Source organism: Haemaphysalis longicornis, unplaced genomic scaffold, assembly GCF_048455015.1.
Source record: "Haemaphysalis longicornis isolate Haplotype H1 unplaced genomic scaffold, Haemaphysalis longicornis Haplotype H1 scaffold_14, whole genome shotgun sequence".
NCBI classification, from domain to species: domain Eukaryota; kingdom Metazoa; phylum Arthropoda; class Arachnida; order Ixodida; family Ixodidae; genus Haemaphysalis; species Haemaphysalis longicornis.
In genome coordinates this window covers 23921523-23993611 of record NW_027526245.1, presented here as the reverse complement: position 1 = coordinate 23993611, position 72089 = coordinate 23921523, and the positions used below count along the sequence as shown (strand labels likewise).

The 72089-nt window shown below is 48.4% G+C and overlaps 2 protein-coding genes across 2 annotated transcripts; one reads left to right on the top strand and one right to left on the bottom strand.

Annotated features, from left to right (window-relative positions):
* Positions 1–22956: 22956 nt before the first annotated feature.
* Positions 22957–25307, bottom strand: LOC144164808 (uncharacterized). Its single transcript, XM_077695072.1, has one exon. The coding sequence runs from the start codon at positions 25305–25307 to the stop codon at positions 23124–23126; it is 2184 nt and encodes a 727-aa protein (XP_077551198.1). The 3' UTR covers positions 22957–23123.
* Positions 25308–26565: 1258 nt separating this feature from the next.
* Positions 26566–28950, top strand: LOC144164807 (uncharacterized). The gene has a single exon (XM_077695071.1). The coding sequence runs from the start codon at positions 26566–26568 to the stop codon at positions 28747–28749; it is 2184 nt and encodes a 727-aa protein (XP_077551197.1). The 3' UTR covers positions 28750–28950.
* The last annotated feature ends 43139 nt before the right edge of the window (positions 28951–72089 follow it).

Sequence of the window (72089 nt, the reverse complement as noted above, 5' to 3'; positions counted from 1 at the left end):
GCGGAAGATGCGACGCGAACCCCTAGCACTCACATAGCATATGCTGCATTGTGGGCCTTGTTGGCGCGTGACGCGAGGAGCAGGTCACGATGGTCGTCTCCCTGGAGTTCTAGGGGGCTTCTCTCCTGTGTCTTAAGCTTCGTGGAAGGTATCGCCCTCCGTACTTCCAGCCCCGGCTTCTATTTTTTTGTACCAGGACTTGGGCCCTACTGGGAAGTCCTCGTGACAGTGGTCATGGGTCATGGGGTTTAGCGGCAGAAATCTTCGCCTGCTCTCTTGCTTGGCAGCGGCTCTGTCGTCCGCAGCGTCCGGGTCATGCCGTGCTAGGGGAACAGGGTGTGATGGGTCGGAGCGGATACTTGCCGTAAAAAAATTAAAAGGTCGAACCGCTGGGGCTCGAACCCAGACCGTCAGCGCCAGTATACATGACTCTACCTCCAGTCCACAGAGCCGGAACGGTAAGCTCGTTTCAGCAGGAGTTCACACATGTTACGTGGCGTGCTGTGCAGCGAAGCGTTTGGAAACACGCGACCCGCCACTTGCACTTACTGTTGGAATGTGCCATGTGGCCAAATTATTTACTAAATAAATTAATTCACAAACAGCTTCTCACCCGCTACCTCCATTCTTGGGGCCTGAGCTCCTGCTTCTTTCTCATAGTGGAACAACTAGCTCACAAACTCCTTCCACTTTTAATGGTGCTTAGTATCTGGTTTAAATTTTCTGTAATTAATAGTTCCAATTGTAAACGAGCCCATCCAGATTCGGGTTTTACAGGCGATTCCATTCTTTTTATAATATCTTCTCCTTGAGTCATAGTTGAGACACAGTGTTAAGACTGGATTGTCCCATCTCCCTTCATAACCCAGACAAAAAGAATTCACTGAAGTTTTCTATCCTTTTTTTAGAAAATCTGGTACCTCGAAGGCAAGGAATATAGGGTATTGCATAACCAAGCAACTTGAGCTGTCACACACATATAACTAATGTTTCTTCATCGGTCATGAACTGCGTTTACTTAGGCGTAAACTCACCGATCATCCAACAAAAGTTGGATTAATTTTGTATCCCACTTTAATTTGGTATAATCTTCAGTATGCCGCATGATATGAGGCCTCTACAAGAAATATTATCGAATTGCATGAAAAGGTTTTTAAGAAGATTTTTTGAGGTATTTATTATATATGTTGCTTTGAACCATGCATTCTATTTGTATACTTCGGTCCTGTATTTACCATCCGGCGGTGCCCGCCTGTATTAGCAGAGTTTCACGCAAGGTGCATGTATCTTTTCGTTTGTTTTGAATGCCGCATGGGCTGTCCTTTTTTAAATATGCAGAGTGCTTGGCCCTGACGTCACAAGCCTAGAAAAATAATTTTTTGATCTCCAGTGTTCTTGTTGTAATTTGACGCTTCGAGCAACCATCGCGCCGAAAGGTAAATGCCCGCACAGCAGACGCCGCGGTATTCCATTCGCCGAGACTCGCCTGCGTACGTAACTTTGTTGACTGCTGCTTCGCTGCCTGTGTATATCATGAGTCGTTAGGGGAGCACAAGTTCGCTGCGTCGTATTTGGCTACGTGACGTCTGGTGGGTGCTGGGTATGCACCCTATGCTTGGTATACATGCACGATGCACCCTATGCTGGGTATGCTGGGTATACATGCACCCTAAACCCTCTGCAAGTCACCAAGCAAGCCCAACTCGTACCAGCCGCCGACACCAGGGCTCCCACCTTTATTCGGTCTACTACCGAAAAAAGTGAAGAAGGCACACGTCGCGACCAGCATCATGGTCAGCCAAGGTAATCCTCCCGCCGATCTGCGGCAACCTCGAGAGCCCCCATAATTATGAGGAGCCCCTGGTGAAGACCAAGAAGACTTGCTGGAGAAGCTGGAGCACCTCGGAATAATCCACCGTTGGGATGACGAAGAAACCCTCATGTCAAGTGTTTTAAAGCAAAGCTTCCTAACAATATCAGCGGTCGTTTTCGTTGTGGCGACCGCCATAAGAAACTCCCACCCAGGCTAAATAAAAACTACTGACACCGCCAGGGACCGAACCTGGGCCCGAAAAGAAGCGGAGCGAGAGCTCGTGGTCTTAAAGAATAAGCGCCCAAACGTGGAGCCGGTGGTACAGACGCTGGTTTTATTCAGCGGCTGCGGAGGGGGAGGGCGCTTTTTGGAGGCTACATATGAAACAAGAGTGAGGGAAAGGAAGTGAGAGGTATGAAGCAGTAGCCGCGTGTGCCACCCTCCTCCTGCTCCTTCGAATGACGCTCCCCTCCGTTTTCTTTAAACCGACCCACGACCGGGCTAGAGCGGCGGTTCCGCCGCTCTAGCCCGGCTGTGGTTGACAATGCTGCGTTCGGGACGCCATCCCCGTGAATCCAGGATAACGGCTGCCAGAATCACTTGTATCATTCTTTGTAGAGCCACAAGTGTGAATTCAAGTGACGTCGCATGGGTAATTGTTGTGGGTGTCGTTTAAAGCTTTGCTATTCAGCCCCCTTCACAGCGTGACCACTCAGCCGGCCACTCAGTGATGAGCGGATAATTTGCGTCTAAGCTCAAGCACGTTTCTCCGCGACGTAGCGGCCACGTCCTAGCTGCCGGTGATTTTAATAAAGTTGTTCCTCCTCCTCCTCCTCCGACCAGATGGAACGGTCCGCACTTAGGCAAAGCAGGAGGCCATCCTATAACGCCAAGTGGAACGTGCAGATTGCGTGCCACCATAGACGGATTGGAGAAGCTACTTAAGCACTAAGATGCATGATGAGACACAGGACGAAGCGCACTAGCAACTTAATATTAATTTGAAAAAACGAGCATATATACAAGGAACAAGGACTAGAACCTTCCTGACCACCCAAACGTTGATAGTATCGATACATTTGGAAATTACACATGAACGAAAGAAATATCTGTATCAAAAATCAGACTATTCACCAAATATTCACGGAGGCACGTGTAGTGGAAACTAGAAAACACAATCGAAACTCCTCCAAAAACGCGAATTCAATATCGGATAACTGTACAGATGGCTGGCTAACACAAAAAGTTCCTCCCTTTCTAATGCGAAAAGCTTTCATGGTCTTCCTTGTGGATCTCTTTGCGTGCTTATCAATGACGGCCGTGTCATCTAGTTTTGGTTTACACTTTTTTATGGACTGTTTGCAGTGCAGCTATATGAGTAGCAAAAGAATTCCAAGTGAGTAAAGAATGGCGTGGCTACTTCCTGCATCCAATCGGCCTTGACAAAATCGTGCAAACAATTGATTGAGCAAAGCGTAGCCGCTCAGGTAGACCGCCTAAGGGCAGCCGCTTATCCAGATGCGTGTGTCCTTTTGGCGTGTGAGAAGAATAGACTGGAAATAAAAAAAAGCAGAAAGCAGGACTCAAGATGCAGGAAACGAAGAAGAGAGGGCTGACAGGAGAGCAGTTATACCGTACTTACATAATATTTCACATCGAGTAAAGAAAGTGGCGTCACGATGTGGAGCGCTTGTGGTGATGTCGGCAAAAAGAAGTTGGCAAAAATTTGCCAGCAGTGCAAAGGGAGATAGAAAACAAAGGCGCGAAGAAAGATGGCTGTGGCATTAAACATGGCACAAAGTTTGTCGAGTGCAGGAATGATATTATCTACAGTGTTCCGTTCACTTGAAGGAGTATGTTGGCCAGACGGGTCGTTACCTCAACGTTCGCCTTCGCGAACATAAATGTTTTTCGAAAGGGGCACCACACTTTCATCCAGCTATGCGCTGCAAACAGTTCACGAAAAAGAGCGAACCAAAACTACATGACGCGGCCGTCATTGATAAGCACGCAAAGCGATTTACAAAAGACATCATGGAAGCTTTCCGCCTTAGAAAGGGAGCAACTTCTTGTGTCAGCCAGCCATCTGTAGAGTTATCCGATATCGAGTGTGCGTTTTTTCGAGGGGGTTTGATTGGGTTTTCAAGTTGCTGCTTTCGGTTATAGATATTTCATGTTCTTTTCCCTTGTATATGAACGTTTTTGCGAAATAAAATCCAGTTGCTAGTGCCCTTCGCCCTGTGTCTCTTCATTGTTTTTCGTGTTTAAGTATCATTTTTTTCAAACACGAACGTATACCAACAAGCCCAACTGGCAGTTGTTCTAACCATAGGCGGCTCCATTTACCATGCTGCGTTGGTAATTTTTCTTAAATGCTCCCGTGTAGTTCTCGGAATGGACGTTTGGATGGACAACGGTGAAATAATAGATCTGCAGGCTAAGTCGATACCTTTTTCCTCCGCTCATTCCATGACGCCGGAACCGAACCCCGAACACCGCGCTGCTGATAGCATGTACGTTGGTCACGTCGCCCTGCCTCCCGTCGCAAGCTTTATGATCACCGTCTACTGCGGAGATGCTGTACCTGACGTCGGCGCTACCGTAGAGAGTGACCAGACTTTTATATTTGACCGCGGTGTTTCCATCGCAAGAGTCATAGCGCTCTTTAAAAAAACGCCAATTCCAAGTTTTGATCACTAATTTCACCAAGGAATACCAGCATCTAAACAAGGACGCTGCAGTTGCGTTTCTGAAAGAAACGCGAGAAGCAAGTGACGTCATCGCGGTCGCCGACTTTGAACGTGCACCCGAAGATGCCTTCAAGCTCCCGCACCACTTCGACGTGAACCCCCAGCTACCGGAAAAAAATATTGGCTTTGTCGCGTGGCTACAGTGAGTGTTTTACAGCGAAACAGTACGTCTCACCTCCGAGTTTTGGTTACGGTGAAGCAGATTTACTCGGCACCGCTCCGGCGCTCCTCCTCGCCACCGCCGACCCCTCCTTCACAACGGTTATTACAACGGTTGTCCTGTCGCCACCACTGGTGCCTCTTTCATCTTTCACAAGTTGCGGAGTCGGCTGACAATGCCCGTGGCACCACTGTCATGTGATTGCGGAGAATCAATAGCAGCGGGAATGGGTGTAAAAAAAATGACACCATCTTCCCACGTGGGAACCCTGAGGGGATGCAAAGCCATGGAGTAGTATGGTGTTAATTGGTTGTTGGAGTAAAGACACGTGTAGCAGCGTATTAAATGTCTTCTTTATTTATCGAGCAGTGCGGAACGTTTTGCGGCTGCTTGCTCTCGAAGCGAGGAATCCGCTGTTCGACGCTGGCGTTTCGAAGCGTTGTCACGTTGCCGAACGCCATCTGGATCAGCTACTCGCCGCTGGCATTTCATAGCAGATTCTCGTTCTCGAAGCGAGGAATCCGCTTCTCGACGCTGCCGTTTACGTTCGGCGTCGCGAGCTCTCCTCTGTGCAGCCTTGTCTTCGGAGGGGGCGCTGCGAGCGTTCGGAGCGAGCGGACGCACTTCACGTCGGCTCCGTGTGGCATGAAGAATTTCGGCGGTCCATCCTGCCCCAACTCGACCGAAAAGGTGCGTGGAGTTTCAGTTCGATCATAGCTCGGATCGGCTGAAAGAAGTTTCCAAATCGGTGCATTTTTGGGCATTTTAGGCCCATAGCTCTGAAATCGGCGTGGCGAGTGCGCTAAGCCTAACGGGCCGGCGAGGCCTAGCGACGGCTCCGGCCGCCTCGGTGTGTGCATCGGACCTCATCGCGGCCGAAATGTCGTCGTCGGGACCCTCGACGGACATGGAAGTGACCCCGACGGAGGACCGGAGTGAATTTTTGGACCGCGGCTCGGGCCGCACGGTGATTACGGTGCATGGCATGCCGATCGACGACTCGTCGCCAGAGAGCCACGCCGGATGGGTGGTTGCGACCCGACGCAGCCGCCCCGCCAAAAGGGATTCGTCCGAGCCCCAGCAGCAGGCCCGGCAGCCCGGTAAGCGTTCCTCCGTTTCTCAACCCACGAGGGCGCAATTTGCTCAAAAAGTGAACGCGGCATTCGCAAGAGCGGCACGCATGCCCAACGTGCCCCTGGGCGAACACAAGGTCGTGGTTAGGCCTCGTGGCGGACTACTGGTCGGGAAATTGGACCCGCTCCAGCTCATCCGAGCGGTGGCCGCCGCGGCCAAGATTGAGTTGAATGCTTTTCGGACGGACACCGTGTGCCCGAACGTTAGCCAGAACATTTTGGTGATTAGTACTCCCAGCGAAGAACGCGCCGGGCTGTACGATCGCGTGCGGGAGATTTCTCTCGGGGGCCGCAGCTACGAGGTGTTTGCCTATAGAGCCGCACCGGAAAACACTGCAAAGGGGGTGATCGACAACATCTCCCAGGCTTATACGCCAGAAGAAATTCAGGAATGTGTGGTGCACGACCACAATCCCACGGCGCTCGCGGCGCACAGGATCGGCGACTCCCGGGCAATAATCGTGCTGTTCCAGGGGGTCAAAGTCCCGTCGCACGTTAACTTTGCGGGCCTGTGGGTGCGGTGCAGGCTCTACAGGCAACACAAGGAAGTGTGCTGGACGTGCGGGCAAATTGGGCACCGCAAAGATGTCTGCCCGCGTCCGGACGCGAAAGTCTGTTTTGCATGTGGCCGGTCCAATCCCGGACCCAACCACGCCAACGAGTGCAAACCCCGCTGCAAATTGTGTGGAGGCCCGCACGCGTCGGGCACCGGTAACTGCAGTAACAAGTATAAGACTCCTTTCCTGATCCGCCAGCGCGAGCAAGAGCGCAAGATGGCGGCCGAAAAGGCGGCAAAATCGGCCGGCCAGAAGGCCAAGGTCCGGTTTCCCGGAAAAGAAGAGTTCCCGAAGCTTCGAGAACCGGGACTACGTCACGACAACCGCAGCAAGAGCCGCGAGCGCGGGAAGAGCGGCGAGCGGAGGCGGAGCCAGTCGCGCAACCGGAAGTCGTGGGCTGCGGTCGCGACCACGTGCGGCGGCGGCGGTGGCGGCGAACGCAGACGCTCCCGCACGCCGGCGAGGAAACAAGCGGATCCGATGACGACCAAGATGTCGCAGCTGGAAGCCACGATCAAGCTGCTACAGGACACCATCAAGCAACAGCAAGAGGTGATCAACAAGCTAACGACAGCGCAGCAACCGGCGGTGGCGACCACGTGGTCGTTCGGCGCAACGCCCCAGCCTGCGAGTTTCACGGCGCTGGGCGCCAAACCCCCCGCGACGCGGTCACCGTCGCCGCCGTCGCCGATGCCGGAGACGCCGAAGGCCAAGCCATCACCCGCCAAAATCCGGAGAAGGGCCGCCGTGCTTGACTCCGACAACGAGGACGAAAGCCCCATGAACGTGACCAGTAACGAGGACGCCCGCCCGCCCGCGGACGACGGTATCAACTATGGAGTGCGAATCCGACAGATCAACAAACGATTAGACAAACACGACCGCGAAATTCGGTCCCTCAACGAGAAGGTCACCCGTCTCGACGAGAGGGTCGGCCGCCTCGAGGTCAGAATGGAGAAGGGCTTTGCCGAGCTCCGCCAAGAAATGTCCGAAATGAAACAATCATTTGAAGAATTGAAACAATTCATCATGGGCCAAGCCAAATTCGCAGGCCAGGGAGTCCAACAACAGCAGCAGGGAGCCAAGCCCAAACATGGATAAGCGACCCCAAGGTGACAGATTGATCGTGTGGCACTGGAATGCCAACGGCTACCGGTGCCGCAAGGCAGTGCTGCAGCAACACATGCGATCGCTAGAGCCGAAGGACTTACCCGACGTTATAGCGGTCCAGGAGACGCACGCAGAAGATCCCAAGATCACGACCCTGCCGGGCTACCGTGCATACGCCCGGCCGCCCAGCGCCCGGACCTGCGGGAAGGGCGCGGCCCAGGGCGTGTGCACGTTCGTCCGAAAGGGCATTACGAGCGTCGATCAAGACAAGATCCTGAATTACAAGGACTCCGCCGTCGAAGCGTGCGTGACGGAGCTGGTAATCGCGGGGAAGAAAGGACGAAACAAGAGGAAGAAGAGCTCGACCACATTGTACATAGCCAATGTATATAGTAATCCGCAACACGGGAATCAGCGTTTCAAGGCACTATTGCACAAGGTCCGCGACGCCGCCCACGGCGTTAACGCCGCGGCGGTGATCTGCGGAGACAATGCACCGCACGAAGAATTAGGCTACACTCGCACGACGGTAAAGGGTAGACGTTTGCTCGAAGACGCCGGCGACGCTGACTTTGAGCTGCTCACCGACCCCAAGCAACCGACGCGCATCGGCACGTCGACTGCCCGGGACACCACCCCCGATCTTGCCTTCGCGCTCCTGCCCCGCGGCGGGACCGCGCGGTGGCGCAACACGGGATGGAACCTGGGCAGCGACCACTACATTGTCGAAGTGACGATCCCGCTCGGTCACGTACGGGCGGACGACGGGACAACCAAGTGTCTGCGTCAACAGCTCACCGACTGGCACAAATTTCGGGAGGCCGACCTGGGTGAAGTGGACGACGTGGACCGATGGACGGCGAGCCTGGTCGCCGCCGCCAAGGAAGCCACGACCGAAGTGGAAGTACCAGAAGAAACAGACCGAGTGGATCCGCGCCTGGCGCACCTCGTGGAAGCGCGAAGATCGCTGCAACGGCGGTGGAAGCGCCAGCGCCACAACCGCGCGCTGCGCAAGCGGGTGGCGGCTCTCGGTCGCGAGATCGAGCGTTACAGCCGCCAACTGTGCGCGCAGCAGTGGTACGCGCTGTGCAGCGAAGCCGACGGTCAACTCCATCGAGGTGGAACGTGGACGCTCCTGCGCCACCTCATGGACGAGACGAAGAGTAAAGAACACCAACGGCACCGCATGGCGCAGATCCTTCATGCCGCGGCCACCCAGCTCGGCGAGGAGGAGATGCACCGGCGACTCAACGACCGCTACCTGCCGGCCACCCCGCACGAAGACCACCCCGAGTACGACGGCGCCCCCAACCCGGCCCTAGATCGCGAGATCGAAGAATGGGAGGTGCGCCAGGCGACACAGGCTTTGAACTGCCGATCGGCCGCAGGACCCGATAGGGTGACGAACAAGGCGCTGCGTAACATCAGCGACGCCGCGGTGTCGGCCCTGACGAAATACTTCAACGCCTGCTGGGCCAGCGGCCGCCTCCCGCCGCAGTGGAAGACGGCCAAAACGATACTGCTGCCCAAGCCGAACAAGCCGCCGGGGATAGAGGGCCTGCGCCCCATCTCGCTCACGTCCTGCGTGGGCAAGGTGCTGGAGCACGTCCTCAACACCCGGTGGAAGCGCTACCTGGAAGACAACGGCCACTACAGCGACTCCATGCTGGGCTTCCGCTCGCGCCTGGGAACGCAGGACGCGATGCTGTTGCTGCAACGCGAAGTGCTGGAGCCCCCCGGAGGAGTCCCGCAGAAAGACAACCGCGCCGTCCTGGGCCTGGACTTGCAGAGCGCCTTCGATAAAGTGAAGCACTCGGCGGTCCTGGCCCAGGTGGTGAAGCTCAACATGGGAAGACGCACCTACGATTACATACGATCGTTCCTGACCCGACGCACGGCCAGGTTGGAGGTGGGCGGAGACCGACTGGAAGAAAGAGTGCTGGGAAGCGTGGGCACCCCCCAGGGGTCCGTGATCTCTCCGCTCCTCTTCAACCTGGTCATGATCGAGGTGGCCCGGCGCCTGGAGACGCTGGGACCGCGGATAAAATTTTGCATATACGCGGACGACGTGACCATCTGGGCGACCGGCGGCAGCGACGGGGACATCGAGGCCGGTCTCCAGGCGGCGGTGGATGCCGTCGAGGCCGCGCTCGAGGGCACGGGCCTCCGGTGTTCGCCGCAAAAGTCCCAGCTGCTGGTCCTGCCCCCGCCGGGACGCTGGAGGAAACGAGCCGCAGAGGAAGCGGAGCGTAACATCATTGTCAGGGCCGGCGACGGCACGCCCGTCCCGCACGTCCAGGGCCTTCGGGTCCTGGGTATGTACGTGGACGCTCACCGCACCAACGGGACAGCGGCCCGTCACATCGCGACCAAGATCGGGATAGCGACACGCCTGATCAAGCGCGTGGCGTCGCGGTCGCGCGGAGTTCGAGAGGCGAGCCTCCTGCGTATGCTGCAGGCCTTTGCAGTCAGCCACGCAGCGTACGCGGGAGCGTTCCACCGGTGGACCGAGGCGGAACGGCAACGCATAGACGCGGCTATCCGCAAGGCATACGCGGGAGCCCTGGGCCTGCTGAACGGGACCCGGACGTCGGCCTTGCTGTCTCTGGGAGCACACAACACGCTCTCGGAGATCAGCGAGGCCCAGAGGACTGCACAGCTGACGCGCCTGGGCCGCTCCGCGGTCGGGAGGCGCCTCCTGGAACGAGTGGGCCTGACGTCCCCGGAGGAACCGAGCCCCGAGTTGACGCCGCTGAGCGAGGTGACGACCAGGAGACTGGTGGTGTATCCGCTGCCGAGGAACGTGAGCCCGACGGAGAACGTGGAGAGACGAGCGGCGCGCGCCAGGGCGCTGCTCCGCCAGTACGAGAACGACGACGGCGCCGTGTACGTGGACGCCGCCCGTAACAGGAACAGACCGAACACCTACGTGGCGGTGGCAGTGTCCGCGACCACGGGTGAAGTGAGAACCGCGTGTAGCGTGCGCGCCCGAAGCGCGTGCCAGGCCGAGGAGACGGCGATAGCCCTGGCCGCGTGCTCCCCGGGCGTGCGAACAGTACTGAGTGACAGTAAGGCAGCGATCCGTAACTTTGCGCGCGGAGCCGTGTGCGGTGCGGCTGCGCGAGTGTTGCGTGAGGACAAACTCACGACACAGTTAGTGCTAAAGTGGTTCCCGGCCCACGCGGGCAGGGACTTAGTGCCGAACTCCCCGAATCGCAACGAGGAGGCGGACGCCGCGGCCCGTGGTCTCGCCACGTGCCGGACCGCGGCCGCTCCCGCCCCCGAAGAGGCGACGACGACCACGAGTGAAGACGACGAGACGCCGCTGACAGACTATGGTGGTATCCTCGCATGGCATCGGGAACAGAGGCGCGACTTTCCGCCCCCGCACCGGGACCTGACCCGGCGAGAGGCGGTGGGACTGCGCCAACTCCAGACCGAGACGGTGCTAACCCCGGCGCTCGCGCGCCACGTGTGCCCCGAGCTCTTTGCGAGCGAAGTGTGCAGTGTTTGTGCGCGAGCGACGGCCACCCTGGCCCACCTGATGTGGGGTTGTGACGCAGTGTGCGCGGACGGTCAGACGTTACCGCCGCGAGTGAGACAGTGCGTGGGGTCCGCGGACCCGAGTGACCAAAGGAGGGCCGTCCAGCAGCTCGAGGCTGCCCTGGCCCTGCAGAGACGAAAGGGCGACCGCCCGAGTAGTCCGAGCGGGGTAGGGGCGCACCAAAGCCTTGGGTCCTAGGCCCGACGTGAACTCTTAGGACTATAAGAGTAGCGTAAGATAGGGTGACCCCCGCGCCCTGCGCGGCCGGTGGGGATCCCGCATGCCGGACGTGTGACAATAAAGTCTTTTCTCTCTCTCTTGTCTTCGGAGGCACGAGACGAGCCGAGCGGCGAGGAGGAGCGGCGAGGAGGAGAGTGGCGTTATCACAGCTGGTTAGGGCTCCTGGAGCGACAGTGTTGCCGGTGTCTTCCTGAGCCGGCACGAGACGAGCCGAGCGGCGAGGAGGAGAGCAGCGTTATCACAGCTGGCGTGGAGAGGGGTGCGGGGAGGAGACGTGTGAACGCCGGACGACGGAGGGTCGACTAAGAGATGTTTTGCATCTAAAACACTCTAAAGCCGCCGCCACTGCCGCCACCGAGAGTGTAGCCGCAGCCGTTGCCGGTTCAAATTCCACCTCGCCCACCACCGGCGGTTCCTTGCCGAGGGGGGGGGGGGGACAGTGAAAAGAAAGGAAGTGAAGTCATTTCTGGCTAAGTGTGAAGATGGATGGCAACGCCAACTGCAAGCTATCTAGCTTTTGTTCTCGTCTAACCCATTTCAGGTTCAAATTGCCATGTCAGCCTCCGGCTAGATTGGAAGCGACAAGGGGAGGGGCGTTCAATTCAATTCAATTCAATTCACTTTTATTTAGCAAAAAGTAACGAAAACATTCGCATAACACTGCGCGGACCCATAGCCAAAGGCTAGTCTCAAGTCCGAACGAAGTAAATACATAGAGGTGGGTTTTTAACACAAAAATAATGCTTAATATTGAAATATTATGAATATATAACTTAAGATAGTACAGCATTATACGTGGTACACATGCATGGGAATACGTATGGAGCAATGCCAACACGTTCACAAATTCACAACATGTTGCTTAGGCATTAACACACTTATATATGAAATTGTGGAGAAACACACAATGACATTCAAACAGTCCTTAGTCTTGATCTAATAAATGTTTTTTTAGGGTTCAAGAAAAATTGGGAGACTACTTGACAAAGTACGGTACATCATTCCATGTCTTAACGCCGCTAAACTGCAGTAGCCGCTCTCCATACACATTGAAAACTGGCGCAAGGTTCAAGTTCTCCAGCGAGAGACTTCTGGTGCTACGCAACGGGTGATGAAAAATAGACACATCAAAGGGCCGATTGTACCTTAAAACATTGTGCACACAGATAGATATTTTCAAACACAACAAGCGGTCGAAAGGCAGAACATTCATTTTTCGGAAGAGTGGTCTGCAGGATTCGTAGTAATCGGAATGGTTTATAATTTTCAGTGAACATTTCTGAAGTTGCCTTATGGGATCCAAATATGTTTTGTACGTTCTTCCCCAAGATTCCATACAATAAGAAATATGGCTCTGGATAAAGGCGAAGTATAACGTACGCAGTATATTTTGGTCAAAATAATCTCGAGCCTGTAGCAGAGCGTGGCAACCTGAAGCGAGTTTCTGACAGATGATATGAATGTGATCCTGCCAGTGTAAATGATTATCAAGAGTAACTTCGAGATATTTAAATGATACAGTTTGTTCTAGTTTTTGGTTATTTATATACAGATTAATACAATTCGCGGCAACAGGTATTTTTCGGGAGTGAAAGGCGATGAACTTGGTTTTCTTGGCATTAATAGTCAACCTATTAGTTATCATCCACTTAAACACTGAGTCCAATTCTTTGTTTGCCATGCTTTCAAGTTCATTAAGGGTGTCGGCAGTAATTATTATACAGGTGTCGTCAGCATACATCAGTACTTCAGCAGTGTGAAGCGCTGATGGTAAATCATTGACGTATAATGAGAATAGCAAAGGCCCGAGCACTGATCCCTGCGGGACCCCTGCTTTGAGATACTGCGATGAAGATGAAACGTTGTTCATTATTACGGTCTGTTGGCGTTCACTGAGGTAATCTAGTAGAAGGTGAGATGCACTGTTACGGAAGCCATATTGCTGAAGTTTTTTAATTAGAATATTGTGATTTACCGTATCAAATGATTTTGATAAATCTAGAAATATGACGCACACAAGCTGACGTTTATTTAGCGCCGTATTAATTAACTGCGTTAGGGTTAGGACTGCGGTTGAAGTGGAGCGGTGCTGACGAAAGGCGTGTTGTTGTGGGCAGAGTATATTGTATTTATTTATAAACTTGTTGTACCGGTTGGCAAGAACTTTTTCAAAAATGTTATTAATTATACTAAGAATTGAAATTGGCCTGTAATTTAGAGGGTCCGAAGTGTCCCCTTCTTTATATATTGACACAACTTTCGCAATCTTCAATGACGATGGGTATATAGAAGATTTAACAGAGTGATTGAACAAGTGGCATAATATGGGACCCAGAATGTGAAAATTTTCTTGGATCATCCTTGGAGAAATGCCATCTATACCAACAGATTTGTTAGACGTCATATATGAAACGACGTGTTGTATTTCTTTTAACTCTATGTCGAACATTGCAAAGGAATTCGGTAGGCAAGTTGCCAAACTAAGTTCATCTGATACAGGTGGAAGTTTCTGTGCGAGTGATATTCCCACGGAAGCGAAAGTGTGATTAAAGGAACCAACCGTGTTGCTGTCAACAATATCGGGAAGTACACGAGGTGTGAGTGGTTTGCCTGCGACTTCCTTGACGATATCCCAAATTTTTTTAGTATTACCGTTAGCTTGTTGTATGCGGCTTGCGTAATACTCTTTTTTGCGGGTTCTTAACATTGCCACCAATTTATTCCGCATAGCCTTAAACTGAATAAAATAATATTGATTTTTTCTATTGTGTCGCCATTTATAATACCAATGGTCCTTTGTTTTAATTGCTTCAAGAGTGGTCTTGTTCATCCAAGGGCAAACCGGCGTATCGCCGGAGCGCGGAGAAACGTTCTGGGTGCTTTTTGCTAACGCGCCAGTAAGAGCATTGATGAAGTTAAAAAATTCAATATTGACGTCATTGTGATAAATTTCATCAAAATTGAGCGACAGAATATTATCTCGTAAAAGATCGTAGTTGACCTTGCTCACAAGTCTGGGACTTTCCGGCCGTGGTTTCGGGAAAGAGTTAATTTTTATGAAAATGGGTAGGTGGTCGCAGATCGCCTGACTATAAACTCCGGCTGTTATACCTGATGTTTCATTGGAAAGAGCATGGTCGAGAAGTGTAGCGGATGAAGCAGTCACTCGCGTGGGCTCAGTGATTAAATTGTGAAAGTCGAATGATCGCAACAAGTATTCGTACTTTCTGTGCATGGCGCTATTTGTGTCAATATTTATGTCTCAAACTATTGCAATCACCCCTTTGTGATCGTGCGTTATTGAAGAAAAGATTGTTTCAAATTTCTCCAAAAAGGAATTCACACAAGAATTAGGAGGCCAATAAACAACGCCTACTATAAGGGACGATTCCAGCATAACAAAAAGAGTTCGATAAACGGTGTGCTACAAGTAACACCTGATAAGATTGAAAATGAACGTTCACTTTTGATAAAGAGCGCAACACCACCACCCCGCGAACGGGATACACGTGCGTTTGACATCAGAGTATACCCAGGAATTATTATATTTTCACCCGGCTTTAGCCATGTTTCTGTTGTTGCTACTATATCAAAAATTTGTTCTTGCTGAGCTAAGAAAGAAACAAGCAGATTGACGTTTTTTCTTATGCTGCGTACATTGCAGTGAAAAATAGACGTGCGGGTTGTGCCGTCCTTGTTGGTGACGGGCATTGGCATGAACACACAAGTTCAAAACGGGGACCAATATACATCTTTACACAATCTTGTCGAGATCCTCCTCGCACGCCACGTGAACCGCTCATGACTTTTCAGTTTTCCTGGCGCAGAATTTTTCCTTCCGCTACCCAAGCAAATTTCCAATTTTTTTCTCGCTTGGTTTGAATTGGCTTGCCGAGCAAAATCTTGTTCTCCGGGCAAAGGTGCTCATTCACGAAGACTGGCTCACTGGTATCAAAACCAAGGGCTCGTGCATTCAACCTATGCTTCTTAGCAGACTGCAAGAATTTGTCGCGTTTGCATTTGGACACAAATTTGATGATCACATTAGGGGGACCAGGTTTACGTGCCATGGCCGTGCCGACGGCCGCATGATACTTCCCCGCGGGTGGCAGGTTGCCGACCCCTACGCTACGATAACGCGAGCCGTCGTGCTTTCCCTGATGACGCTTTCACTTCCTGGTGCGCAGCAGCTACACGCCCCCGCCGAAGACGGCGACGGCGCATAGCCGCTCAAATTTTGCATTAGGCAGTATCCTAATCGCCAGCCAATTGCAGAGCGAAGCTTTTTACCTCTACCGCCCCCCCCCCCCCCAAGAGTTTTGTCGCGACCGTTGTTGTCAGCAGAAAACTCCCGCATACAAATAAAATAAGTTACTGGCACTGCCGGGCATCGAACCTGGAACGAATAGAAAAACAGAGCGAAAGCACGTTTTCTTAACGATTGAGCTACGAGCCGACGCGGAGACGGGGGAGACAGACGGTGCACTCACCAAGTACATTTGCGTGTTTAACCACTGCGTTTTCGCTGAATGCCACGTTATAGCGTTGCGCGACCTCTCGCACCGCTGTGCGCTCCGCCCATGGCACGTTTAGCGGCCGTGTGCGCGCCTTGCGCACGCGCTAGGAGTTAAATCAGTTAAATGAAGCTTACACCAATTCATGACATCTCACTTCTCCTCTGTTTCTGCCGCCGATCTTGTCGCCTCCGTCGGTGGTGGTAGATACGGAGAAGAATTGAGATCGTCTACCATCGGCTTTGATCTTCTTGTAATTTTATAAAGGAAGTGTTTCCGCTCATATGCTTAGCCATTAGAAATCAACCAGCTACTGTTCGTGAATCACGCGTTGACTTCACCATAGGAAGGAATACCTTTTTGGAGCAATAAATGGTGTGGTTGAGTACTTTTTATTGCCTCTGGTTTCACTCCTTGTAGAGCCACGTGTGTGAATTTAAGTGGCGTCACATGGGTAATTTTGTGGGTGTCGGTCACAGCTTCGCGTTCCAACCACCCTCACAAGGTGGACTGTCGTGCATGTTTAGTTCACCTGCTGTCGTACAAACACCCCAACGTGTATTCTTAACCAAGAGAGAACAATAACTTTGATTTCTGATTGTGATTGCAGGGTTTAACGCGCCTACGCAACGCAGGCGATTAGGCGCGCCGTAGTGGAGGGCTCCGGAATAATTATGGCCACCTGGGGTACTTTAACTTGCACTGAAATCTTGTATACACGGGCAGAGCACGGGAACTAAAAGTTGAGTACTTATATTTTGCCTCAAATGTGCCTGAGGTTTCTTTGGCGCGAAGTAGTGGAGACATGTATGACTAACGCCAGCAGCTTATTTGGTTGCAGCTGTTCTGCATACAGGATCCTTTTTGACAAATTCTTTCAACTTTTCGCCGAGCGGCTGAATCAAGAGACGGACGGACAGACAGACAGACAGACAGACAGACAGACAGACAGACAGACAGACGGATGGGCAGACAGACCGACAGACTTGTTTTAACTTTGCTGAATCAAGGGACGGATGGACAGACAGACAGACAGACGGATGGACAGACAGACAGACAGACAGACAGACTTGTTTTAACTTTGCTAAATCAAGGGACGGATGGACAGACAGACGGATGGACAGACAGACAGACAGACAGACAGACAGACCAAAACTTTCGTGTTTGAGCAGCCAAAGAAAGACTGTCGTCTTAAAAGCTTCCAGTTTTTGCAACAGAGCACCCGGCTCTTTTTTACGTGGAAGGAAGTGGGAAGCCCGGATACGTTTCTCTTGAAATAAAGGCAAGCTGGCCACGACAGACAGCGACCCGGCCAATTCAGCGGAGCTTAGAGTGAGCGGGTGTTGCTGTTCTGAAGCCCGGCAAAAAATAACAAAAAAAAATGAGCACATGCACATAAACAAACATATCAACAGACGAGATCTTTTATTCCGACAATACAATCCCGCATAGAAACTTTCCGCACAAGTTTCGTGCTTCATATTTTCTTCTTCAATCCTCTGCTTCCATCTCTAACGTATAATTCAATTTCATACCGACATAATCCTCTTTGTGCGCTGTTTACCTTGATGAAAGATTCGGTCACTTTCTTTTTTTTTTCACGAGTGGAATTGATGGCCATTTTCATCCTTCTGGAAGCTTTCATAGGGCTGGCTTTAAAGCACGAGAAAAGCTTTCAAGTCCAAGTGGAGCACAATTTCGTCTAGTTCAGTCCTAGGGCGTGTGCCTTTTCGAAGCTCCTTCATTTTTGTTTTCGGTATTGAACGCATCAGACTTCGGGTGCTCTTTTGTTTATTTATTTGTCTGCCTTCAGCGTAGCTTAGCCGACGGCGGTATTCTACTGCGTTCCAGATTTCTGTCATTTCCAGCAGCCCAAAGGCTCTCCGCGGCTGGGCAGCACAAAAGTCCTTCTATTCAACACCTCGGAACATATAACCCCCGGATAAGGTCTGCTTTGCCTTCGCCCCTTCCGTTCCGTGTTTATAAAGCAACGCGAGAGAAAATAGCGCAAACATCTCACAAATGGCGTCCCCTTCAGGGTCGTAAAACAGCCGCCCCCTTACGCAATCTGCGCTTTTCGTCGCATTCTTTTTGAAACACAGGGGAAAACAAAACAAGGCGAGCTTTTTTGAAGCGTATGGATCCGCGTTAGCTTTCCGGAAATCGCAGCCTTTCTCTTCTTTTTCGGCCGAGCAAGGCTGTCATTTCGATTCCACAAAATGACCAGGCCTCACCAAGCCTGGGAAAAGTCGGGAAACTGGAGCCCCAGTTTAATCCTTTTTATCAACGTAAGCCTTCAAGTTTTGCTTCCGTATGCACGACACAAATGTAGCGAAATCACGCACGCAAATTATGTACAAGCAGCGTCTTGAACCGGAACAGGAACCGGAAACTGGAAACCGAACCGAAAACCGAAACCGAACCCAAATTTTCGCGCGGTACACACTAAATATTTTTGCACACTTAAGGGTGCGGAAAGGGTGCATTCAAGATTTTACACCCTTTTTGCGTCTTTTAAGGACCATAATTTAACTCCGGCACCCTAACATGAGGGTGTTTCAAAATAAAGGGTGTAAACAGCCGTTTAAAAGGGTGCAACAGCAGCCTAAAAGGGGGCTGATTGGTATTTATGCCGATTAGGGTGTTCACCACAGTACTCTATGTTTTGGGTATTAAAACAAAGGGTGCGAATATGCTAGTAGAAGGTGCGAAATTGCACAAAACATGGTGAATGTTTAGATCCCACTCTGCACTACATCACAAGGTTTATTTGCATCACAAAGTTTATTTCGATATCTGGGTATACGGGAAGAGAACGCTACTAAATGCCTCCTGTAGTCCTATAAGTAAAATTTTTACGCCAGGCATCGATGTCTTCAACAAAATTGAATTTACCTAAGAATTAGTTCTCGTATTATTATGCAGTAACACCGCTGACGCGAATCTGCGCAGTCTTTGATTGAGGGTTTCGCATTTTATGATAAACGAACAAGCATCGGAACATTTTTTAACTAATCATTAAAATCTAGTTTCACGAATGAAAAAAAAAACACAAATGGAACAGTATACAACCGAAAATGAAGGCGTTTACGATAAGATCTCTCTTTGCCAAATTCAATAAAAAGCAGCGGCGGCACCGACGTTGAAACAGGAAAACATATCAGCCCTTGCCTATTACGAACATCGACACAATAACACTCCCCCTCCCACTTTTTTTTTCTACAGCCTTGCACGGAGCACAGCACAACCTTGAACTCTGACATCTGTATCATCATTCCGTCGTTCCCTGTTCCTCTCCTACCCACCAACACAATCATAGCCCCCTCTGACAACAGTCGTTCTCGTCGCTCAGTGGAGTTGTAACGTACTAGCAATCACAATTTTATTCTATTATTATTGTTAGTGACCGTCAATAATGTGTACAAATGCAATAAACAGACCACCTAGTTTCTCCTGCACAAACAACGCTGGAGTACAAGGCAGATATCAAAAGAAAACAAAAGATGGGGAGGGAGGGGGCATGAAATCTGGCGCTAAATAAACAGACGCCAAATAATAATATGATTACTTACACTACAACACTGCCAAATTTCATTGCGCAGTGTTATCTTACCATCTGCTGCTTTTTTTAACGTTCAAATCGAGCGCCAAAAGCTCCAGTTCGCGTTTTGTGTTTGTAAACTTATAATACTTGCAAACTTGTAAACTTATTGTGCGTATTATAATACACACAATAAATATTAAACTTACAGATTATGTTATATTCAGTAAGAGAGGCAATTATTTATTGTTGTCGTTTTAATTTGTTTACGCAACCCCCTGCCAACGGCCGAAACCCTGAGAACGGCCCGCGGCGGCGTGGCCGGATTCCGGATCAGATACCCCGTGACTACCGTGACCCGTCTTTCGTCGATTGTTTACTGTGGTGTGCCGTTAAACAGGCTCAGTTATTATGATTAATTGGGCCTCTCGTCATCTTCGGTTATGTCTGTCGTGTTCGATTTCGCGATGAAGTATTTGAGAACAACTTTGCCACCTGAAGACGGCTAATTTCGTTTGGCGCTTGCCACTGAACGTCGCTCGCTCTTCTGCGGAGTTTCCTGTCAGGTAAGCTGTCTCGTCACATTTGCCGCCTTTTTAAATGCAGAGCATTTCTTTAACTCACGATGTCACCCGTTCTTGGCGTCCGTAGTTGTCCGCATCGCTGGCCTCAACATGCCCGGCTCAGACGTTTCGCTATCGGCGCGATCAACATTCGATAGCGCGCCCAGGCACGTTTCAAGGACACTCTCTCCCCTCTCTCGGACTCAACGTGCGCCGAGGCTGCCAATTTTACTGCTGACGAGCGCTCTCTCGTCAGCAGTTGCCACAAGTGCAACAACATTAACGTAACGTAAAGTACTTAACGTCGTGCGCCCCCGGAAATGCTCTGCATTTGATCGTGCCCCTCGCGAGGGGGATGTTTCACTGCGTCGCCATGCGAACAGTTTGCCACGCTTTAGTTTCAGTTCCGTATCTCCCCGCCGCGGCCGCGGAGAGAAGGCGGCCGGCCGCGACTCTAGCCACCGCGGCGCTGCGGTTGCGAGTTGCGCTAAGAAAGCGAGCGTCGTCTGCTAGCGGGGCGGCCTTCGCCACTCCGGCCTTCGCCACTTCTGACTGCGCACTGCAAAAGAAATAATTTTTTTGCCACTGGATGTCGTTTGTAGCTGTCATCGCCGCTTTAAGGATTCGTTAACAGGAGACCGCGTGTGTGAATTGTTTAACTGAACTGGCGAGGTTGAACCTAGAGGGCTCGTGTCTAGAAAGGCAACGTGTGTGTGGTGCTTGCATTGAGCGCTAAACGCACTGGCGCTCAGTAACGCAGTGGCGCTCAGTAACTCAGTAGCGTTTCCCATTCCGCAACACTATATTCAACAGCTTCATTGCTCACCACTGCAAACCACGTTTTACGCGTAGTTTATCAGAACACGGGCGGCTACTTCTCTAAACTGTGCTGCGCAGCGTTTACGGCTTCGTTAATCACCGCTGTCGTTTGTGCCGTGTTTGGAATGGCGAGGGAGGATCGCTTGCCAGCAAATGTGCGCGCCTCGCAAGCTTAGTTGTGTTTGCGGCGAGCCACCTCACCATGTGTACGGTGCCGCGGTACGCGGGCATTGATTTTGGCTCAATGTTGTGTTGCCCGAGTTGTAACGTTCGTGCACCCAATCATTTCCATTCTTGCATGTGTGGTAATCATGTGTCATCCTGTTTTAAACCTCTGGACGGTCTGAGCACATCACGTCCCTCCATTCAACCGCATTGTCAACAGTGTTTGGCCGCCAGAACGCAAGTTTTCAAACACAGTTTTGGTAGCACCGTGGGCTATCATACTTGAATAATGTTCGAACACTTGAATGTACAAGTTCTCGCCCCCGTAACAATTATTGGTGTTTCATGCATAACCTAACATGTAGCCACTAAATGGCAACCTTTGTTGTTAATTTCGGAAAACTCAAAGTTTCACCCAAAATCATAATGTGGGCGTAGCAGTTAATCACCATGTATACGAATTTTCTGGTGTTAGTCATGTTTACGGTGAAGCCATATTTCTTAGGTACACAAAAATGTTATTACCTTCGTAGTTTAGTCTTCGATAAAGCCTTACCAGTTCTGTTTTCAGCTATTTTTTTTATGTTTATCATGTGAATTGACAGTCCTTGCAGTCCACTTTTTCAAATCGTTATGTAACTGCCCGTACCATTTAAAGAGGCCTGATTGGGCTTCTGAAGGCTGCGATTTACGCACACTAGTGCTTTACCGCCAATAAAGAAACATCCTTCCACTAAGAAAAAGATTTGAAAGTGTAAAGTATGAGCTGCATTATCCTTAACTTGAACATGCTAATTGCAAGGCCTGGGGCTTTTCCTGAAAGCACTGTGGATGTTATGAGAGAGGAAAACCACTCAAACACATCTGCCAAGGCTGTTGCTGCTCCAAGATGCGTGCAATCATTGAGTCTGCTGAGGTATACAGTAATGTTTGGTTCGTAGAAGAAGGTGGTTGGGGTCGCCGTGGATGGGTGAAAGTAGCCGATGACGCTGACGCAGGAGGTAGATGAAGAAGAAAAAGTCTATTTACACTTATATACAGCCGATGAAGCAAACATAAGACAAAACGAAAACTTGGTTACACTTAAAAGGCACCGCAGCGCACAAGGGGTGGTATCGCGGCGCGATCTCTGATGGGGGCCCGGAGGCCAAAGGTGTGCCGAACCGCCTCGCGGTTGGCTGTAACGTGCGTGGAACTCTGGCGCCCGGAGGCTACCACGGGAGCAAGTCTCACAGCATGCGCTCTCGGCGGCTGCTCCGGACTAACTCGTTGAAGCATGCGCGAGCAGGGCGCAAGCAATGCCACCTCCCCCACAGCAGCGCACATGCCCATAAGGGTTTTGACCTCCGCTCCCCCCCTGGCCGTCCCCGAAGGTCAGGAGGACAGGAAAGCATTCCCCGACGCCGCGTAAAAGCCGCCGGCGAGTCCCATACAAAGGGTTGCGACTCGCTGGCGTCGGCGGAGGCCGCCCCAACATTCCGCCACCGGATGGGGAGACACAACAAGGCCACGAGAAGGGAGGGGGGTCATCGTCAAGACGGGGTTCATCGGCGCTATCATCATTACAAATACATTACACCCTTTTTTTAAACAACCGACGTGCATGCTGCTAATACTCCTGATTGAGCGTATGCCAGGCGCGTAGCCAGGACTTTTTTTCCAGGGTGGGGAGTGGTCGACCAGAAGATGGGACGAGGAAATATGTAGGCAAGGCATCTTGAGCGTTGTTTTCCCGAAGCTTGAAATAACTGACTTTAACATGTGGTTTGTGTATGCTCAACGCTGAATGTAAAGCCCACATTAAGGAGCTTAGATGATGATGATGATAATGATAATCGCCTAAATTCCTGTTCGCTGGTCTATGGGCAGACCACGGGTGAGTCATTCGTCCGCAGAACAGGTGGTTAGGCGGACTCGCGCTCGTGAGTGGCGCGCGGTCTCCGAAGTTCATCCGGCGAAAGTGGAGGCCAACAGTGGTTGTTTACTATCAAGATTCTCGTATTTTAGATTTTTCTTGGAAAAGGGACTAATAATGGAAATAGGGGTTCACAGCGCGGGAGACAAGGACGACGAAAAACACAAGACGAGCGCTGAACTTCAACAAGCTTTATTGACGATAGCGCCCAGAATATATACAGAAGCGGAGACACAAAAAAGAAGACAAAAAACAAGATAAACAAGGCGGAGGGCATGAAGTCACACTTATGCATGTGTTTAACACAATCGCGACGCATTCAGATAACGGAGTTCGTTATTGGAAAGTGCAACCGACGGCACACTGATGCACAGCTCACCCAGTCGCTGTATCTGTTCAGCTTCTACGATCTCGCGTGTAAGCTGCTCACGGTGTCTGTAGATGATTTCACATTTGTTAAAGACCGGAACGCAACCACAATCTCGACAATGAATACCCAGATGGCCCTGTACTGCGGTATTGACATTGTAATAGTGCTCCTTTAATCTTTCGTTTAGGCATCTGCCCGTTTGGCCGACATACTTCTTTCCGCAAGTGAGCGAAATGACATAAACAACGCCAGCAGTGCAAGGAACAAAGGGCTTTCTGTGCTTGGTAGTGCAAGTGTTTTTTCGTCCGGCACGGGAATTTACGCGCTTGCAAAGCCCTGATAATTTATCAGGGGCAGAGAACACCACTCTGACATTCGCTTTGTTGCCTATTTTCTTCAAACCGTGCGAAATTTTGTGCAAATATGGCAGCACCGCAAGAGGCTTTTTCTCGTCAGCGCAGTCTGTCGTGGCATTCTCTCCCAGCTTAATTTTCTTTAACAATTTTTCGGCCACGGAAACCAATAGAGACTCCGGAAACCCAGCGCTCCTCAGGCGAGACGCCTGTGTGAGAAGGCTAGGCTCCATAGAGTGGCTACAAGACTTGTGCAGGGCATTGGTGAAACATAAATTTGCGATACCGCGTTTGACAAGTTTAGAATGTGCCGACAGAAAAGGCAGGAGGGGTTTGTTTGCCCGGGGCTCATAGACCCAGCACAGGTGAGCAGTAGAAATGCTAAGCTTCAGATCCAAAAATCTCAACTCCCCATCGACCGGAAGTTCGTGGGTGAGGACAAGAGGTGCTAGGCAGTCTTCAAAAATGCAGAGCACATCGGCAACAGCACACGCCAACTTCTCATGCTTCTGACCATCAGAAAAAAGAATGAGAAAGTCATCTACGAAGCGAAAAACTTTAGGAACGACTGCTTGATCAAGGCGGCTAGCAAGGATACGGTCATGGTGGGCCAGAAAAATGTCGCTTAAGATGGGAGCGATGCATGAGCCGATACACACTCCGCTTTTTTGTATGTAAGTGCTATTGTTCCAAGACGCAAAGGTTGATTTCAAGTACAGGCCCAGAAGTGCTAAAAAGTTGGTCACAGAAATGCCGGTCGCATTCTGGAAAGCAATAGAGCCAAAGTCATCGATGCAGCACTCAACGCAACGTAGCAACGTGTCGTGCGGCAAGGAGTAATATAAGTCTTTGATGTCAATGGAGCAGGCGTTGAAACCTTTGTCACTACTTGAGATAAAAGCAATGATATCATTAGAGTCTCTAACGAGAAAAGGGTCCTCAATCGTTAGTAGATTTAGTTTGGATTGTAAAAACAAGGCAACAGCTTTTTGCCACGTCCCATTTTCAGAAACAATGACTCGAAGCGGCCAATCAATTTTATGAGTTTTGACTGTAAAAAATATATCCAAGCTAAGCTTCTTGCAATTGCCAATAGAGCTGGCTAGCCGCTGGAGGTTCAGGGCATTACAAAGCTTTTTCGCATCATTACGTACTTTTGAGAGCGAGATGTCATTGCGACAGTTAAAAACAGAAGTAATAGCAGAGGTGGCCTTTGAATCAAGCTCAGAATTCGGTAAAACCACAAAGCCCCCTTCCTTGTCAGCAGTAAGCAATGAAAGGGACTGTTCTTTAAAAAACTTGACGACACTATTCACAGGCAAGCTCTTGCGGGGTGGTCTGGGCTGGGACAGGACATGAACACCTTCCGACACGCAACGTTCAGTCTCAGATTCCGGGGCTCGCCTGGCAACTTGCCTTACAAGCGTGAGCAGCTCCGGGGGCGACTTCTGCGGCTCCACGGCGAACTTGGGACCCAGGCGTAGAACACGTTTCACACTGTCCGGAAGGGGCACATCACACGTGGAGTGGACTGGGTTGCTCGGAGGAGGGGAAACCTTCTTGGGGGAGAAAGCCCGGAGCTGAACGAGTGCGTGTTGCCATATGAATTCCGTGGTGCGGCTGGTGATGACACACAGATCGCGCCACTTCTTCTGCGCTATGTGATGGGTGTCGGCGCTGTGCAGTCTGAAGAACAGCAGGTCCCGAAACAGCCTGGCCTGGCGTTTCCACTCAGAACGCAGAATCTTGCAGATTCTCATCCCGTGTCCTGCTGAGGGTGCCACGCCTCCAAACAAGTTGCGTATCTCCGGGGGAAGCAACCTTCGACGTATGCAGTAGGCGAGTGTGCGCGCCCTGCACTCACCTAAGGCGATGAGGTTTACAAGGTGAAAAGGAGTAGAAGGAAAGTGAGTAAAAGGGCCCGATGTACTAGAAATATAACTCAGTAGAGTGGATGCTTGGGCGTGTTGGTAATTCATACTGGAAATAGGGGTTCACAGCGCGGGAGACAAGGACGACGAAAAACACAAGACGAGCGCTGAACTTCAACAAGCTTTATTGACGATAGCGCCCAGAATATATACAGAAGCGGAGACACAAAAAAGAAGACAAAAAACAAGATAAACAAGGCGGAGGGCATGAAGTCACACTTATGCATGTGTTTAACACAATCGCGACGCATTCAGATAACGGAGTTCGTTATTGGAAAGTGCAACCGACGGCACACTGATGCACAGCTCACCCAGTCGCTGTATCTGTTCAGCTTCTACGATCTCGCGTGTTAGCTGCTCACGGTGTCTGTAGATGATTTCACATTTGTTAAAGACCGGAACGCAACCACAATCTCGACAATGAATACCCAGATGGCCCTGTACTGCGGTATTGACATTGTAATAGTCAATAGTACAGGGCCATCTGGGTATTCATTGTCGAGATTGTGGTTGCGTTCCGGTCTTTAACAAATGTGAAATCATCTACAGACACCGTGAGCAGCTAACACGCGAGATCGTAGAAGCTGAACAGATACAGCGACTGGGTGAGCTGTGCATCAGTGTGCCGTCGGTTGCACTTTCCAATAACGAACTCCGTTATCTGAATGCGTCGCGATTGTGTTAAACACATGCATAAGTGTGACTTCATGCCCTCCGCCTTGTTTATCTTGTTTTTTGTCTTCTTTTTTGTGTCTCCGCTTCTGTATATATTCTGGGCGCTATCGTCAATAAAGCTTGTTGAAGTTCAGCGCTCGTCTTGTGTTTTTCGTCGTCCTTGTCTCCCGCGCTGTGAACCCCTATTTCCAGTATGAATTACCAACACGCCCAAGCATCCACTCTACTGAGTTATATTTCTAGTACATCGGGCCCTTTTACTCACTTTCCTTCTACTCCTTTTCACCTTGTAAACCTCATCGCCTTAGGTGAGTGCAGGGCGCGCACACTCGCCTACTGCATACGTCGAAGGTTGCTTCCCCCGGAGATACGCAACTTGTTTGGAGGCGTGGCACCCTCAGCAGGACACGGGATGAGAATCTGCAAGATTCTGCGTTCTGAGTGGAAACGCCAGGCCAGGCTGTTTCGGGACCTGCTGTTCTTCAGACTGCACAGCGCCGACACCCATCACATAGCGCAGAAGAAGTGGCGCGATCTGTGTGTCATCACCAGCCGCACCACGGAATTCATATGGCAACACGCACTCGTTCAGCTCCGGGCTTTCTCCCCCAAGAAGGTTTCCCCTCCTCCGAGCAACCCAGTCCACTCCACGTGTGATGTGCCCCTTCCGGACAGTGTGAAACGTGTTCTACGCCTGGGTCCCAAGTTCGCCGTGGAGCCGCAGAAGTCGCCCCCGGAGCTGCTCACGCTTGTAAGGCAAGTTGCCAGGCGAGCCCCGGAATCTGAGACTGAACGTTGCGTGTCGGAAGGTGTTCATGTCCTGTCCCAGCCCAGACCACCCCGCAAGAGCTTGCCTGTGAATAGTGTCGTCAAGTTTTTTAAAGAACAGTCCCTTTCATTGCTTACTGCTGACAAGGAAGGGGGCTTTGTGGTTTTACCGAATTCTGAGCTTGATTCAAAGGCCACCTCTGCTATTACTTCTGTTTTTAACTGTCGCAATGACATCTCGCTCTCAAAAGCACGTAATGATGCGAAAAAGCTTTGTAATGCCCTGAACCTCCAGCGGCTAGCCAGCTCTATTGGCAATTGCAAGAAGCTTAGCTTGGATATATTTTTTACAGTCAAAACTCATAAAATTGATTGGCCGCTTCGAGTCATTGTTTCTGAAAATGGGACGTGGCAAAAAGCTGTTGCCTTGTTTTTACAATCCAAACTAAATCTACTAACGATTGAGGACCCTTTTCTCGTTAGAGACTCTAATGATATCATTGCTTTTATCTCAAGTAGTGACAAAGGTTTCAACGCCTGCTCCATTGACATCAAAGACTTATATTACTCCTTGCCGCACGACACGTTGCTACGTTGCGTTGAGTGCTGCATCGATGACTTTGGCTCTATTGCTTTCCAGAATGCGACCGGCATTTCTGTGACCAACTTTTTAGCACTTCTGGGCCTGTACTTGAAATCAACCTTTGCGTCTTGGAACAATAGCACTTACATACAAAAAAGCGGAGTGTGTATCGGCTCATGCATCGCTCCCATCTTAAGCGACATTTTTCTGGCCCACCATGACCGTATCCTTGCTAGCCGCCTTGATCAAGCAGTCGTTCCTAAAGTTTTTCGCTTCGTAGATGACTTTCTCATTCTTTTTTCTGATGGTCAGAAGCATGAGAAGTTGGCGTGTGCTGTTGCCGATGTGCTCTGCATTTTTGAAGACTGCCTAGCACCTCTTGTCCTCACCCACGAACTTCCGGTCGATGGGGAGTTGAGATTTTTGGATCTGAAGCTTAGCATTTCTACTGCTCACCTGTGCTGGGTCTATGAGCCCCGGGCAAACAAACCCCTCCTGCCTTTTCTGTCGGCACATTCTAAACTTGTCAAACGCGGTATCGCAAATTTATGTTTCACCAATGCCCTGCACAAGTCTTGTAGCCACTCTATGGAGCCTAGCCTTCTCACACAGGCGTCTCGCCTGAGGAGCGCTGGGTTTCCGGAGTCTCTATTGGTTTCCGTGGCCGAAAAATTGTTAAAGAAAATTAAGCTGGGAGAGAATGCCACGACAGACTGCGCTGACGAGAAAAAGCCTCTTGCGGTGCTGCCATATTTGCACAAAATTTCGCACGGTTTGAAGAAAATAGGCAACAAAGCGAATGTCAGAGTGGTGTTCTCTGCCCCTGATAAATTATCAGGGCTTTGCAAGCGCGTAAATTCCCGTGCCGGACGAAAAAACACTTGCACTACCAAGCACAGAAAGCCCTTTGTTCCTTGCACTGCTGGCGTTGTTTATGTCATTTCGCTCACTTGCGGAAAGAAGTATGTCGGCCAAACGGGCAGATGCCTAAACGAAAGATTAAAGGAGCACTATTACAATGTCAATACCGCAGTACAGGGCCATCTGGGTATTCATTGTCGAGATTGTGGTTGCGTTCCGGTCTTTAACAAATGTGAAATCATCTACAGACACCGTGAGCAGCTAACACGCGAGATCGTAGAAGCTGAACAGATACAGCGACTGGGTGAGCTGTGCATCAGTGTGCCGTCGGTTGCACTTTCCAATAACGAACTCCGTTATCTGAATGCGTCGCGATTGTGTTAAACACATGCATAAGTGTGACTTCATGCCCTCCGCCTTGTTTATCTTGTTTTTTGTCTTCTTTTTTGTGTCTCCGCTTCTGTATATATTCTGGGCGCTATCGTCAATAAAGCTTGTTGAAGTTCAGCGCTCGTCTTGTGTTTTTCGTCGTCCTTGTCTCCCGCGCTGTGAACCCCTATTTCCAGTATGAATTACCAACACGCCCAAGCATCCACTCTACTGGGACTAATAAGTTTTCTTATCGGCTATGAAGTACAGTCGAGAGCGATTTGAAGGTTATCGCGCCAGCATCGATCGGCCAAGCGTGCCACCAGCCCGCGGTTTCGTTTCGGAACCATGAAACTCAAGATTTCGCACTCTTCGCTCCCTTGTTGGCTGTTCCATGATACAACAATGGCCCGCACGACTGACTTGCCACCCTTTGTGTTTCAAGCTGTACATTCATTGTCATAAAGCACAGACTTGGACTTGGTTGCTCGTTATCTACGCCGACGATAACGAAACTTGCATGGACTATTTGCTAAAGCTGGGGTTCTTTCTGCTTCCTTTGAAAGAGTAGCTTTCCCGCGACAACCTTCGAATCGCAGTGGACTGCACATGCGGCGCATTCGTATATTAGGGCGGTGAGGCTAGCAAACGTGCGTCTTCGTCCTTAAGTAATCGCTTTTTGTTATTTTTTGTGCTAGTAACGTGAGTAGTAAACTTGCGCTTAGCGGAACACCTTATTCCACTGCTGTTGACTGTTGAGCTTGTTGCACGTTTCTTAAATTTCATTATATTTCTATCTGTTAAATCGAAACAGACATGGCTTCAGTAAAATTCCGGTTAAGCAAATACAGAATGCTGATTCTAACCAAGAGGGAGGTCAAGGAAACAATGGAATAGTGCCAAAAAAAACAAAGCTCCGCAATGTAGAGAATTGTGTAGTCTTGTTGATGTGGAGGAAATACAAGATGGGCAGAGCAATCCTTTTCATGCAGCAGAAATTACGGAACTGCAATAGTCAATGAAATGTGATGTTAGTAGAAAAATAAACATATCAAGGATTGATAGTTGACTGAACAAAATACAGCAACATGCTCTGTCATGGGACTATACTTTGTACCACTGTAAAGACAAGGAATGACACGCTCCCGACCACGTGTATACCTGTATGAGGCTTTTCCTGCTGTTCTGCCATTTCCCGGCCGTGCTGTTCCGCCATTGAAACAGCGGGACTGTTTCGATCGGCTTGCAGCAAGTTCCCGGCGCTTCTCGGTGTATCCGGCGTGAAATGCAGCCGAGCTGTATATATTGACAGGTACAGCATCTGGAGTGGGCGCAGGGATCAGATGTTGACGTAGCCCTTGTTTTCAGCTTTATATGAGGAAGAATGTCCTTAAAACTGCAGGTTCCGCGCCTGCAGGCAACTTCAGGCGGCTTTTCAGGGTACTTAAACCGCACCCCAGCCTTGGCACGAAACATTTCGGGGGAAGGAGGGGGGGGGGTGGCGTGGGCCTGGTGTGCCCCCCTGGCTACGCCCCTGGCATGTGCTTATTCTTTCTTGCATCCACCACATTCGAGTCGTCGCGTTGATTTGTGGATGGTGAAATCCAGCATATGCGGGCAAGATACGAGAGTTTGAACACAACCCACTTGCCCGTATTGAGTTTTCAAAGATCTCCACCACCTGAAGGTACTGAAGTGAGATGTAAGCATTGCCTGAAAATCATACCAGATGAGGGTACCAAATCATAGTTATGGGTCCTTCTCTCCCATTTACGTGTTTTGAACGAAAAAAAGTGCCATTTAAAAGTGACACGTCGTTCCCTGCCGATTTCTGATGCCTTATTAAGTTTGTGGGCATAAATTTACCAGATTGCTCACATGTCTAACGTGTATGTGTGCTTGTTTGGAGGGAAGTAGGTAAAAATTGAAAGGTTTTATTGTAGTTGTGTATAGATAACCTACATTGTTTTCATTCCTAGAAAATAAAAATTGAGGTAACCCTGCCAGTTGTTCTGCATTGCTGCATTTTATTATGCTCGTATGGTTCGTAGAACCTGCAGGAGTTCAGCTGCTTGTTAAAGGTGAACTAACCAGTGGTACAAAAAGAAGAGCATCTACTAAATAAAAATATCTTCACAATCGCAGTGTGCCAACGGTCCACCTACCAACTTGCGTCCTGCATTGTTTCTGCTGGTTGGAGCGGCGGATGGAGCATTTTTCAGCTTCTCGAAGTTTATGATCAAGCGCTTCCCCAAGTGAAGGATGCCGCAGTCAGATCTTCTGTTTTAATGCCACAATTTCATGTGCTGAGCACCTACTCGTAAGGCATTTTAAATATTCATCATCCCAGAGGGCATGTTACCTTCGTCTTGGGTGCAATGTGGCTGCAATCAGGTTATTTGTGACAGAAACAAGTGAACCACGTGGGGAGAGTCATTGAGGCCTTGTTGATTGTGCATGCTTCTGAAATAAACATTTTCATTCAGCTGAATACTTTCTAAATATTACAATTTGTAAACAAATTATGATAAAAGTCATGATTAGTTGTACTACAGTGCAGGAAAGAAATGCCAACATATGTTTTAAGAGCCTCTGATATTTCAGGTCATTGGCTGGTGAGCAATAAAACAGAACAGAAAATTGTTTAAAGTGAAATCAAATATTTGTTGTCACCAGTGCATGACCCGTAGTAAAAACTATCTGGTCTCCCAATTTCAAATGAGACAGGAAATGCCAAAAAAATAAGGAAATAAACAAGACAGCTTGCTACAATAAACCAATTCAAAGAATTACTCAATGTCTATAAAGTGGTGATTCAGGTGGGTTAGTTCGGTGTTGATGAAATACAAGCAGGCACTTGCCTGGTCAAAAACAAATAAATTAAGACGCCTTGGGGCCCCTACTGGTCCCTTGTTCACAACGAAGAGGGGTGTGAAAGGGCGCGACTATTTATAAGTTCGGTGGCGCAGAGTGCGCATGTATATCTCGGTGAGATTACCCCGCGGCCGGTTAATCGTGTTTTTAGTTGGTTGAATATGCACGGATTCTAAAAGTAGTCGTGTCGAGAGGCGCTTCTCTGATGCGATTAAGCTTGCGGAATCCCAATCGATGACGTGGTCACTAGCCAGGTGATGATCCGCCAAGGCATATGAGCTTGCATTGCCTTTTTTGACATCATTCTGGTGCTATTGAATTATTCTTTTAAAATTTCCAGTTCCGCCTATGTGGGATGCGTCGCATTCCTTGCATAGAATTTTGTAGACAACTCCGTGGAATCTTGACTTTTCTAAAGGGTCCTGACGCGTACCAGCTTCTGCTAAAGCCTGTTCGTTGGCACTTGTGCTATTTTAACGCCATATGTGCCAAACACCCTTGCAAGAGCTTCACTGATGCCTTGCGTGCAGGGGATGGCAGCGCGTTTTTGCCTGTATTCCGCAGGAACCCTTTCGGAGGAGGCAACTGAAGCCGGCAATCGTTGCGTCCTCAGAATCTTTGAAAGGTAGCTGTTGCTGCGAAGGTCCTTCCGTACCACGGCTAGCTCGTGCTTGCGCAGACCAGGCTGAGAGCAGATTCGTGATGCGCGTGAGAAGATTGCAGCCGCGACGGAGCGTTTTTGGCCTATAAGAAGCGCAGAGTTGAACCTCAGGTATCTACCCGTGTGGGTCGGCTTTCGATACACACTGGTTGTAAATCCTTTGGCCGACCGTCTCACAAGTACGTCGAGGAAGGCGATCTGTCCATTATTTTCTTGTTCCATGGTGAACTGGATGCTTGGAACACAAGAGTTTAGATGCTCAAGGAAAGGCATTACGTCTCGGCGGTGGATTACACAAAAACAGTCGTCTACGTAGCAGACAGAAATCTTGGGGCCGTCTTGTACGAGCATAGCGCAGAATTTTCTAGAGACTCTAAGGCAATATTCACACAGACTACTGAAACGGAAGCTCCCATCGCTGTTCCAAACCGCTGCTTGTAACATTGTCCGTTGAAAACAAAATATGTGTTCTTCAGGAGAAATTCCAGGCAAAATTACGCGGTCTGGTGTTCCAAGGATCTACTCGAGAACAATGAATCTCTGCCTTCACGTTCGCCAATTGAGACGCAAGAATTATACCGCCTCCTGGAATTTGGCCTGCAGAACACATATTTGATTTTGCATTTCGTACGGTCACCTGGTGTGGGGTACCACTACCGACTCAAACGCATTAAAACTGATGCTATTACAAAAAAAGGTAGTCCGCATAGTAGCAGATGCCTCTTACGACGACGCGCATACAGCCCCAATTTTCAGGTCCCAATAACGCCTGTAAATGACCTCTATAGGCTGCAACTACTCCGCCGGTACAGAGCATGTCTGAAAAATAAAAACACGTACCTGAACACAATAGCAGATTTAAGTTTAAAAAAGATAAACTACCCTACGCGTAATACTGGTATTTGGAATGTCCCCCACAGCCGCACCAATTACGGCTTCCAGATGTTGCGTTACCAGCTTCCTCAATTACTGAACACATCAGGTGTTCAGTAACAAAGTTTAATAACATTTTTAAACAATTCCAGGTTCATAATCGTTTTCCTTTTTTTAGTCTTTTTTTCTTTGTTTGCGCAAACCTACGCACAGATTGAGTGTTGCTGACTGTTTATTTTTTTTGTATAAATTAAAAGTGAATGAGCCGATGTACATCTGTGTATCTACAAAATACGCTTATTTGAACTGTTGTGTGAAATTTACTTAGTTGTGTGTAATTTGTATAGTGCAAAATTTACACGCATTTATGTGACTCGTGCGTTTGCTACTTTTTACTTAGTTGCGTGTTTTTTTACTTAGTTTTGCCATGTGTACGGGGCACTGTCCCAGTCAAGCCGAGCCACGGCTGTTTGATTGTGCCCCCAGCATCGAGAACTCTTGTAGTTGTTGATGTTGAAAATAAAGATGAGTTTAGAAAATTTGAGCAGGATTTAGTGGACGACTTTTCGGAAACGCACTACTTGTGTTTACCCGAATAGGTTCCTACAGGATGAATAAACTGGACACAATTCCGAAGATATCAAGCGAGAGAAATGAGCGTTCCACGACGGCTGAAAAAAAAAACGATAAAGCACAGAGAATAGTGCGATGATATAAGTGCTTAACGGGAAGAAAATTCAATTATTCATCCAGAGATATCCGACAATTACACGGGCCAATAATCACTTGTTGAGTGCACCCGATGGCCCAGCCAAGAGGTTAAACGAAACGCTCAACAAATGGCGAAAGCGCACAAGCTGACGCTCTACTAATAACACCGCTGAACGCACGACATGAGCTCCCTGGTCTGTTGCAATGAACCGACTTGCCCGATCGTCCGGTCTAATCTGATGCAACGAAACGAGCCCGTGATTTCATTCAATAGCCGTTGCGGAAAAAAAAAAACAACAAAAAAAAAAAAACATGCAGCCAAACAGCCAGTCAGGTAACGAAGATTCCTCTCGTATGCTGTTTGTTCAAATATTACATTTGAAAAGTCCGCAGTGGAAACAATACATCCAATGAAAACGCGCAAACCGTTGCGGGAATACACTCACCGAGTTCGCCCCCAGTGGCGCCGGGGCATTGTTCCAACGTGCGAACTTCATGCTGGTGGTAGAAGAACGGGCCGTGTAACGCTCCCAGTCACAAACGGGCTCGCCGCTGCCTCCGCGACTCACTCCGACAAACAATTCGTGTAACAGCAATCCTCGCTTCATCATAGGTGAACCACAGCGGCGAAAAGGCTCGAGTGGCGCGAAACGCGGCCACCGGACCTGTGGATGCCGCCATTTCTCTGTATCCCGTCATGCAACGGAGAAATCATAGGGCGCAGAAAGAGATGGCGCGACAAGCATCTCTTATAGGTTGCAATGAGTTTTATGGATTACAATGTAAAGGTTACATGACAAATTTTGTTGATGTAACCTATAAATCATTAATGTAACCTATAAACCGCTTTTACCTTCACGCTTGTAACCCTTAGAGTGGACTGGGATAAAGAAAACATCAAAATGGTTCCATTGTAACCTTTATTCTATAGGTTTTTTCCGTTTATGAGTTACAATATAGGTTACAAGGATTAGAGTGTAGAGTACGCAAGGACGACAAGCCTTGTCTTGTGAAATGAAAGGAAAACAAGTCAGTCATTTTTTTTCCACCGCATTTACGACTGAGCCGAAACGGAAGGACCTAAGGTGGTCAAAAGAAGAAAAAAGAATCGAAGTTCCGCTACTTGACACTGTAGTGCAATATAATGAACATATGCGTGGTGTGGACCTGATCGACCGCAATGTGACTCTTACTACGGGATCTTGGTGCTTAGTTATAAGTGGACGCTGCGCTTTATTACTCATTTTTTGGACATTGCCTGCTGCAACAGTTGAGTGCAGTACGTAAGCGACTGTGAAGTGGCCGTGTTTCTTAAGGCGGACAGGCTTGATTTGCTGAGCTTGAAAACAAGGATACCTAACGTGCTCGTCAAAGCGGACTATACCCAATTCAAGGGGGTCTAATTTAAACGCAAAAAAAGAGCGATCAGGAATCCATCACGCGGAAGAGATCCAATGTGATTCCTCTGCCCCGTACGCGCTTCGACTTTACAGGACTGTATCCTGAGCATACTAAACTACAGTTCCAGGTGAAGCGTCGGAACTTCCAGTGCAAGGGAAAGTCGTGAGTAAAGGGCCGGAAATGCGACGTGCTTCTTTGCCTCCAAAGTAGAAACTGTTTTCTCGAATTCCACACGCCATAAGTCCCACAGCCCACACTTGAGTACCAGCAAACTACCAAAAAGTTTTGTTCCCGTTCTTTCGCGCCATTTTGTGTTGAATAATGAAATTTAAACAAAAAGTAAAAAAATTCCCCCGCATTTCCCCGAGGGGGAGAATGTGAAAGTGCGAATGCACGGTTGTCGGCCCGCTTGCGGCGCTTGCGCTCGGCCCCCGCAGCCCACCGCCTCGCCGCCTTCTCTTCCATCTCTTCCATCGGGTTTGTAGTATCACGTGTACACCACGCAGTTATCAAGCCGCTATAACGCCGCTGAGTCGCCAACGCACGCCGCTGACGACGTAGTTTGAATGCGTTAAAGATATAAGGCGCGTCACTAACGCTGATATCACGTCGCGTCCGTGGCTTGGTCGGTAGAGCGTCGCGCTGCGGCCGCAAAGTCCGCGGATCGAAACCTGGCGCCGGATGCTGTTTCTTTATAGAGGAGCACTGCGGACGCCGACGCCGGCGGTGGATGGTTTGGGGTCGCTTATAAAGTGTTCGCACTTAAAAAAAACTGTTGTTTCAGGACTTGGGAGGTTAGTTGCGTGCTTAGCCAAGCCAGTAAATCCCTCTACAAAACCCAATCGCACTCCTCATTTTTTTTTCCTTTTGCCGAACCCTGCCGACCACGACCGAAAGTGGCTTTTCCACGGGTCGCGCAGAACAATTTGTTCGAAGTTGTTTAAAGTTCGCTTTTTTCACCACACACAAGCTGTGCGAAAAAGCCATACACACGAAATGCTACCTTTAAATACGTCTGTGCGCGCCTTCAGTTGCAACGGCATACTATTCGACAACATGGCATATGTCAACACCCTTAATCGTGGGTGTCACCTACGATTCACATCAAAATGAAGGGCTGAGAAGTGCTGCTTGCGATCTAGAAAGTAGGCGATGTAAAGTAGGCGAAGGCATCGTCGTTTGACATGCTGTCGTGTTTCTATTTCTCGGTTTTTCATTCAAACGTGCTACAATGATGATCGCCGCCGAAACATTGCTCGATATTATGCCGTGTTGGGATATTCGAAACCTCGGGAAGCCCGTCGGCGGCTATTAGCGAGGGATCATCGAAAAAAACAGAGAAATAAAAAAAGCGACGTGCACATTTCTTTTTCCCCGCAAGCGGAACGACGTGCATAATTGTCTTACCTGGCGTAAAATGTAGACCCCCCCCCCCCCCCCCCAAACCGTTACAAAAAGCAGACATACGCAGTGCTCCTGGTCGTATTTTAGCGTCCACCCTTTTCTTTTATTTCCTTTGGTATTAAAAGCCAAGCTTTTTATGCCGCGCCGATGGCGTCGAGAAGTGAAAACGCACTGCAGGAAAGGCAAATTTACACAACGGGTTTCACAGACCGATGATGGCGCTAAGCGACGGTACATCAAGCGCCTCAAGAAAAGAACGTTTCCCGCGGTCGGAATCGAACTTGCGTCCTTCGAGTCACGGAGACGAAGTATTTCCCAAGGCGCCATTCAGACACGCTGGAAACAGTTTGAATTTCGGACTTTGACTCCGGTTGCATGGTAGAAAGCTTCGCCTTGTAACCGTCTTTCTCTCAAAAAAAGACTTTGATTTTTCTTTTTTTCTTTTACAAAACATGTACCCACGCGTGAGGTAAGTGGACGCCCTATATGATTTAATTATGCTCAACAAATGGAGAATAGAGAACGAAACACACCCATACTTCGCAATTACGGCCGAAAGTTTGTGGTTCCGGTATAAGTACAACTGGGCGGTAAGTTTGGCGAGTTGTTTACTAACTAAGGAAATCTAGTGAACACTTAATAGAGACAGGTAAAAGAGGCGACGAAACACACGCTAGATGTGTGTTTCTAGCGCGTGTGTTGTCTAGCGTGTGTTTCGTTGCCTCTTTGACCTTTGTCTCTGTTTAGTGTTCGCTTGTACGATGATTTCCTTAGTCCGGTATAAGCTTAGGTTTGTCCATAAATCTGGCCCTTGAGCGTAGGCGCTTCTTTGTCTTCCTTCTTTCCGCCCTCTGCTACATTTCCATTCGCGAACGCTGGGCCGGCGCCACCTGCAGCCGCATCGAGCGAACACGCTTCACATGGGCTGTGCAGTTTTTCATTCAGTTGTGCGCAAATCGGTTCCCCGCCAATCTTCGACGCTGCCAGCGGACTCATCTCGCCGTAGTGCACCTATGGACGTTTGTTTGTGACCAGCTGGTGCACTCTCGACGAATTCCCGACTCTTTCCTGGACGAGCACGCTAGCCCTAATCCCAGCGGTTAGGCCTCGCCCGATTGTGTTCCATGCAGGGCTCGCCTGGTGACGGGGGCCGCGCAGCGGAGTCCCCTAGTTCCAACTCAAGCGAAGCGGACGAAAACACGATGCTGCACGACTCCAGCGAAGGTGACAATGCAGAAGCCTACTCCGGTAACAATTCAGACTGGATCAACGTCGTCACCAAGGCCCAGCGGAGACGACTGCGCAAGGCAAACAATGAGGTAGGCCTGACCGCCGCGTCTTCAACTCCGTCTTCACCGCTCATACGCAAGGCCACCCCCAGGCCCAGACCCCTGCCCCAAGATGACTTTAAATTGGTCTTGCGCCCACAAGGCGGCCTCAAGCTCGCGAACGTAGAAATGGCCGAAATTTCCTTGGCTCTGTTGAGGACGATAAACTTTACCTGGCGCCAGGCTAACCTCAAGGTGCGCTTAGATGCCGTGCAAAATATAGTCACGATCAGCACACCGTCCTCAGATGCAGCCAAGGCTCTAAGCAACGTGAGACAACTCAGGATCGCCGATGCTACCCATGCCGTCACCCTGTATGGACTAGCGCCCGATGATTCATCCAAGGGACTGATTCGGGGTGTGCCCCTGCGCTTTTCCGAAGCCGAGATCCTTGCCAACCTTGACCAAAGCCAGTGCGAAATATACGCCTGTCGCAGGCTTGGCCAATCTAATGTGGTGATACTCACCTTTGCCGGACTCAAGGTCCCGTACTTTGTAACCTTGTTCGGCGCGGAGTATCCCTGTTCGCTGTACAAGAAGACGGTCCCCGTGTGTACCTTATGCCACGAAACCGGACATCGATCCACAGCGTGCCCACAGCCAAACCTCAACGTGTGCCACCACTGCGGCCTCCGAGAACCTAAACAGAGCCACACCTGTGAGCCACTGTGCACCCTCTGCGGCGGCTCCCACCTGACGGCGACTCAGGGCTGCCCGAAACGCTTCCGTGAGCCTTACATCCTTCGACGGAGAGAGCAAGCCAGGCGCCAGGCGGAGGAGCAAGCCACGAGTAAAGGCTCTACACTGCAACGTGGGCGGCCCAGGGACCGCTCTAGTACCCCTACCCGGCGAAGGCGCAGCAGCACGGGCTCCAGGTCCAAGTCGACCTCCCGGAACAATGTGCTCAAGCCTGACATGACCACTAACAAGCAGGTGAGCTGGGCACATGTTGCGTCTCCCACTGCTCCCACTAACCCGAACCACCGCCCACCACACGAACCATCACCTACTCCGTGCCAAGAATGTACACAACTCAGAGCACAACTAGCAGCACTCCAAGCCAGACTTGAAAGAATTGAGAACTCCCAAATGGGAAGTGTTGCAGACAAACGAAAGAAACCCAATCGCCCTGACCCAGAACAGTCAACACAAATGGACACAGCTCCCCCACCACCACCAACAATGAATGATCCACAAAGCACGACACTCGAGCGTCCCGCAGGAAATCAAGTCCAGACACCAGATGCCTTGCAAGTCGCCCAACCCCAGTGGTTTCAGGCGGCCATAACAACCGTAATGGAGACATTGACTAAAAACATAGATGTGCAGTATAATGCCCTACGACAGGACCTACAGACACTACACCAAGACGTACAAGTATTGAAGCAGGATGTAAAGGCCCTTAAGCAAGAAGGAGAGCGTCACAGCATCCGCATAGACCGCCTCGAAACTGCGAACCCACGCAGCAGTCGCAGGGTCTCCCCATACTTACGAGAATCTTCAGTCGAAAACAAGGACTCAACCATTCAACATAACGGCCACATCAAATAAAACAAACGCCACAGTGGTTCTCCAATGGAACTGCCATGGTATAAAAAACAAGAAGGGCGAACTTCAACAGTACGTCTCCTACCTTGACCCTCAACCAGAAATAATTGCATTACAGGAAACTAATAGTACCCCTCGTCTGCCAGGATACATCATATATGCCGATCCTACAGGAAATTCTACAGCGATTCTCGTCAAAGGTTGCGTTGCGGCGACTCAACACCTCACTCCACAGAAAGACTGCGCGCATACGCTCGTCGAAATTCTATCTCCGTCAGCAAAGAAGAAATCCAATTTGTTTATACTTAACATGTATTGCCGGCCATCGCGCACACAGCCTGGAATACGAGACGTTATCCAGGAAGCCCTATTATTGGCAAGAAACTCACCCCTTATAATCATGGGAGATTTTAACGCCCCACAACAATTATGGGGGTACTCTCACAACTCCAAAAAGGGGAAAGCTATAGTACAATCCATCCAGCAAGATCATCTAACGCTGCTCAACGACCCCGACACACCTACTCGAACGGGCACCAGCGTATCCAGAGATACTAGTCCCGACCTTACTTTATTAGCGGGACCTCTAGATATTACCTGGACTAATACGCAGGAAAATCTTGGATCTGATCATGACATAATCCATCTGTTAATCAAGGACAAAAATTACAAGGCTCGTATTGGATCAGCCCGCATCACGAACTGGGATGGTTTCCGCCAGGCCAGGGTCTCACAGGACCTCGACTCTGAACTATCCTATGAAGAACTGACGCAGGCGGCTCTTAGAGATGCCCAAGCACACACTCAAACTGTTGATACATCTTACAGGATACCTTTTGTGGACGCAAAACTCCTCCACATATGGGAAGCGCGACACAGCCTCACGAGAAGGTGGAAGCGGCAAAGACACAATAAAAAGCTCCGGAAGCGTATATCCCTCATAAACAAACAGGCTGAAGATTATGCGGCAGCACTATGCAAAGATAATTGGTTACAAGTCTGCGATGGCCTACAAGGCACATTGACCACAAAGAAAACATGGCAACTAATTAGGAACTTAATCGACCCTCTGAAAAGTAAAGGGGCGTCTAACAGGGACCTAATACGCACACTCAACGCCTATTCTGGAACCAGCGCCGAACTTCTGAAAGAGCTGGAGAAGAAGTACCTCCAGACACATGGAGGCTTTTCTCCCCCTCCCTACAAAGGAAATCCTAACCCCGGGCTAGACAAGGAGATCCAACTGTACGAGCTACGAGAGGCAATAGCAGAGAGCAAGCGGAACACTGCCCCGGGCCCAGACCAAATTACAAACAAGCTTACTGCCAACCTAGATGACCCCACCATGGAAATCCTGCTTAGACATTTTAACACCTTCTGGATGAAAGGAAAACTCCCGGATCAATGGAAGATGGCTGAAGTTCGCTTCATCCCGAATCCGGGCAAATCGCCACACATTGAGAACCTGCGACCGATATCGCTAACATCCTGTATTGGCAAAATTATGGAAAGAATTATACTGAAAAGGCTACAAAACCACCTTGATGCAACACAACAAATGCCGGACACAATGTTTGGCTTCAGGAAACATCTCGGGACACAAGACGTGCTCATCCAACTGAAGGAGGAGGTCCTCGTCCCTGCCACACGTCACTCCCCGAGGGCTATCCTCACTCTGGACTTGAAAGGAGCCTTGGATAACGTGGCACATGAGGCGATCATTCGAAACTTGGCCAACACAGGATGCGGGGAGAGGACCTAGAACTACATTGTTCATTTCCTTTACAACCGCAGATCCATACTCAAGATCGGGAGCGTCACCTCTAATCCCATCACTCTCGAGAGTAGAGGGACCTCCAAGGCTCAGTCCTCTTCCCATTACTCTTCATTGCGCTCCTGGATCTCCCAGAGCAGCTGAGAAGAATACCAAACTTAAGCCATGCCCTGTACGCGGACGACGTGATCCTGTGGACGGGCCCCGATTTTCTAGGAGGGTTGCAGGACACACTCCCTCGATGCCGACAGTGTGAATGAGTACGAAAATGGATGTTGGTTGCGTGCTCGCCACAGAAGTCTGAGCTTATCGTGGTGAGCAGACGCCGCACAAATAAGGACAAAATCACGCCGAACAGAATCACCCTCGATGGGCAGACATCAAGCCAAGCAAATCCATCAGAATTCTGGGTCTGCTCATCCAATGCATTGGTAGAGCAGACCAAGACCATCGAGCATGTCACGCATATGATAAGCAGGGTCACGAACCGACACAGCGGCATGAAAGAGGATGATATGGTCAGGCAAATCCAAGCGTTCGTCCTCTCACGAATAACTTACGTGACTCCATACGTCATCCTGAGTAGAACGGAACAGGATAAGATCGACGTGCTCATACGCAAGTCACTTAAGCAAGCCCTTGGATTACCCATGAGCGCATCCACAGACAAGTTACTACGTATGGGGCTGCACAATACTGTATCGGAACTCATTGAGGGCCACTTGTCAAATCAAAGGGCACGGCTTGCTCGTACACGAACGGGCCGCAGTGTACTGACCAAACTTCAGTGGGTTCCACGAGACCAGCCTCAGTCGCAGGTGATCCCGGAATCGTGGCGTAAATCCATAATAGTCCACCCGATACCTAGAAACATGCACCCGAACTACCATCAAAGTCGCAGAGCAGCACGCGTAAAAACGCTGAATCAGATTTACTCCCGAGTCCCGACGACGACCTACACCGACGCAGCCCACTACAACGGTAAAAGAGCCATGGTGGCCGTGGTGACGGACGGGTGTAAGCATTTGACCAGTGCATCCATTCCAAGAGCCACAACCAAAGAAACTGAAGAACTTGCCATCGCTCTCGCCCTCACGCAAACCAACACCACGACCATTGTCACAGACTCACAAGAGGCATGCCGCAGCTTCATGTCGGGATGGGTGTCATCCGTGACGCTACGCATCCTGAAAAGCAAGACGACGGACAGGAAGGTGGCAATTGTGTGGACACCGGCGCACTCCTTCATGAGAGGCAACGAACACGCCCATCTCATGGCCCGAGATCTCGCCCACCAGGCCGCGGAGGAGATACCGGAACCCACGCCACTCAGAACCTTCCACGAAATTACCCAACACTACAGGCTCAGTAGAAGAACATTCCCGGCACCACACACAGAGCTCTCAAGGAACCAAGAAACCACACTCAGACTAATACAGGCAAATACGTTTCCACATCCAGTCAGGATGCATCTGTATTTCCTACACAATTCGACGCACAATGTAAATTCTGTACTCAACCAGGCACTCTACGGCACATAATATGGGAGTGTGTCAAGAACCCAGACCTGCCAGCCCCTTTTCCTTCCCCTACCCCGGAGCAGTGGGAGATACTGCTGTCCAGCTCCCTCCCTCAAGATCAACTTCTGCTGGTCGAGAGGGCCAGTCGAGCAGGGACAGCACATGGTTACCTGAAATGAGGAACCACCCCACCTTCGTTCAATAAAAAAGCTTTGTCTCTCTCTCGCGAACGCTGCACGCCAGACTCCAGCACCGCAACGAGAGGCATCCTGCGCGTGACGTCACAACGCTCGAAGCACCGGTGTTCCTTGGAGAGACGAGGCGAGAGGCGCACTGCAGTGAAGGCTCCCGCAGCCAATGGGCTTGGCGTTACCTGGCACTGGCAAGAACCAGTTCTGCTCCGTTTGCTCGAGATATCCTCACGCTACTTGGGAGCCAGCACATTGCTCCTGCTTCACGACTTCGTCGCCTTCCGCGACTGATATTTCACCAGGGTATAAGTGTAGCGTACGAGAACCTCATACAGTAAAAGCTCGTTAATTCGAACTCACGGCCCGGCCCCGGCACAGCCCTGTATATTTAAACGGAGGAAAACTCCCGATAATTCGACCACGTCGGTACCCAGAACGGCTAATTCGAACTATGATTCCCTGGTTTCCACTGCTCCTGGCAGAACAAGTCGGCCCAGAGTAATTACAATGCGTTGCAAATCCAAACCGAAGCAAATTTACTAGAGATGCAAAACAACAAAACAGAAAAGACAAAGCGCGAAACGCACGCTACGCTCCTGCAACCGCTTATTTCGCGTCTACATAGGGCACCGCTCCACTGGCGCCAGTGCTCCGGCGCATGCCATTATTATATACAAGGAATTATTTACGAAATCACCTGCCACAAACGTGTAGTAGCGCCTAATTCGCGATAATGAGTCCAGAAGAGGCAGCCCGCGCAGTGTGGAGCAATTTTCATTCATTACAGCGCCCGCCTGCTAATTCGAACTCCGCTTAATTCGAACAATTTCATGGTTCCCTTCGAGTTCCAATTAACGAGCTTTTATTGTACTCTATACGACCAAAACAACTGCATAGGCACGAGAGTGCGAGTGTTACAGTGCTGCTGCGAGCAAGCGTGTGGGTTTCATTCCATTTCCTTTATTAGAGGCGAAGCCCCTTGTGGGCTGGGGCCGTTGGCGACTCCTGTCGTCGTCATCGTAATCGTCGTCTCATGTAGTCACGGTACTAAAACACCGGGTCACTCGTTTACGCCTCACACTAGAACGCGTAGTGCTTCAAAGACCCGAGACCTTTACAGCAAAGCTATATAGCTTTACCACCCAACGGTTTCATCTCCGTTGGCAAAAAAAAGCGAAAGCGCCAAAATACACTTGTATACTGCATGCTTCGCCTCTCCCTAGGTTTCACGTTAGTGGACATGGCCCGGATTTTTTTTTTTGTTCTTTAAATATCCGGGGGCATTACGGGGCGGAAGGGTAGCTTGAACTAAAGTGTTGCAATGTACACAGAGAAAACACCAGCAACAACGAATAAAAAGAATGCAATTAAAAACAACAGCAGCTAGGAACAGTTGAAGACATTGGGTGGCCATGCACCGCTGATGATGACTGTGGCAGGATGGCCCTACGGATTGGCCAATCAAAGAATCCATCACGAGATAGCTTTGCGTTCAACCACCGTCGTCATCTTCCTGTAGGGGAACCCTGAGTACCACACCCCCACTGCGCGTGCCTGGTGAGGCACCGCTGATGATGGTTGTGGCAGGGTGCCCCTAGGGATTGGCCAACCAAAGAATCCATCACGACAGACAGACAGACAGACAGAGAACTTTATTGAGGTCCAGAAAATCCGTGGCAGTCTTAGTGACTGCGTCCTGCGGATGGGGGCCGCACTTGCGCAGTTGGAGGAAGTGCTTGTTCCTCCGCTCTTTCGCAAGCAATCTGGACAGCCCGGAGTTGAATCACGTACTCTTCACTTTGTAGGGCTTCTTCCCACTCTTTTAAGGAGCATGTGGTCCTACTGCATTTTGTGCAGTGGGTTTGGATGTCGTGTGCGAAGTGGCTAAATACGCTTCTCGAGAGGAATGTACCCGTTTGGAGCATCCTAAAGGAAGTGGATTGGGATCGCTGAAGCTTGGTGCGCGGGACTGCGTTTTTTTCTCTCTAGCTTGTAGTGTCCCGTGATCTCGTTGAAAGTTTGTAGCGGATCTCTATACTTTTCCCAGTCACTGGTCGTCGAGCGTCCTACGCTGCCGCGGTGGGTGATTTCACGCGCGCAGTCATGGGCCATCTCGTTGGGGTTGGGGATGTTCTCGTGTATTTCGTGTCCCATGTGGGCAGGGAAACACGTGATGTAGTGATAGTCGTCCACGCTTCTGTTGTTAATGATTCGCGCTGCTTCCTTGGCTATCGTTCCTTCGAGGAACGCACCGACTGCTGCCCATGAGTACGAGCAGATGTTCGGTCTCGAAGGGTCGGCCATAGCCAGGGCAATCGCCACTTGCTCTGCGATAGCGGGTTTGTGGGTAACTACGGATGTTGCGTTCAGTAGTTTGCCTGCATGGTCGGTCACGACCCGACGTATTTGTTGGTGCGGCCGTATCGTACTGCATCCACGAACGTCGACGTTCGCCGCCTTTCTTGTGCAATTTTCAGTAGCGCCTTGGCCCTGTCCGCCCTCCTGCCTTCGTTGAATGGCGGGTGTATGTTGGGAGGGATGGGCCTGGTTTCGAAGGTCTCCCTGGTTTTTCCATCTAGTTTTACTTCGTAAGCTTCAAAATCTTCAGGGATGTTCCCCGTGGTGAAGAGTATGGCCCTCCCTTAACTCGTAGCTAGGAGTCTTTGCCTTTGGGCTTCCCTTTGGGCTTCGATGATCTCTTCTAGTTTTTTCTGTACGCCCATTCTTTCAAGCTTTTCTGTGCTGGCACAAATAAGGAGACCAAGTACCCTCTTGACGCATTTCTTAATGAGCCTGTCGACTTTGACCACCTCGGTTTTGGCCCAGTCTACCGCTGCTGCGATGAAGTTTACGCGACTCATTAGGAAGGCGTTGCAAAGTCTTAGGAGGTTGTGTTCCATTAAGCCCCTTCTCTATTCGATACTCGTGCGACGAGTCGGATTGTGTCTTCCGATTTCTTGGCGAGCTTTTCGATAGTTTTCGTATTCTGTCCTCGGGATTGTATCATTAGTCCTAGGACTCTCAGTGTGTCTACAATGGAGATGGTTTCCCGTATTGTGTTTCGATGCGTATGTTCGCTTGGTTAGGGGGTGGATGACCTCTACCGCCCTTCCTATTAGATCTGTACAGGAGCAGTTCCGATTTCGCCGGCGACAGCTTGAGACCCAGTTCACGAATGTAGCTCTCCGTTGTCTCCAGGGCAGTCTGCAGAGCGTGTTCGGTTTCTGATTCCGATCCTTCAAGACTCCATATAGTGATGTCGTCTGCATAGATGGCGTGATTGATTCCTTTAATTGTACTTAGTCTGTCTGACAGTCCTTTCATGGTGAGGTTAAATAGCAAGGGATACACGACGGTTCCTGGCGGTGTTCCTTGCGGCCCCAGCTTGAATTCTCGTGATTGGAGGAGTCCGATCTTGATCGTTGCTTTCCGGTATCTGAGGAACGACTTACTGTACGAATGGAATTTCATCCCGTGGTTCTCTTTGGAAATGACTTCAAGTATGAATTTGTGTTTATCAGTGTCGAATGCCTTGGTTAAGTCGAGTGCTAGGACGCCTCTCACGCCTTTGGAGTAGTTGTTCAGTATCTGGTGGCACAGCATTAGCATCACGTCCTGGGTCGATAACCCCGGCCGGAAACCCACCATGTGCTTGAAGATATCATGTTTCTCGATGTAGTCCGATACTCTGTTTTGTACGACGTGCTCGCGTACCTTTCCAATGCAGGATGTAAGTGATATGGGTCTCATGTTGTTGGGGCCCAGAGGTTTGCTTGGTTCGGGGATCAGTATCACTGATGCCGTTTTCCATTCATCAGGACCATCACGAGATAGCTTCGCGTTCAACCACCGTCGTAATCTTCCCGTAGGGGAGCCCGGAGTACCACACCCCCATTGCGCATGCCAGGCACCGCTGATGATGATTGTGGCAGGATGCCCCTAGGGATTTTCCAACCAAAGAATCCATCACGAGATAGCTTCGCGTTCAACCACCGTCGACATCTTCCCGTAGGGGGACCCTGAGTATAGTATGCGAGGCATTCCTCCTCTCCTCTCCGGGATTGCTCAACGAATGGCAACACCTACGGCTCCGCGCGCGATAATGCGAAACAGCTAAGGGTTAGAGACGCGACCGTAGCCGCTGCATACTCCGCTGAGGGCGCCACTGTAGCTCCCCGGTATCAATGACGCGCGCGCGCACCCCGCTCCCCCTATTCTGCTCCCGCAACGCCGCGATCGAGCTGAAAACTAATGAGAAGTTGAGTCGACACCATGGCTGCTTCGCATACTACTCAGGGTTCCCCTACGGGAAGGTGGTGAAATTTTTCTGTGCTCGTGGCTCGCAGCGCACCACTGGCACCGCGTGGCCAGCACTCATCCATGGTTGCTCAGCCCCGCCAGTACCGCGCTTAGGGATCGTCCATGTGCGGCGGCAGGGGACTGTACTTGCTGGGGCGCCGCCACAAATCGATTGCGTGTCGGAAGAAAGACATGATTGTAAATAAACAAATAAAAAGAGCGCAAAGTACGAGCACAGAGAAACACAGTAGACTGCACGAGCGCTCACTACCAACTAGTTTATTTCGAAACCCTTCTCATGACGCCAATATATCAGAGGCGTGCCTGTGCACAGACCACCTGAAGAGCAAGCCACACTCGCTCCTACTGATTACGGCATAAAAGGCGGAACTCGGTCTCCCGCAAATACACCAACACCTGACTGACAAAATCTGTGCCCGTCTTTTTCAAGCCATGAACCAACTTGCCCAACAGACCATTCTTTCACTTTAAATGGTTCGAATCGTGATACATACTCTTGCTCTGAGAGAACGAATATTGTATGCGAGTTTCTTAATCCGTAGATGCGGATTTGAGGTTGCCACTGACGAAGCCGTGGGTGCATGGAGCGTCTGAGCAGATTGATTCGCTACGTGACACTAATGAATGACGATGATGACGTCAGACGGACAACCAGGAGTTACTAGAACGGAATTAATTGCCTACGTGTGTTCAAGAATGACGTTTTTGCGGAAGAAGGAGAAGACATTGCATTTTTAAGGTTTAATCACATCAGAAATTTACGCACTTAAAAAGGAAATGTGTTAAGGTCGCGTTTCTAGCAGCTGTAATCGAATTCATAGCAGAGCGTAGTCAAGCGCGAATAGTCGTAACTTTGGGCTAATAATGTTCGGTAAACGATAAATATACATAAGGAATAACAGCGCGGATTGGCTAGCGGCCTCCTGCGCTCCTGAAGTTAAACTGGCGCTGGTTACTCGAAGCGGAGTACTCCATGCGACTGCGCAAAAAATATTCAACCCAGCCTGGTGGGTAGTGGGGCTACCACGAGAAGAACCATTAAGCACGAGCAGATTTAGATAGACCTTTGACAAATAATGGAATGGAATGGACGACTTTATTGCAGGAATGAAAAGATTGAGCGCTTCAAGGTTGCATCCATTTAGTTAAAAATTGCGTAGGCAAATTTGCTGAGTTTAGCGAGAAATCGAATTGCGGAAAGCGTGCTAGACCATTAAATACTCCATCAATTTTCATGGGACGCTTGTCAGCGAAATAGGACGATAGTTGGTGTAGACTGCATGGTTGCTTAACTTAAAGAGCGGCACAGTCAGCGCAAACTTCCGCACATCGGCAACTTTGTTGGTTTTTGATGATTGTAAGACAATTATAAGAACTATTTGACTCGACATCAAAATATTCTTTTAACGATTTACTGTTGATTTCAACGCAGCGAACAGAAGATGATAACTTAAGTTCTGTGATGAGATGAAAAATGTCTTAAATTTCTTTGCAGCCGGTGTAGATTGCTAGTATTGTGCCCGAGCAAGGGTTTATAGTAAGAAACGAAAAAGCCCTGTTATCAGGAAGAAGAGAGAGAGAGAGATAACCTTAATAGAAAAGGATGACCGCTGTGCACGCTCATCGCCATCTACTGCATCGGTCCATTTGTGAGCAAGTTCTCTTTGGTCAGTGCCAGATAGTACTGGAAGGGGCGCTTTGTCGTGCCCTCCTTGTGACCGTGCCTGGTGGGCCCAATGGTGGCGAGAAAAATTGCGTCAGTGATGGCTTGTATTTCTCGGGTTGTGACTGAGGAGATCTGTAAACAAAGTTCTTCGTAATTCCTGCTCTTGCGTGATTCTATCAGTTATTGTTGAGCGTTTCAATAGAAACCAAGCTGCAACACGCTTCTGGCTATATCTACATTTCGCACCTTATTATTAAAGGAGCCATGAAGAGAAAACACAAGTTTGGTTCATTCGAAAGATTGCCTCGTTAGAACCATAACGACACCACTTATAACGCAAACTTCGCTCAAGTAAGCTACATAATTAGGAAAAAAGGAAATGACCATGCGACCCACCAGCTCATTTTCCGCAACAGAACCTATGATGTCACTCGAGAATGCTCTGCGATTGGCGGAGGCCGGCAAAAGCAGACGCATGTTAGGCACGGCTCACAGTTTGCATAGCGAGCTAAATGCCCGTGAAACATACTGCACATTCTTTTTATGACGAGGAACGGTGGAGTAAACGGTTGAAGTTCCGAAAGAACACGCAAGCGTGTATGCCAATGCGTACGAAACTACCGCCAGCCGAACTCGACATCTCGCCGTCGCCACCGTCGCGCAGACGAATTTTCGGGTTCAAGGCTCTTCGGGGCCAACGAACCGTCCCAGCACGCACGGCCGCGACCTTGCTTGGTATCGTAATCCCTTCACAGGAGGTTGGCCGTCATATCGCCAACCAGCAAAGGTCAAAATAGAAACAAGGGGAGTAAGGAACACAGAGCAGCAACGAGATAGTGCCACTCGTCGCACGGGTTTCGGTATGGAGGTCGTGTTGGCTTGCTGCTGTCGTTACGAGCTCGTTTACAGTTTAGAACCACTGAAAACTTCAGTTTATTTGAGTACTTTACAATAAAATTTCGTTGCTGTGTTTTGAAATGCCCATGTAGTACGGGCAAATCGTCGAGGGAGTGCGACATCTCCGCCGGTGAGATCTCCTTTCATGTGCTGCCCAACGACGAACCTCGGCGAAGCAAGTGGCTACGTTTTGTGAACTTTGCAAACGGAGGAGAAAGAGAGCTAAAGGAAGTACGAGTGTGCTCGCTTCATTTCAGAGGAAGGGATTACGGCAGGGACCCGGACATGCTGGCGCTCGTCGCCGACTTCGTCAAATCGCCATCAAAGCGCTCTGACCTTGGGGAAAAAAAATTGCCGTACACACCGCGCATTGGCGCTCGAATCTTTCTGGTCGGAGCAGAGAGCTCGAGCGAACGGCTTTCCATACACGACACCGGCCAACTAGCATAAGCGATACTGCTACTGAAATTGAAAATACGGCACATACGTACCAGTCTGTATTCGTCCGTCGCGACGGGGCTGATGAAGCAGCGGTGCCGACGGCTGGGCGTTCGTCTGTTGTGGCTATCGCGGAATGGTCGCTTTCCCGTCCACCGCGTATCCCACAACTCTTGCCGCTCGTGCACTTAGAAGCATTCAGCGTTCAAGTGGTGTGAGGTTGTTAAATGCAAGCCCGAGCTCCTCGGCGAGAGTTTTGTTCTCCGGATCAGGCGATTCCATGACTAGGGCTGCGGGTGCAATAGGTTTTACTAGTATTTTTAAAATGGCCGCCGTCTCGGTCGACTCCCGCGTGTGGGTGCTATATGGAGTCGACATACCAACTATCTGTTTTATGGACCGGCTCGTATGACGCCATTGTTGACGTGACGAAATGTGCAATTTTAGCGGGAGATTTAAAATTTTGGCTTAAATTGCCTTATTTCTCAGTGAATAAAGCATCATTTGCTTCCGGGAAAGCGCTTGGGGTACTATGAAACACCTAATCTTTCGAATAAAACAAACTTTTGTTTTCTCTTCATGGCTCCTTTAACAATATTAGAGCGACGTCAACGGCTTAATAAAACCACCACACATCTGGCTAGAATAGTTAATTTGAAACGGTCATCATTACAAAAGGTGTGCAAAAAAGCGTACATGAGGAGATTTTCTGCGATCTCAAGAGGCGTACCCTAAGGTAGTCAGATTTCAGCGCCAAAATAGTGCACATACAGAGGGGTACCTGCTTTACGTCAGCTGTGGAGTTAAAAGAAAATATACCTTTAAAGCGTGGTTCACCGCAATCACCAATTTTCTGATGGGGAGGTTAAACAATGCACATTGCTTTCCTTCCTTACAGTGGAGAAAGAGACAAAAATTTCTCGGGACGACTTGCTTTGGAGGTGTATTTATTTTCTGGCGGGTACTTTTTCTGGCGGGTACCTCTTCCATACCGTGATAATACCCAGCTGCTACGCTATTTTATCGTCCTTAATTCATATTAAGCCACCGGAATCCGTCCTGACAGTCATTTTATTGCTTTACTCCCTTTATTCTAAGCTATTTCATCTTACCTTGTTTTCATTGTTCTTAATTCCCCCTAATCCCTCTTTGTCTGCCTCACACCCACGTTAATAATTATTCCTGCAAATGAGTCATCAATCATTATTCCACCCTTACGGGTTTTAATTCACATTAATCCATCCACATTCAATTTCATACACGTTAATTCATCGAAATTATCTTTATTCCCGCCTTAGTGATCATCGCTATCAAAGAAGTAATCACTCATTAACTATGGTAATCAGTAGTCACCTCTCCTACAAGGTTGACTTAGCTTTCTGCCTCATTCGTGTCGACGGCGCGGTCATTCGAGGAAAAAAAGTTATTTTGTTTTCAAAAAGTTTACATGTGGTGCATGAGTGTGTAAAGACACAGTAGTGGGTCCCCTGAGTTGATCCAGAGTGATCACGAAAAATACTTAGAAAGCAAGGAGCACCGAATTACCTGCGTTAAAAAAACACAGGAAAAACACAATTCCTTAAAAAGCAAGGGTACGAAAAAAAGCAGGCCGTTACCATAGTAACCAAACAAAACAATATCCAGAGGTGCAGGCGCCCAGGGAAGTCACACCAAACAATGCTGACCCTCCCGTATCGCACCTGCATGGCTGGCGTAGTGACCGTGGGTGCAGGCGCCCAGGCCCACTGAAGAAAACGATAAGCACGTCAACACATCGACCAAAGAAGATCGGCTACAGGCGTTATCACATTAGCGCAATAAACGCGGTGTATTCTAGTTTCAGTTCGCTCAAGCGTCAAAAATTTTACAGAAAGGCATGGTTAGTTTTAACATAAGATTTAAGTTTAGATTTAAAACGGTGGGAGGTATTGGTCAGGACTGTGCGAATTCCAAAGGAATATAGCAGAACATTCAATCATTTGTCTGAAACGGCAGAAGCAAATTCCGCCCCACAGCAAAAGGAGTCAAATTTGGATTTGATAGAAGTAAATGTGGAAAAAGTCGGATCATTAAAAATATTGAAAAGGGAGCTACCGATGTTGTAGTGATGGATTTGGTGCAATGCAAAGCATGGAGTTGAATGAAATAATGAATGAATGAATGAATGAATGAATGAATGAATGAATGAATGAATGAATGAACACACGTTTATTGAAAAATAGAGGACCCCGTTGCATGGCCAGAGGCCTCGGTCAATAATAGAGGAGATTTTTCTTATCGGCGGGAGTGGTCGTATCTGTTGTTCTAATAATGGGGCAATGGGGGTATTATATGGCTAGCCACGAACTTCATGACAATATGTGCCGCTCCAGGAAGAGATGCAATAATTCAGGTTACTGTGACCAAAAGTATGATTTCACCCGACGAGAGTTGTCATGTGAAAGGTTAATCTAGCTCCAATTAACACTCTGAGGCCGAATGGCATTTTTTTGTAATTAGGATTACGTAGCCATAAAATTTTACGTTAAAATAGGCTATGCGCAGCAGAAAATTAGGGCTATGACAAAATGCCATGTTTTCGCTGAAATTTGATGGGAAAACCTAGCCGATAGAGATTCTTTTGAGGAAAAGTGAAAAGCAAAGAGTAAGTTTTAGGCGCTTTAGCAGATATCTTGTTGTGTGAAGAACAATGTTCCAACAAGAACATGTCAGCCTGGAGCTTTTTAAATTAAGGCACACTTATTGTAATGGAAATGGTAGAGGAGCTCGGCCGAACTGGATGCCAGAGCGTGTAGCTCAGAACCAGGGGCACAAAATCGGAAATCTAGGCGGAGAGCTCGGCTTGTTGATAACGAGAATAATGCGACGTGATTATCAGCGAAATATAAGCAAGAACGAGATTAAGAAACAGTGAAGAGTATTTCGCGAGTAATCACGTAGTATTAAAACTGTAAAAGCTTTGGACCTGAAAGAATAAACCAAACAAAATGCTAAGTAGAGAGGCAGATAAATAATGTAAATTAATACAGTCAGACACAAAATACAGTCAGGCACAAAGGTTTCCCCTTAATAACGCGAAATGTGCTGTGCGTAAATGACCCCAAGACAGGTGACTTTCGTCCTGCAGGGGAGCTGAATAGCTCATTGTTGTTATGGATGATGATGATGATGATGATGATGATATGATCGTTGCGGTGAAAAGAGTTGTTCTGCAGCCATCTTTTGTGTACAAAAGGGGCGTGATGTGTCTGGATTATCCGGTTACATTAAATTGCTTCGTCGATTTCGTAGTTAAAATGTCAGTGACACTAACGTTATGCGAAAATGTTCTTTGAGCAGAGAGCTTCCGCATTTCAGAGCAAACGACCATGGGACAAGCGGAGACATCGCGCGGCGGGCAGAGTACTTCTTAGAGAGCCGCATGTGGGGCTCATGATTTTTAACAGGGCATTCGAACCGTAATGACTTCGAACCTCTACTGCGCAATCCTGTCGTCGTTCGTGAAGAAGTCTAAAGCAGACATTTGAAAGGAAAGGAGGCGCTTACAATGCTGCTTTCTTCTGCAAGGAAAACGAGCGCTACAAACACATCTCAATACGTGTGTTTCGTCATTCTTTCTTTCCTACTTTCAACGATATTTAATCTGCAAATGTATGCAATATGGCGCCTCTGTCGTCACCGTGCTCAGCCTACTTCTTCGGATCAGAGTATTTCTCTTCTTCTGTTGCATCGACGATCCTGAACCCGTCGCAGCCAGAGAGAGCGCGCGCATCTTGGGTCAACAACTGCAATTATCGGAGATAGATGAGGCCCACCCGTAGGCAGAAAGGTCGCCATATGAAGGGCCACATAAAGAAATCAAAGCCCCTTTCTTAAGAATGGTTAAGAATGGTTAAAACGCGAAGCTTTCTCCCATGAAACATGAGTCAAGCCCAAGTGAAAGGTCTAAAATGGCAAAGTCGAAATCCAAAGACGACTTCAACTCATCGAAAGTTTAAACCCACTACCAAAGTACAAAGCGGAAGTATAACTATTCTTAGAAAAGGCATTATAATCGTCGCTAACCGTTTGTACTGTCAAACTCTATTTTGCCTAATACGAGAGGCCTGTTAGGTTTGCGAAGGCTACCCATTGTTATGTTATGGGGTGGAAAAACCCGTTGTGTAAAGCCGGCTTTCCTGCAGTGCGCTAAAAGTTGGCGTTTCTGCAGTGTGTTTTACTCGGACGTCAACACCATCAGTGAGGCGAACAAAGCTTCGCTATAAAAAAGAACGCGCTTAACGAATCTTAGTAAATAGTATTAGGATGTGTAACATTGGTTTTTCGCTGCCGCTGCGTCTATGCAGGTTGACTGACGTGGGCGGGTCTTCAGACTACCTGGGACTTCACAAATGCTTCCTCCATATTCGCTCGTGCGGCTTTCGCACCTACTGCGCTGCGAAAGTTCAAGGAATGTCTCAATTCTCTGGGGAATGTCGAGCGAAGCGCACGGCTTGCTTCACGGCCTGGGAGCGACCACTCTGGCGGTGAGAAAGGCGTCCACCGGGGGCTGCGAGGCGTCGACGGCTCTCGACTGTACGCGTGCCCGCGTGCACACACGGCACCTGTGGACACTGGCCACAGCCGCGCTCCGGGCGGGTCACGTAAACAGCGGCGCCAAGTCCGCCTCCGGGGTCCTGCCGGCAGTGCGTACGGCCCTCCCTCTCTCGCCCACCGCTGTTGACACGGGGCCAGACCGCCCGGGGAGCGGCCGCCCATGCGGTATCACTGTCCGTTTGTCTGCGCCCTCTCCCTGCGCCCATTGCAGACTTCTCACGGGCTCCGTGTGCCCTGGACAAACAGGGCGTCAAGTGTGTGCGCAGCAGACAGCGTCCGCCGACTCCCCGGCCGGCACGAGGAGGCGTGGGCTGGAGGACGCACTCTCTCGCTCACGCATGCGCCCTTCCTCCGCTGTCAACAAAGGGTGCTGATCTCACGCCGCGGGGGGCACCTGTTATGCCGACAGAGAGATAACAGTCGTGTCTGTCGCCTCGTTACATCGTACTCAGCCGATAAGGCAAATAACTCCTTGATCAGTCGCACGGAATACAAACACGGAATATCCGTAAGGAATAGAAACACGTAGGATACAAACGGTGCTGTCCTACGTGTTTCTATTCCTGCGTCCCGTTTCCTTCGCGCTTTTACGACTGATCATGAACACGAACCAACTAACTCGCACCAGAGTCCTGCCAAACAACTCCGCTGCCGTGCAGAAGTTGTAGAGCACAGCTTTGTTGCCGGGCTCCGAAATTTCGGTCCTCTTTTGAGCAGTGCATGGCTCCTCTGTCCTATTCGGACCTTGAGCACCAGCAATACTTTGTTAAAAGGGCCTGGGCTGCAAGTCGAAGCCTCCTGGGACAGAGATGCTTCCCACCGGGAGAGTGACCCGATGTCAGCACTCACGGATCACCAATAAATGTTTGTTCTCTCTGTCTCTCTCTCGCTCTCTCGGTCGTGAATGGAATGGAGGTCGGGGTGGCCCCACGTGTTCAGCGTTCCGCCGGAGCTCCTACAGCGTTCCTGCTGCAACTTCTCGATATGATAGAAAAGTGAGGACCACGACCTTCGACAGCAATATTTAGTCGAAGCTGCACTTCGGGTCACCAGAAAACAAAACCATCTTCATGGAGGGCACGAGGAGGCTCACGCCGACTTTCTACATGAAAGGAGATAATTAGGCGATGCATTACAGCGATTACTGTTCACGTGACAGCGCTCCGCGTATATCATGGGCGAAAGTCGACGCGATAACATTTCAGGATGGAGAGTTGGGCGAGTTGGTAATGCGACGTGGTTGTTTGGAAAAAGCGCGTTAAAACAGCACCACGAAGAAAAGAACCAGACAGGACGAACGCTGACTATCGCACGTGCAGATTCGATTTTTTATGTATGGATGTTTCTTATAAATCTCAGTTGATAGTCTGCGCTCTTCCTGTCTGGTTCTTTTCTTCGTGGTCCTGTTTTAACGCGCTCTTTCCAAATAACCACGACGATAAGGTTTTTTTTAGAAAGTTTGAGCCCATCGAAGAACTGGTGGTATACCCGGGCGCTGTTCCGGACCACTTCTCCACTTGGCTATAGCTTTTTTTTTTTGTATACACAAGTGTTTCCTTTTTTTTCTGTGGTTTGGCCGAACATCAAATGTTAGAGCAATGGCATCCTGCCCGATTCTTGTCGACCCTTCGGTTTGCATCCCGAAGCCCTTACAAGAACATTGCAGCTGCTTAAAAAACATTTTCACTGCTGGGCTCCGCGAAGGAGGCGCTAAACTCAGGCGGCAGCAAACAGACGGAGTGAAGTCGAGAAGGCCGGAAAATAAGCTGATCGTAGTCCTCCTTGACTACCTTCAGCCTCTCGCTTGTCTGGTCTTCCCCGGACTTTCTTGTCAATATAAAAGGACTTATCTCTGCGGGATAGGGCCACGTAGAGCACGGTTCTTGACTACTGGGAAAAAATGACACAGCGCAAAGTGACAAGGACACACACACACACACACACACACAAAAGAACTGAAGGCGTCCTCTGCCCGTCAATGGGTGCGACGATCGCGACCTTCGAGCTTCCTTGACGGCATCACTCACTCTTGTCTGGTATCGTAGAATCCTCGCTTGTGTGCTCCAAGGCGGCCAGCCCCATGCCGTCTAGCTTTTGTTGCGAAGGGGGCGGCCACTTCCCGCGTGCACGCCACCCAGGAGGCGACTCCTGCAGGCATGCCGCAACCCCGCGTCCCGAAAGGGCCAGCTCTCTTTCTTATGCTGTCTTTCCAAGTGCCGTTCTCGTTGTTCCCTCTCGCCTGCGCGTTGACACAGCGCCGACAGACTCGGCAGTGTCATTCCTGCGGGCGTACAAAGTGGGCACAGCGCAAGGCCGCGAAGGATAGGGGAAGGCCGCCCCGACACATAGCCGCCGCGCGCAGTTTTGTCCCCGGGAGGAGCGTTTAATCCAATTTCGTCGTGGCTTCGATTCTGCCGCGCGCGCTCAAGCACAAACGGACAAACGCTCACATTGTGCGAGCGCGAAGGCGGGTGGTCGGCGGCGGGCCACGCGTGCCCGCGAACGGACCTCTCCGTTCAGCGAACTCCTCGCTCTCCCTCGTGCCACCGTGAATGCCGCACCGCCGGCAACGTGCAGAGCGCTCGAACACATCCCCGCGCCCGCAGCGGCGCCCTGCTGCTGCTTCTGCGCGCTTTCGCCTCAACACCGGGCGGCAAAACGAGCGCTCAAAAGAAACACGCCTGTCTGTACACAACAGCCCCGCCAAGCGCGGCTCAGTCCTCGCTCCTACTCCAGGAAGGACCACAACGCAGTGACCCGCCGCAGGTTTGTATGCGGAAGGGTCTCGGGGAGATTATCTCCTCTTAATCCTGTGGAGGGCCGCCCACGGGACTAGAGCTGCGATCGCGAGGGTGGCGGGAGGGTGCGCACGCGGTAACCGGCCTCCCAGCTGGGCGGCGGCGCGGGATCCGGCGGAAAGGAGAATGCCGGGACACGCTCAATGTGCCGGAGAACGCGGAAAATTGCCTTAAAGGTGCTCCACAATGGCGCCGCCGATTTGTGTACAGGGACCACCCCGAAAACGGGCAGTACTGCCTACGCCACGGCTGTTCGTTTCGGCGTTTCACACTGCCCGCCTCTTTTACTGGGAAAACGACAGTGGGCGACGGCCATCGTTCGCTGAAAAGTTTCATAGGTTGAGCACAAGGCCCTGCTTATGTTCTGCAATGAAATCGGAAACTGGACCCAACGATCTGCGGCGAAGGGAAGTGAATCTTGAAGGCGCGACCAGCGCAGTGTGGCGACGCTTCGTATAGCAAAAAGGAAGTTTGAGCGCCTTTCGCGGACCCCAGTTTCTTTTTGCACTTCATTCCTCATACCAAGAAAGAAAAATCACGAACCGTGGGAACTTCTTCAGATTAACTTGTTTGAAGACAACAAAATTTTCATTACCAAGTTCACCGCATTTCTGACGCACTGGTGTCCGCGCCGTTTACTTCCTTATGCCTTGGAGCTAAAACTTTAGTTGTAACTGCTGCCTTACTCTGATGTCTACAGGGGAACTTTGATCCCCGGCGGCGCTTCTGTAGTAGTACTACTACAACTACTGCTACTACTACTACTACTGCTACTACTACTACTACTACTAGCAGTAGTAGTGTTAATAGTATTACAGTTTATCAGCCTGCACCAACAGTTTCTTCAATGCCTCTAAAGATAAATCAGGGTTCAGTTATATTTATCAGAGAGGACTAATATCATAGATTTCCAATGAAAAACTTAAGTTAACGAAAAGGAACTGTTGGGTGAGTTGGAATGATTCATATGATAAAAGCGTGACAGTATGAAGACGGAACCCACATGCCCCCACGACGCGCTGTCGTCCTGTGCATGAAGTTTGTTCGGTAATCGTATGTCCCCAAAAGTAATCAAGAAACGAAAATACAAGGTTGGTTCATGAAAACGATGACCACTTCTGTAGATCACCCTTGCACATTTTAAAGCAAATCGGAAACAACCAAACGAGATCATAAGAAAAAACCACGAAGGGAAGGCTGTGAATCATGCAGCTTTACAAGGTCACAGGATCGATTGTCCGATTGGCAACCGTCAGCAAACGCTATACTGGCAATAAACGTAATTGTCCGATCGTAGTGGTGACTGTTCGTGTTTAACAGTTTTGCGTTAATAATAGTCCGCAGCTAACTCGGTGCTTCTACTATTGGCGGGGTGCGCCACCACGGGCGGCGCCGCGAAGCACGTCTCCGTGACGTCGGTTTAGGAATTCTGGTATTTGTCGTCTGCTTCACTCGCGCTCACTCTCCCTGCTGTTGCATAGCGCTCGGTTGACTCGGTTGCCCACCCTAGATTGTGCTTGTGCGCAACTTTTTATCATAACAAAAGAGTTAAAAACGCATACACTAGCCAGCCACATACCCAGGATTCTTTTTTTCGAGGGGGGGGGGGGGGGGGGGCAACCCAAGGTAAGCTTTTTATACAAATTAAGGGGGGGGGGGGGGGTGAGGGTACCGACCGTTACTAGTGCAAACACGATGAACACGCAGAGTTCACGATAAAGGCGCGTAAAACTGCAAAGAGAAATGAAATTAGGTTTACCCGCTTTTGTTATGGAAGGGAAGTGTAAAAACGCCCCCGTGTTCAAGATTTCAGTGCACATTAAATATTTCCAATTGGTCAAATTAATCCGGAGCCCTCCACGACGGCGTGCCTCATCGCCTCAGTAGCGTAGACCCGTTAAAATCCACAACCAATAAATCAATCACTCAATCAGCTAATTAATCCATTGAAGTGTAACTAATGCATGCGCTTGTAAGATACACGCCTATACGCTCACTTGGTAAGCAAGGAACCAGATCGAATGCACTCCCCACAGAAAGAAACGCAGGAATGACACTGCCAAGAACAAGTAAAATGTAAAAACGTAAAAATGTAAAATAAAGATATCTATTGTGGTTTGTTTGATTAGTTCTGGAAGAGCGAAAGAGAAAGATACATTGACGGAGCGATCAAAATTGTTTTGGATCCCTGATTAACTGCTCTACCAAGCCCAGTGAGCTAGCCGACTAGTAATGTAATTTGGGATGTTGCTGGCGCCGCTGCACAACACCGTGGAGTGCAAGACGCAGCGGTCCTAGAAGTACCGCGCCCACGGCGCGAAATTAGAAAAAGTGTCAATAAACTCGGCAGGAAAGGGCAAAGGACATGGAATCACTCTCCAGCTGCGACGGCGTTTTCTCTACTAGCTTTTTAAATAAGAAGATTTCGATACAACTAAGTCAACTATCATCCCTTTGTCGAAAAGACAACGATGGGGGAACGCGAAACTTACCAAATCAAGTACAACACCGCGTTCCGTCTATGTGGCGTGATCTGCCGTTACGATCTCCTATTGGTCGAGTCACACAACAGGCACCGCAATCCAAAAGGTGCAAAAATAGAAGGGGAATGCCCAGATAACAAATGGGTGTGGTGTATAGCGCGGGCGAAACCCGTTTTTTTTTTACCGAGGCGGAGAATAATTATGAAAAATGACTGACACAGGCGAAGTTTCATACTCTGCACTTGTTTAATGCAACACAGTCACATGCTTATACAGCAGCATATTCAGAAGAAAAAGAAGCGCTCAGCTAAGTGCAAAAACTTGAACAAGGAAAACAAGAAAATCCCAACTCATCCCACCCCAATTTGACAAAAGATCGTATCAGAATTCCTTAAGGAAGGAAGGAAGGATAATACACTGCATGAAAGCACAATTCCTTAATGAATCAGGAAGGAAGATGAAATGTGAATAAACTGCAAAATACATGCAAAAAACACAGTTTCTCGTTATTGTGTGACTTAGTATACGCTATCTTAACTACATACGCTATTTACACAGATGAAGCCGGTACAAGGATACGCACTGAGAGAGTTACACACGCACAGTTTAAACAAGAAAACATAGTACTCATTGCACACACAAGAGAAAACACCCTGGTATAAAAGAGAATTAAGCAACTTGTATACCGTTATAAATAAGCATTACCCCGAGCACTACACCTTTATCTTAGCAGCGCACCATAAATGTGAAAAACTCAGCGCTGTATTTACCGGTGATGTTTTTTTTTCTCTCTCCGCTGGTTGTACTTTGAGGCGGTTCCAAAATCCTTTTCAAGCCATGACAATTCCGCGTGGTTTCGTCACAAACGTGGAAATAATTTCGTCTACGCTGACTGGTGCCCGATGAATTGACATGAGGGCTAGCCCGTTAAGGCGCTCCTCAGCGGTTCGGTTTATACGTCTTAACCTTCTTTAATGACGAGAAACTGCTTTCTGCCGTGGCGGTTGTCACTGGAAGCGTAGCCAAGAGCTTGAGCAGTGTGTGAACGTTCGGAAATAGGCTCCCGTCGCATTTCTGCAAAGCGTCAGTTGCGTAGCACGGCGTCTCCTCGACTGCTGTTGCTTCCCATTTCTTTTTCCACATTTGCCACTCTCCCCTCATTGCGGGAATGTGCGCTGTCTGCGTGTCCTGTATGTAAAATTGGAATGCCGGCTGCACGGACTCAAAGTTTCCTTTAGAGGCGTGTTTGGGTAGAACAAACTGCAGACTACTCAAAACTGACCTGTGACTTGCAAATCGGCGCTCGAGGGAAGCTCTCAGATCGTCCATGTAAGGAATAAACGTCGCTCGCCTTAGTATTCCTCTGTTGAAGTTGATGAGAAGTTAGCCCGATGTTTCTGCGTGCCGACTACTCGCGGCATTTCGCAGTTCACGCCGCAATCAGACGCTGTCTTTTAACATACGGAAAAAGTTTTCCGAAACTCAGCCTCGGAATTAACAGCCATTTCTTCTAGCTTATTCAACACGAGGTCTACGTAGTCTAAAGCGACGTTCATGTCAACAGACGTTTTCTGTACTCGGACAAACGATGTGTGGAGCTTAAGAAGGTGTCACAAATAGCAAGACATATGAGAAAGTTGAAGGAGCATACTCGATGGTGGAGTGGAGACGCGGTAAGAGCGCCCGTTGCATCGTGGGCGGTCTCAATAGCTCTTCTAGTGCGGCAGCTATTTGGGGCAATGCCTCACTAAACAATGAGACCGCCTCATGGCGTTCCACCCACCTCGTTTCACAATACCGTTGTAAGCGGCAGAAGGATTTCGAGGCACATTCAAGGTGCCTCTTCAGGAGTGCAGTTCTTTTAGGCGATCCCCTGAAGAAAGCGCAAACTTCCTTCATCGCGCTGAAGGCGCGTTGAATGTCTCTAACTTTGGAGGCGTCGCTCACGCATAGGTTGAGGGAGTGCGATAAGCAGTGCGTGTACAACGCATTTGGAAACTCTTCTCGAACGATTGCCTGTACACCACGGAATTCTCCACTAATCACCGCCGCGCCATCGTAACCTTGGCCTCATGTGTTCCAGCTGAAGGCCTAGCTTAACAAGCTCACTTTTCAGCTTGTGAGCTAAGTTAGAAGCACTGACATCTTCCACAGCCACAAAAGAGAAGAAATGCTCACGAATGCACAAAGTTTCGGGGTCGACGAATCGGACGCACAATGAAAATTGTTCCGTTTGCGATGTGTCCGATGTTTCGTCTGCTAGCACGAAAAAAAAAAAACTGCTTTGGTGACTTCGCTGGCGATTCCATCTTGGATCTGTTTCCCAATAACAGAAATGATTTCATTTTGTGCGCACGTGGACTTGAGTATAGAGCGCTGTTTGCGGCTGTTTGATTGTGATCAACCAGCACGGTGTCCCCTCCGTTTGCTGTGTAGTGTAGAAGCGCCCTAAAGTTGCCGCCGTTATTTGCTGACTCTTTAAGAGTAAGTCGCCCTGAATCTTTGTCGCCTCTAAAAGCGAGGTTTTGTCTTCCGCACAGTACGATAGTCTCAACGATTGCGCGGAGTTTAGCCTTGCTGTCCTCAAACAAATCGTTCACTTGCTGGTTGAGCTACATATGGGCGCTATCCCATTTGCCTCTCATCACATCAAGGAAACTTTCCGCATCAATAGTGGCCGTCTTGTGGTAATCTCTCCACGAATGGCTTTCGAAAGTCTCAATGGCATGTTTCCACTTCCTAAATGGCGTGGTCACGAGACTTTTGCACGCTTGGTGAGCCCATTTACCAGCTTCTCCTTTAGCACAAAAAATCACGCAAATTTTGCAAGAAGCTCCATTCTTAACATCAGAAAAAAAAGCCACTTATATCGTTAAAGCCAGTGGCACTGAAACTTTCGTCTCTTGGCGTCATTTGAAACCGATCGCTCAAATTCGTAGTCGGATGGCGGTGTCCCGGCTTTGGAGTATGCCTGATCTTTGACGTCATCAGGTATGTCAGCGCAGTTAACGTAGAGTCCAATGTCGTATTCGCTAACTGGGATGGCAGTTCCTGCTGTTTCCTCGGCCAGATCAGATGTCCCGGAATCCCCACCTGTCGCTGCTACGTTTGCATTTGATGAAGTCGAAGCTTGAGGCGCGCCAGTGCGCGACTCCTATTAAGAGGGGAAAAAATATTTAGAATTAGCCCCAACATACAGTCCTACGTGATGCATCTAGACATTGTTAAAAGCCTTTCTTTGAATTACAATGGTGGATCTCACCCAGTAAGGTTGCATGGCCTTACTGCTGGCCGCCATTAGAAAGCGTCATGCGATGATATTACAATACACTGTCCCATTTTTTTATACATGTACAGTCCTGGGCAATAGCATGCTGCCAAAGACGGTTCCTAGACAGTTTATCCAACGTCGTTTTATTGAACGTCGTTTTATTGAATACCATTTTATCGAACCACCTCCGTCCGTTTTATTGAAAGTTGTTTCTCGGCTTTCACTGTAATTCTCAGTGTTTATTTCGTTTAACTGGCCTTTGCACTAACGCAATCTGCAGCTTGTTTAATTCGACATTGTCCAGACCATGTATTATGTGCCGCAACGTCCATATATATGTTCACGCGTCTTTTTCTTCCTTTCATTGTTGTCGGCCAGATTCATTTTATGACTTTTTCTTAAGTTTTTTTGCGTGTTCATTCATATCTCTCAAGCATGTATATTCCAATTTTTGTATTACAATAGTTGCCGCTATATTACGAACCCTAACCCCCGTACACAATATTCCTTAGTTGTGTTCGGTGTATTTACATTGATATTGCCAAATGTACACCTTACGCCGACGCTCTACATCGCGTTATCTGGCTAGCAAGGTCTCTGGTTTCACTCGTTGTAGAGTGGCGTGTGCGAAATGAAGCGACGTCGCAAAGGTAATCGTTGCGGGTGTAGTGCACAGCTTCGCAGTCCAACTACCTTTGCAGCATGGATTGGAGCCAATTGTTTTTATTTTTAATTTTAATTACGTAGGTCGTTTAGAACTGTAGGACAAGGCTTAGTAACCCACTAGAATCAAATCATTTATTTGCCATCATACATGCTAGATGGAAGGCCGGCGGGAAAAAAGCTGCTCGCAGGAAGCTTGACCAGCCCACAGCCCCTAGTTTAACCCTCACAAAAATGGACTACGAATTTCTGAAGAGTTTTTATGGAGATCTTACGGAGTCACAAGAAACACGACAGAGACTTATTAGGAACTCTGAGCTGATGGAGTTGCCCCCATAAAAAATCTACAAAATTTTTATAGCTACTTCTCCACAGAAATTAATTAAGAGCTAACTCTTCAACACCTCTATAAATATTCTGTAGAATTTCTACAGCCACTTTTCCATAGGATCTCTGAGAACTTAAACAACTCAAGGCCTCTATAAAGACTCTGTAGAATTTTTGTTGCGACTTCACCGTAAAATTTCATTGGGAGCGAACTGCTCAACATCTCTATGAATATTCTGTAAAATTTCTACCGTCACTTTTCCATAGAAGCTATGTGAACTTAAACAACTAAAGGCCTTTATGAGGACTCTAGAATTTTTGTTGTAACTTCACCATAAAAGTTCATTAAGCTTACACTCATCAAAGGCTCCAAAAAGACAATAGAATTTCTACAGTTAGTTCTTCATAGAAACTCTGTGAACTTTGACTCAATTATAAGCCAGCTGCCCAGAACTTCTATTGTTTCCCATCATAACTCATGTGTGTGCCAGCGGCCGTCCTTCCATCCAGGCAATACGATACAGGCGCGGGCAAACACATACGCGCGATTCACGCGTCCCGCGAGCGTCGGCGTTAATCGGTGGCGCCGCACCATCATGCAGGAGAGTTAGAGGTTCGAATGCAGGGGGTTAGAAGCCACAACCACGTGCAAACGCGTGGAACCGCCGAAGTCACGCGTCAACCGCTGCGTCGACGAACGTTGCTGGACACGTTTTAATAAACTCGATCTGCCACCATTTTAAAGTTATTTTTGAGCAGTTATTTTCGATTGTTTAAATGCAGTAATTAGCACTCTAGATTTGCCATACAAAATGCACTTGCCTTACTCTGCTCATTGCTAAGAATGCTTGCGGACCATTTTTGAAATGTTGCAGAATGTATTTCAAGTTATCACAGTCAAATTGAACAAAACAACACAGCCTCATGAACAAAAGCGCACTCCGAACAACTTAGTTCCTTGCAACTTGATGTCCTACCTAGATGTAATATTCCGAGTGCTTCATGAATTCAAAGAGTGAGCAAAACAAATTTTCAGCGCTGCCTTGCTATTTAGGTTAGAGTCGGACTTCACTTGTAGATTAAAAGGCCAGGTGTCCTGGTACCCTTTGTTTACCAAAAAAATAACAGGGAGCTTGTGTGAAATTGGAACCTTTCACCTACAAAACAGTAGCCAAATACCGAAACTCACGGAAGGAGGCAGGGACTTAGTGCAGAAATCAGCAGGTGCCACGCAGACAGTCGGTGCAGCGGATAGCTCTGGCCACGGCTCCCCTGGTCCGTAAACTTAAGCTTGTGACTGTCCAGCTCTCTTCTAAATAGACCAAATGCTCGAAGTAAACAAAATGTACTAAATATAAATACTACCAAAACCAAGGCCGCGCGTTCAAAAGCCAGAAACCAACCGGGAAATTTTAGCAATGCTCTCCAGATTGTAAATTCCACGATTGAACTACATAGTTGCCAACCTTGGTGTCATATCTCAACAACACACAGCATTGAATGGTCTTATTTAAAACTTCGAAAACAAAGTGTTTGGTGTGAAGCGTTTTCTGACGAAGGTATACAAATTTTGTCGACACAAGAATAAACCTGTGATACAACGGGCTGCTGTCTTTCAATCTTCCAATAAGTCTTACCATTTGGAAAACGCGCGCCAGCTAAACATCAATAAGACCATAATTCAGCTCAACAGCAATATAGAAAAAATGCACGCGCCAATTTCAACTTTTCATGGGAAGACCATACAGAACCAGGTTTCGTAAAACTTTGTATTCCTAGTGGGTATAATTTACATGGATGTTTTGCTTGAACGTTGGTGTGGTGGGCAAAAAAGAGGCCAAACGTAATCGTGCCGACGTCTAACCTAATAGCGAATAGTACCCATAGGCGCACCGCGGGAAATTGTTGAGAATTCCTGAGGCGTGCTAAAATTGCAGCTCTAAAAGGCTTGCACACACGTTGCCTGCTCAATTGCAAGATCAGTTGGGCCCATAACTTTAAGTTCAGTTGTCCCATATGTACAGTTGGTGTGTTTTAAGTGAAGCTCCTGTGGCTAGTGTTCCATTTACCTTTTATGGCCGCGAGCGAAATTTCCCAAGGCTTCATTTGTCTTTCGAGCTCGAGGCGCATGAAAACGCACCTCCCCATGTTTGCGCTAGCACACGGTCGCAACCGATGTCGAACGCCATTCAACTTGGGCCTCAAGCTTATACGTCTCATGACTTCAATAGGCATCTTGAGCAATCTTGAGTTAACAATATGCACCCTTTCCACGATCCAAACATGACTAAGGTCTCAAGCGTGCACGTCTCATCACTTCGGTGTGCATTTTGAATAGGCTCGTTATAGATAGGCCCTTATTCCAAGACTGGTCGAGTCAAAATGAAATGTGAGCGTCTGTGTCCTTCTTATCGGCCCTCAACGCTAAAGAGAAGTAATATTTGGTCATATCTTTCACCTCAATTCTGTGTCTCCTCTAGACCAAAGAGCTTCGCTGGTGATCCATTTTGAGAAAGTGGAATGTCTCTGATTTGTTTTTTCATCTTGTTTCCCTTTCTGTCGACGCTTGTCGTTTTTTGCCCAGCAGTATTGGCCTCGTCACGCCGTCGATCCCGCTGCGTCCCATCTTCCCTCCCGGGTGGCACCAGACTGCATTCTGCAACGTGCACATACAAGCGTCGACGGGAGTCACGGGGCCCGTTGAGGCGTGTGCGACCGAACCGACGCAACGGCAGAACCGGGTGGCGAGCCGCGCTTCGACTTGTCATCTGTCTGCAGGCAACGTCAACAGCATTGCGAGGGCAGCTTTCTCGCCCAGAGGCAGCTCTGTCCGCGCGCTTTCTCGATTATGTTCTGGTGAATAACACCAGTAACTTTATTTATTTTGCCCATACTGTCCAAAGGTTTGGAAAAAATAATGCATTCTCGTTTGAGCGAGCTTTTGGCGAAGCATTCACTTCTTTCCACTGATCAATACGGTTTTCAAAAAGGCAAATCTACCGAACTAGCACTGCTAACAAAAAAAGAGTACATTTTAGATGCATTTGAACGAAAGGCTGTCGTACTGGGGTTGTATATTGATTTCTCTAAAGCATTCGATTGCGTGAATCATAAAATATACTATAGAAATTAGACCAATATGGCGTACGTGGAAAGGCAAACGAACTTCTGGAGTCCTATTTAAAATATCGGTCCCAGTATGTAAGCCACCAAGGTGCACAATCTGACAAGAAACGAGTAACCACAGGTGTACCTCAGGGAAACACACTTGGCCCTCTTCTGTTCCTTATATATCTAAACGACATTTTTCAACCTTTAGATGACACCCTTTAGATAGGCTATGCGGATGATACATCAATACTGTTGCGTGGGGTAGATCAAGATAGCTTAATATACAGGGCAAATAAAATCCTAGAGCGGATCTCTAAGTGGTGTGAAGAAAACTTAAAAAAAATTTAAAAAAAACGCAGGCAATATTGTACCGAGCAAAGAATACAGCCTTAAACATAATATCAAGGATATATTTATATACAAATAATATTGAAATTGTTGATCACGTTAAAACCCTTGGCGTTATATTTTCTGAAAAGTTAACATGGGATTTGCATGTTGAACAAGTATGCAACAAATTAAATAGAGTTACGGGAATGTTAAATCGGAATCGCCACGTTTTTCCTTTGGCCGTAAAACCAGTTTTGTACAATGAACTTTTTATACCCATGCTCAATTACTGTCATTTAGTCTTGGAAACGACATCCAAAACAAACATAACTAAACTAACAGTGTGTCAAAAACGAGTTTTACGAATTATTGTTAATGCTCCCTACAATTTTCATACACTAATTATTTATTCCGCTCATAAAATATTGCCAATGGAACATTTTTACCAATTTCGTCTCGCCTGTACGTATCGGACATGTATTCGTGCGCGAAATAAGCAGTTCACAAATTTATTTAATCTTGTCGAACGCCATTCTGAATACAATACTCGAGAACAATATCCATAGATTCAATGTTTTTCTCGCACCTCTTATGGATTGCAGTTATTATCTTATAACATTGCACTGCTTCTAAATAACCTTTCGTCAATGGATATTGATATTTCCACGCTGTCTACTTGTTCGCTACTTACGCATTTTCTTTCTATTTACTTATCTCAGAATAGGTAATGCACTGTCTTTTTTGTTGGAGTTTTGTTGTACTTTTTCTTGATATATTGCCTTCCTCTGCCTCTCCAATTTTTATTCAACGAAACGTGTGAAGGGATGATACATCATGTGCGTTTAATGTCCATGAGTTACTTCATAACACATATGCTGACCTAATTTTTGAGCGATGTTAAACCTACTTTTCTCATCTATTATATTTTGTAAGTATACATATGTAAGTGTATATGCATGTATAGATGTGGATATGTATATATATGCGTGTTTGTCCTGCATTGCCCATAGTTTCTTCGAAAATCTCTTATTCACCATTTCTTTTACTTCATATTCATCAAAAGCTTCCACTTATTTTCGTTCTTATTCCAAGTTGGAAAATACGTGCTTCTGTAAAATTGTGTGTACTCGTGACGCTATGTGATAACCATTGGATATTACCAAACCGTACCGGACAAAACCGTACCAAGACCCTGGGGGGTCTTGGGCTCCGGCAAGCTGCAAATGTGCAGCTTTTTCCCTGTTACTCCCTGTCTTTCTCAAGAGAAAATAAAGATGTGATTCTATTTATTTATTTATTTATGTATTTATTTATTTATTTATTGTACCCCTTAGCGCCAAAGGCATTACAGAGGGGGAGTGGGTTACAAAGCAAAAAAAAATAATACAGTGCAGTGAGTATCATAATAACAAAAACATTAACTTGTTCGTGAATGTACAATATTAGCTAAATTCTCGCGAAAATTGAGGTTATCATTACTATTAACAACGTCACGGGGAAGGTGGTTCCATTCGCGGGATGTACGGGGGAGAAATGAATGACAGAAGGTTTTTGTGTTGCACGATTCAAGACCAACTTTGTGAGAGTGATCAATGCAATGGGAAGTGTACTGAGGTGGTGGAATTAATTTACAGAGTTCCGGGTGGTGATACAATTTATGAAATAGGGTTAGACGAAAAAGCTTTCGACGAGAAGACAACGCAGGTAGGCCAAGTGTATTTCTCATTGCTGTTATGCTTGCACCTCGTTTATAATCGGAGAGAATGAAGCGAATTGCATTGTTCTGTACAAGTTCAAGTGCAGTTGTTAGCATTTCGTGAGTGGTATCCCATATCGGCGTGGCGTACTCAAATTTTGAACGTACTAGTGTTGTAAAAAGCAACAGTTTAAGTTCGGACGGGGCGTTAAAAAATGTCGCCTTATATATTCCATCATACGGTTAGCATTGTTAATAACGTATTCGATGTGAAGGGCCCAGGACAGGTTTGATGTGATGTGAACGCCGGAATTATTAAGAATGTAAAGAGGCGGAGTGATGTTTGTACGAGATACACGCAGGACTTTGAATTTCTTAGTGTTGAGCTCCATTCGCCATTCATGACACCAGTTAGCGATATTATTAAGATCAGACTGAAGAATAGCGCAATCGTTGTCGGTGTTGATTTCTCGGAAAATGACACAATCATCAGCAAAAAGATGGATTTTAGAAGTTACCAGGGAAGACAGATCGTTAATGTAAATTAAGAATAACAGCGGCCCCAATACTGACCCCTGAGGTACACCAGAGTGTACGTCTCGTAGGGGTGAGTTGTAGCCGTTTGTTGCAACGAATTGCGAACGATTAGTAAGAAAACATTCAATAAATTTTAGCAGATTATCATCGATATTTAGTTGGCGCAGTTTGTGAAGCAGGAGTTTATGAGAGACCTTGTCAAAAGCCTTGCTAAAGTGCAAAAAAAAATACAATCTGCATTAGACGAACGATCAAGAATACGGTGAAGACTGTGTGTAAATGTTACCAGTTGAGTTTCACAAGAGTATGATTTCTGGAAGCCGTGCTGTGCCGACGTGAAATATGAGTTAGACTCAAGGAATTTCACCAGATTAGAAAAAATAACTTGTTCGAGCATTTTACAACATGTGCTGGTGAGTGAAATTGGGCTGTAATTAGCGGGATCAGATTTATTTCCAGTTTTGTACAGAGGAACCACCACCTTCCCGATTTTCCACGCGGCGGGTAACGTATTTAGTGATTGTTGGAAAATTTTTGTTAGTAGTATAGAACAATAAGCACTCGTATTTTTCAGAAACCTTGCAGTAATTAGGTCAAAACCAGGGGATGAATGATTCTGAAAACCGTCAATTAATTTGGAAATGCCAAGAACATCGACAATCACTTGAGGCATGGCAATATATTCGAAATGTTGGACGGTCGTAAGCTTATCGACAGTGTGTTGGAAAAGTTTTTTACGAAATTGTCGTTTCAGATAGACGCACACATATTAGAAGGCACTGGATTGTTAAAGTCGTCCTCGAGGCCAATATCTTCATGAGCGGGTGGATTAATGATGCGTCAAAATTTCGTAATGAAGTCTTTAGCATAGACGGCAGTACTGTAGATAAGAATGATTTTTTAGCATTTTTTATTGCATGGACGTAAGCTTCAGAAGCGACGCGATAAGAATCCCAGCGGGAACTAGTGGGGGACCTCTTGGCTAATCGGTAAAAGCGCTTCTTACGGTTAGACAGGCGCTTGATATACGAGTTGTACCATGGTGCGTGGGGATAAGATGTAACTACACGATTCGGAATATATTTATCCATTAGTTGGAGAATTTTACTCGAGAATAAATCCCAATTACATTGAACAGACCGGTCATCAAAGTGCAGCAAGAATGAGTCGGTAAAGGCTGACAGTTCGTTGTTAATAGCTTCGAAGTTAACGTTCTTGTAGTCACGAATATTTTTTTCTCTTTTGCTTTTCTTGGGGGGATTGCGTTAATGTGAAACGTCAACAACAAATGATCACTCACTCCAGGGGAATAAGTGACAGATGAAGCAAAATCAGGTCGGTTCGTTAAGATAAGGTCTAAAGTACTTGCTGAGTTATTTAGTGTTCTAGTCGGTTGTGTTATCAATTGGCTTAAAGAAAATACAGAGCACAAATCTGAAAAATTACTTGCTTCAGTCGAAAATGGCGATAAGTGAGGCGGTTTGCGTTGCTCTTCTGTCGGTCGCTCTGTTGACAGATCGACGCGAAAATTTCGCCGACATCTCCCATCTAATCTCCCATCTACGTGCTGGTCGAGGAGACGTATGCTTTGGGGCTCGCGCACCAGTCGTCTCCTACACTGCGCTTCTGAGGGGCACCACTGTCTGCGCTAGATATCACCTGTTTTGATGCTTTCATGCATTGAAAAGCGTATTTCCAGTAATTCGTTTATTTTTCAAGCTCTCGACACCTCTGAGTAGTTTCAAGCTGTTCCCCGCACAAGTTTGCAACACATGAGGACAGAGAGAACAACTTTCTTGATACAAATAGTCAGAAGATTGCGTGTAGTGCCTCCTTTCTATAGCTTATTTGCGAGGTTCAGTGCTTAATGCTCCTCGATAAGTTGCGTAGGCTTCCCTAAAGTATTTTGAGATGCTTCGACGTTCGAGTGACGTTCG

What these genes read in the sequence shown, in the direction of transcription:
- LOC144164808 (XM_077695072.1), bottom strand. Translation starts at nt 25,307, where the DNA reads ATGAGAATCTGCAAGATTCTGCGTTCTGAGTGGAAACGCCAGGCCAGG.
- LOC144164807 (XM_077695071.1), top strand. Translation starts at nt 26,566, where the DNA reads ATGAGAATCTGCAAGATTCTGCGTTCTGAGTGGAAACGCCAGGCCAGG.